This window comes from Myotis lucifugus, unplaced genomic scaffold (assembly GCF_000147115.1).
Source record: "Myotis lucifugus unplaced genomic scaffold, Myoluc2.0 scaffold_27, whole genome shotgun sequence".
Lineage (NCBI taxonomy): Eukaryota > Metazoa > Chordata > Mammalia > Chiroptera > Vespertilionidae > Myotis > Myotis lucifugus.
In genome coordinates this window covers 3,198,254-3,270,342 of record NW_005871075.1, presented here as the reverse complement: position 1 = coordinate 3,270,342, position 72,089 = coordinate 3,198,254, and the positions used below count along the sequence as shown (strand labels likewise).

The window sequence follows — 72,089 nt, the reverse complement described above, 5'->3', positions numbered from 1 at the left end:
TTAACCTCTCTGTGCCTTATTCCCTAATCTCTAAATGGGAAATAGTGGTGCCCTCCTCAGAGAGCGATTGTGGGGACGGAAATGAGTTCCTGTTTCAGAGCATTCCGAGGATCACTGTGTCCGTGCTTGTAAGTAACACAGGTCCCGGGCCCTTCCACAGGCCCTCTCTCTGCTTTAGGCCACTGTCAGGAGGTGTGGGCAGGACTTGAATCTCTCTCATCCTCAAATGATTAGATGAGAGGGGAGATGTAGAAATAGCCTGCCTGCTTTGGGCTTCACCTACATATTCACAGATATTTGGGGGATATCTGCCTTTTGCCAGTAGGTACCCAGACACCAGAATTGGTCAAACTGGGCCTCCTGTCCTCCCCCCTGCTCCCCCACCTGACCTCTGATTATAAGCCATGATGCTCATCTCTGCAGGCAGGGGCCACTTCCTCCACAAAGCACAAAGCAGGGGGTCCCAGGCCCAGGCCCCAGGTGCACAGAGCACTGGACTCAGGGCCCACAGAGCTGGTTCTGGGTCCCGGTCTAGCTTGGTGCCGGGGCAAAGCCCCGAGAGCTCTCTGAACTGCAGCCTGCCCGTTGGTAAAGTGGGGGTTGTCATGAATACACTGTGGAGTGTTCAGAACAGTGGATATGGAGGCATCATCTCAGGACACCTGAGAACTGACCATCGGGAGGTTTCTGCACGGCCTGTCCTCAGCGGGTGTCCAGACCTTCAGCTCGTGGTGTCAGGGCTCAGAAGAGGCTGACCTCAGGCATCTGGGGGTGCAGCCATATCTCCCATCTGTAGCTGGGAGACCTGAGTTTTTGTCTGGTTCCTGCCACTGTGTGGCTTGAGGCAGGTCTCTTTCCTTCTTTGGGTCCCGTGAAAGGAGAGGGTGGCGGCAGGAAGCAATGCAGTGTGGCTCGGTGTAGACCAGCTAGGAGCCATACGTGAAGTTCTTCTGCAGACTATAAGGGGCTACAGCCCGGAAACAGGACTGGCCAGGGGGCTCTAGTCCTGCCGCTGCAGCAAGCATGCTGAGTGACCTTGGGCAAGTCACTTCTCCTCTCTGAGCTTTGTTTTATTTATTTTTAAGGTGAGTGTGTAGGGCTGGATCAGTGGTTCCCAACCCAGTACACATTGGAATCAACTGGAGGGGGTGGGTCTAGGAGACACAGACGCCCAACTATCTCACGGAGCCATGGAGACCTAGTGAGGTACGTGGGAAGCCTCCAGAACAGGGCGTGGCCCACAATGAATAGCAGCCATCATTTGAGAGCAGGGACTGTGTCTTGTTCACGGCAGACCCCAGTGTTAGACGCCGTATCCCTAGCAACAGCTTGTTAGGTGGGATTGAGCAGTAGCCTGTCTGTAGCTGGGCCCATATTTCTAGGTATCCTGCCTTGGTCTTACTTCCCATAAAGCTGGTTGGCTAACCCAGCAGTTCTTAACCCTGTGGCCTCGAGGCCTTGGACGACCTGGTGCAATCATGAATGAGTTAAATGCTATCTGATGGTAAGCCAGAGGGCCTGTTTTCATTTTCAAAACTCCGTGTGTCAGTGACTCTAATGCAATGTCCAGCAATGTCTTGAGCAAGTGACCGGCAGGGGACATAGGATGCTGTTTACTCAAGATAGCCCCATCACGCAAAAGCAGCTTGCCTAACTGGCTTTGTAAGCGATGGTTACGAGACCACCATTGCAACAGGGATGGCCTGGGGTGATGGTCCCAGGAAGGACTGGTGCCCCCAGGCCAACTTTGGGGCCATTTCCCTCTTTGTGAAACCCTTGGGTCCCTGAGTCTCTGGTAAAGAACAGGGAAAAGCCTCGTTGTGGATGGAGGGGTCTTTTTAAGGATGGGTGTCCTGGGAAGAAGGCTTTGTGCTAGCCTAGGAGGACACAGCCCCCACATCAGAGGAGGCTGGCGGGGTTGCTGGGGCCCAGGGAAGCTGAGGATGATGGAGGGGTCTTTTTAAGGATGGGTGTCCTGGGAAGAAGGCTTTGTGCTAGCCTAGGAGGACACAGCCCCTGCATCAGAGGAGGCTGGCGGGGTTGCTGGGGCCCAGGGAAGCTGAGGATGATGTGGTTTGGTTCAAAGGCCAGTTACTGAGCAAGAACGTGGGGACTTGGGCTCTTGAAAGAATTGGTCTGGGTAATGGGTCTATGGGATTGGGGGGCGTCACTCTTTCTCTAGCACCAAAAGTGTGGTGAGTGGGTGGCCGCATGCCTTGCCTACCTTCAGGGCTGGCCCTTATGCATATCTGCTTAAGGTCAAACTATTAAATCCTTCCTTCTTTCTACATTTGTGGCTAGAATCTGAGTTACAGCCACCATCACCACACCCCACCACACCCCACACTCATCTGAACAGCTCTGTAATATTTAAAAGCACTTTCACGTGCTCTCAATTAATCCTCACAATAACCCCAAGAAATAGGTATTATTATACCCATTTTACAGCTGGGGAAACTGAGAGAAATACCTGGTGCAGGGTTCTAAGTCAGTGTGTCCCATAGAAATGTAAAGTGGGTCAGAAATGGGAGCTGCATCCTAGTTTGATTCTGATAGTCTCATAAGAAAAAGCAAAAATAAACAGATGCCATTAACTTGAATAATACCTTTGAACCCAACATATCCAAATAGAATCATTTCAACATCAATCAGTATAGAACTCACTGTGCCATTTTACATTCTTTCTTTCCGTATCGAGTCTTTGGAACCTGGGTGTGTGACTTACAGCACTTCTCAGCGTGGGCTCGTCCCATTCTGAGTGCTTCACAGGCACGTGCGATGGCGGCTGCTGGGTGGCTGGCAGGATTCCAGACCTTCCGCCTCTCTGGGCTTCTCCTTCCCCACAGCTTCTCTGCCCTCCCATAATGTGCTCCCTATTTCCCCCATTTGCAAAGGGAGTGCTCAAGCCAAGGCATTTCAAGGCCCTTTCCAGCCCCGAAGTGTTCTGATTCCGGAACACAGCCAGGGCTCTGCCCAGGCCTCTCTTAGACGCATGACACTGAGGGCCCATGAGAAAGAACCCCCAAAACCACACCCCTCCATGGCCTGCAGGGGTACACAGTGACAAATCCACAGACATACGGACAAACAGATGTAAAGACACACAGACAGGAGGACCCCAGACTCCAAGACACAGGTACCTGGCACACAGGTACATGGCAAACACAGGGCCCCTGGGAGGGGGGTCGAGGGAGTTTGGGGGAACGGGTGGTTCTGAATGTGTTCTTGCACACAGAACCCAGATGTCATGTGGCCATTCTGCTCCTTAAGATCTGGATGAAATTGTCATGGACACCCCCAAACCCGAACTTCAACCCATCTCCATTTTTTCCATATATATACTAGTATATGTACTAGAGGCCCGGTGCATGAAATTCATGCACGGGTAGGGTCCCTAGACCTGGCCAGTGATCAGGGCTGATTGGGGCCTTCCGGCTGCCAGCCGGGGCCTTCCTTCATTCCACACTACCCCCGGTGGTCAGCACATGTCATAGCAAGCAATAGAACTCCTGGTCTCCTGGTCAAACTCCCACAGGGACACTTTGCATATTAGCCATATATATATGGTGTGTGTGTGTGTGTGTGTGTGTGTGTGTGTGTGTGCGCATACACAGGTCACTTTAAAAAATATATATCTTTATTGATGAGAGAGAGAGAGAGAGGGAGAGAGAGAGAGAGAGAGAGAGAGAGAGAGAGAGAAACATCAGTGATAAGAGAGAATCATTGATTGGCTGCCTCCTGCACACCCACTACTGGTGATAGAGCCCACAACCTGCACATGTGCCCTGACCAGGAATCTAACCATGACCTCTTGGTTCATGGGTCAATGCTCAACCACTGAGTCACACCGGCCGGGCATACACAGGTCACTTTCTGTATGTGGATACTGGCTCACCACATGAGAATGTTTCCGACCACGGGCTGTGTTCGGCAAAGTTTGACAGCCACCATCAAGAGGTTCTCATGGCCCGACCCAGCCACCCTCCAGTACCTTCTCCCCATTCACTTTGGATTCTGCTTCTGTTTCTCCAACTTCTAAATGCTGTTTTCTTTCCTCAGAGCCAACCATGCAACTCTCACTTGACTGGCCTTTTGGTTTACAAATCCCCTTTATCTTCGCCCACGGGAATACAAAGCTCTCCCATGACTTGGTTACTTCCGGCATCACCCCAGCGTGAGTTTTAGACCTTCCTTTGCTCTGTGCACCCCAAACCCCCAGCTACCTGAAACTAGGAGATACTCCTGCAGATCCTATGGGGCTCATGGGGGAGCCTCGTCTTCTCCCCCCACCGCTGCTCCTCCCAAACCTCCTCCTTTCTGGAGGCAGAGCACCTCCCTCCTGCTCATCCTGCCTCCCAGGTACCCATCAAGGTGTTGCTGGTCCCCCCTCTCCCCACCCCTAAACAAAAGCAGGCTCTCCTTTGGAGGAATCCTGGTGGCAGCTCTTTTTTTTTTTTTTTTTTAATATATTTCCTGGGGATTGAGCCTGCAACCCAGGCTTGTGCCCTTGACCTGAATCGAACCAAGGACCCTCAGTCCCCAGGCCAGCACTCTGTCCACTGAGGCAAACTGGCTAGGGCCTTTCCTATCTTTAATCTCTGGGTTCAGGTAATAAAAGGTCAAGAGCTTGTAACCTGGAGTCCCCAAGTCCTCAGCAATTTGCTTAGCTCAGCTTTCGGGAGGGTGAAGGCAGCTGCCTCCTGGGGAGGTGAGTCCTTTCTGCCGCCTAATGCCTGTCCCCTCTCACTACCTACACGCCCATACACACAGCTGTCTTCTGAGTGTTCTATGTCATCTCACTGAATTTTCAGAATAGTCTTATGAGGTTGGTACTGTTATTACTGGATTTTACAAAAGAGCACAGCGACAGGGAGGTTGGTAAGCTGCCCAAGATCATGCCACTCAGGATGGTGCCCTGGTTCTGTCCTGGTCTCCATCTTCCTCTTTGGGGCTTCCTGGCCTGGGTCTGTGCCCGTGGGCAGAGCGGTGGGTGGGGCAATACAATTGCTCTGTAGTTGAGCTGGGTCTGAAGGGATGGGGTCAGTGGTGATGAGACGCCGTGGTCAGGCGGGGCTGGCACGGGCCTCCTGCTATCATTCCTCCACTCCTCATCTCAGCCTGCGAGCCTGGCCCAGCCACTGCAGAGCCCTCAGTGGCTCCCAGTGTTGCTCCCCTGCATAGAGGGATGTTCCCCGGTGTCTCTTTTGGCCCCTGGAGGCATTGCCTAACACCATGTTTGTCAAAAGATCAACACAGGCCAGTGTTTTGAAATAAAGTTCTTAAAGAGAAGGCAAAAGGTTTTGTTTTGCTGTTTTGTTTTTCACAGAAGAGAATTCTTCTGCCCCACGGGAGGGAGTGTGAACTCAGGTGGATGGAGGAATCTGGTCTAACTCTGATCGAATGCTCATTGGCCTTTGGGAAAAGTCAGTTCTCTCCCCCAGTGATGCATGATGGCGGAGGCAGTGATGGCGGAGGCAGTGATGGCGGGGGCAGTGATGGCGGAGGCAGTGATGGCGGGGGCAGTGATGGCGGGGGCAGTGATGGCGGGGGCAGTGTCTGGAGCAGCCGTGGGCAAACTACGGCCCGCGGGCCGGATCCGGCCCGTTTGAAATGAATAAAACTAAAAAAAAAAAAAAGACCGTACTCTTTTATGTAATGATGTTTACTTTGAATTTATATTAGTTCACACAAACACTCCATCCATGCTTTTGTTCCGGCCCTCCGGTCCAGTTTAAGAACCCATTGTGGCCCTCGAGTCAAAAAGTTTGCCCACCCCTGGTCTGGAGCTTGGGGAGCAGGGAGGTGATTGCTTCAGGCTGAATGGCGAGGTCGGTGTGGTGTTTGGCCCATTTCTGGGCAGCCAGAGGCCCACCTGAGCATGGGGAGGTGCTGGAGGGGGTGAGGTATGGGAGTAGGGAGCTGAAGATGGAATGGGTGTGCTCAGCTGGCGTGGCTCAGTGGTTGAGCATCGATTTATGAACCAGGAGGTCACAATTTTACTCCTGGTCAGGGCACATGTCTGGGTTGCGGGCTTGATCCCCAGTGGGGGGCGTGCAGGAGGCAGACGATCAATGGTTCTCTCTCATCTCTCTCTCGTCCTCTCTGAAATCAATAAAAATATGTTTTTAAAAAAAGGAGTGGGTGTCAAGACAGGATGTCTGGCACTTTCCTTGTGGTTCCTTCCTACAACCCCTACAAGGTGAGTGTCATCAACCCCATTGTAAGCCCCGGGAAGCTGAACTCAGAGAGAGGGAGTTATTTGCCCAGATGCCCCAGTTTGGGGTGTGTGTGTGTGTGTGTGTGTGTGTGTGTGTGTGTGTGACCCGGAGGGCAGAGGAGAGCCTAGGCACGCAGGGGTTGGCAATGGAGAATCAGCCAGCGCTGGGACCTCCTGTGTGGGTGGGTGTAGGAGACATGAACGTGAGGAGAGCTCCCGGCTGCTTAGTAATAGGGCCATGGAGAGCCTGAAGGGCACTGGGGTGATGAATTCTTTGTGACTCATTTCCACCTGGCCTACTGGCGTTTCCACCAGAAGCTCAAGCAACCCTGGGGGTGGAGGTGGGGGTGGGGGGAGCTGTCTCTTTGGGGCTGTTGTCCTTGAGCCTTTGCACGTATCATTCCATCCTCAGGTGGCCTCCCTTCCTCCCCACTGAGGCCTGCTTTCACAAATGTGGCGCAGACCTTGCCTCCTTCAGGTAGCCTTCCCTGATTGACTCCACTCACCCCACACACCTCCTACCCAGCACTTTGAGGGCTTATGCAGGTGGGTCCATTGTTCCGCAATATGAACGTGAGAAGGATCAGGGCAGATGAATAAAGGGAACTGCGCTTCGCTCTCCAAAAGATCCAGTACCTGCCTTGGTGAAATATCAACCACGACATTTAGAAAATGATAGGATGGGTGGAAATTAGATTTGTGCCCAGACCATCATTAAGACCTAAGATGAAGGGCCCTTGTGTTCATATTCAATCATTTACATGTTTTTGTTTTTTAAAACATGTTAAATTCACTTTCCTCCTCCCCTTTCTACTTTTGATGGGAAAAACAACATAAAAATAACATTGAAGGTTTCTTTTTTTGGAAAAAAGAGGGGAAAAAAACCCTTTCTACCCATAAGCCCTCTGATTTTTGAACATTCCAGTCTCTGTTCACATGCGTGCCGACTTAAATAGCTGCAATCGTGGAACTTTTACTTGGCTGCTGGGCTGTGAGCTTCCTGAAAGGAAGCCGAGCTGCCATCCACTGGGCAGCCCGCAGACTGCTGGCCAGTGGCAGGCCCGGGACACAGGTCATTGTTACGGCGATCACTATGCCCACTAGCTCCGAGTAACGAGGGACCACTGCCTTCAATTGGCAGGTGGCAGGCACGTGTCCCTTGATCCTCTCCACAATCTTGCAGGGGAGGTACTGTCCCCAGGAAGCCCAGTAAGTGATCTACCATATCACAGGCTTAGAAAGTGGCCGAGCGGGGATTTGCACCTGGTGCCTCTGAGCTTGGAGCCCATATTCCTTCCATTGCAGCAGGTTCCTCACCCTCAGCATGTTCATGTTTTGGGCTGGATAGTCCTTCCTGGGGGTGCTGTTCTGTGCATTGCAGGATGTTGAGTAGCATCCCCTCCCCACTTTTGTTGTGACAAAAAAACAAGTCTTGTCCAGCCGGTGTTGCTCAGTGGTTGAGCGTCGACCTATGAACCAGGAGGTCACAGTTTGATGGCCGGTCAAGGACACATGCCCGGGTTTCAGGCTCGATCCCCAGGGTGGGGCATGTAGAAGGCAGCGATCAATGATTCTCTCTCATCATTAATGTTTCTATCTCTCCCTTTCCCTTCTCTGAAATCAATAAAAATATATTTAAAACAAACCAACCAAAAAACAAGTCTCCAGATCTTGGCAAATAAATACCCAGAGTTGAGAACCACTGCAAAATACCTCGAAGCACAGCAGGCTGTGCTGCCCGGTCTCGGGTGTCCTTCCCCAGTTCTAGGGCTGCATGGAGAGTCGGTGCCAATCCATGCGGTTGCCGGCCAGGAACCCTTGCTGTGCGGCTTTGTGGTTGGTCCAGAGGAGGCCCAGGCTGTGTAAGAGGCGCTGAAATGAGGATTCCTGTCCCGACCTGCAGTCCTGCCGGCCTGGCTCAGCATCTGCTGGCCCCTCCACCCCGCGGAAAGGCAGGGCCTGGGTAATGGAAGCTACAGATAAAGCTTAAACCTGCCTTTCCCCCAAGATATGACTTTTTCCTCAGCTAACTTTGCTGGGGACTTGCTTGCTTATTATTTCTTTCTTTATTATTTTTGTTAATCCTCACCTGAGAACATTTTTTTTCCATTGATTTTTAGAGAGAATGGAAGGGAGAGGGGGAGAGAGAGAGAGAGAGAGAGAGAGAGAGAGAGAGAGAGAGAGAGAGGTGAGAGAGAAACATCAATTGGTTGCCTCCCACATGCACCCTCACTGGGACTGGGGATCAAACCTGCAATCCTGGTAAGTGGCCTTGATTGGGAATTGAACCTGCGACCCTTTGGTGTGCGGGCTGGTGCTCTAACCACTGAGACACGGGCCAGGGCTGGACTTGCATATGTATCCACTCAACAAACATTAAGCACTTATGATGTGCAAGCCCCATTTTAAGAACTTAGGTTTGGAGCATCAGAAATGAGGCAGTATGATGTAATACAGTGATTCTCAAAGTCTGGCTCGGGACCTTCTCCGAGGCTCTGTGGGGTTCTAGAATTTTCTTCCTATACTCTAACCAAACAGCATATTGCACCATACCGAAGACAGCAGCGGAGAGTTGGAAACCCAACTCTCTTAAGCCCAACATTAAGGAAGTTTGCAAAATGTGAAACAATGCCTCCCTTCTCACGAATTCTTGTTTTGAGCTGGAAAATAAGGTGATTTTTCATTAAAAGATATATTTATGTCAATATGAAATGGGTTTGTTATTGTTAAGTGATTTCATAGGGATAAAGTTTTTCTGATTTTTATTTTCTAATAAAGCAAATACAAGAACGAGAGCTCGCTGGGGGCCTCGATAATGGTTAAGTGTGAAGAGCACCTGAGACCAAAGTTTGAGAACTGCTCTGTGGTGGGCAGAGCCCTGGGCTTAGGGGCTGACCAGCCTGGATTAACTGGCTGTGAGCCTAAGGCAAACTCCTTAACTTTTCTGAGCCTCAGTTTTCTCATCTGTGTAATGGGAGTCTAACGGCCCCTTCCGAGGGGGACAGTGAGAATTTCAGCTCACTCGCTGGAACCCGGGTTCTGTCGGAGGTGCTGCTGGTTCTGGACAGCTGGGGTACTCAAGGGGGAGGTGCCGAGTGGAACATTGCCAGGAGGAAGGGTGGGGGGTTACTAGCCTCCTCCGCAAGGTAAATATGTGAGGATTGGGAAAGTTGGTCAAAGGAAAGGAATTCAGTTTGTGAAATCGCTTCAAAGGGGAATAGGAGGCAGCCAGTTTTGCCTTTGATTATTTTGATTGTAACCTTTTCAGTTTTGTAAACCTCTGCTGACTGTCTTTCTCTCCCTGGGCAAAGAGGCCTTCTCAGGGTGTGGATGAGCCGTGTCTTGCTGGGGTCACTCGGGGGGTTTGGCAGCCCTGTCCGCTGGGCACACAAGCCTGGGAGTGGCTTTGGAGAAGTCCAGAGGCCCAGCTGCGCTCCAGCTGCAGGGGTGCAGGCATTGGTCCTGACCCTGGCGGCTGGGGTGGGCTCCACCCCCAGGCACCCCGTCTCTGTCCCGGCGGCCGGATGCCCGTTCCTCAGCCTGTCTGTCCTGGGACTGAATTCCCACCACGTGAGGTTTCTTGTCTGGGACAGGGTTCTTGTTTACCGGGAAACTCTTACCAAACTGTAAGCACCAGAACCACTTGTCGGCGGCCCCTGATGCCTCACGGTGGCCTTGTGTACTTGATAACAGAAAGCAGGGCCTTGGGGCCATGGGATGGAGGACAGAGAAGTAGTGAATGTCACAGGCCCCAGTGAGTTTCCGGCCTCTGCTCCCTTGCTCCTCCTCCCAGGGCGCCTTGGCCCATCCCTGGTCCCAGGACCCCTTCTGACCTGGAGCTGATGGATCTCAGACCTTTAAGTCTCAGCAGTAGGGACTTAGCGTCCATTCTCCCTGCCCCTCAGCTCCTTTTTGCCTTATTTGTCTCAATTTGGCTTCAGGTATCAACAGGTAAATGAATGAAAGCGTTACTGGCACTCAGCTCTCTCTTCCTGGGTGAGCCTTCCCTCCACTCTCCAGGGCTCCTCAGTGGAGTGTGGGGTGGGGGAGGGGGGTGGGCTCTCCTTCCTCCTCGTCAGGGTCCACGCTGACAGCCTGTGGCCCTGCCCGCTCTGCCCGCTTAGATCACGGCACTCACCCCAGGTGCTTAGAGGTAGCGGGAGGGAGTGGTTTGGGTTTTTCACAATGTCAGTTTCCTGAAAGTCACCCCGACTCCGGGCAGAGGATGGCCGGGTCCAGGCCGAGGGGAGAAACATAGAAAGAGGAAGGCACTCCCTGTTAGAAAGCAGAGGGCTGGAGGTGGGGCTGAGGGGAGCCGTGCCCGGGCCGGAACCGAAGGGACTGTGGGGGCCTGGTCTCCTGCCCTCCTGGGCCGCGGGGCTGGCATGACCTCCCCTGGCTGGGTTTGCTCCGACAGCCCTCTCCCCTGTCCCTCCCCTGGTCCCATCCGGTTTGGGGCACTGCCCTCCATTCAACTTGATTGAGGGCGCAGCTCTCTCAGTGCCCTCCTGGCCCTTAGACCCCAGACTGGTTGCTTTTGAATCTGCTTTAAAACAAAAAAGGAAGGAAGCAGAGGGCTTCCCTCTCCGAGAGGCCACCGCCCAGGGAGGCCGAGCCACACGTGGTGGTGGCTCCTTCCAGGTCTCCTGTGGCTCCAGGAATGAGGAACCTTCCTGACTATGCAAGGCCCCTCCCCTGGCCCTTCCCCGGCCCATCCCCGGCCCCCAAGGCTCTTTCCCTGGGGGGATATTAAATGTAACCAGCTTGCCAAGGCGCTGCCCCTTCACAGCGGACAGACACCAGCCACACCCTCCCCAAGCTGACCCAACCGGTTGACAAGGCCCTGCTTCTTTTCCTTCCCTCAGGCCCTGTCTCTGCCCACTCACTCCTCTTCTGTGGCCGTTAGCTCTGGGGTCCTGAGCAGGCGTGGCCTGGGTCTCTGAACCTGTCAGATGGAGGTGTGACGCTGACAGCCACTCTTCAGTGTCGATGTGACAGCTCGGCCATGTGGAGAGCTGCTCTTGCCGCGGCTGGCGTGTCACAGCTCATGGTTCATGTGACCACACGGCCCACTTTGCCTGGGACAGCCTTGTTTGAGCCTGTTGTCCTTTTATTAAGAGCATCCTGTTACACTCTCAGACGTGTCCTGGTGTGGACAATCAGTGACGGGGTCACTGTTCCCTCTCTTAGGAAAGAACACTGGGTTTGTCCTGGTCCTTGTCCCGGCTCTGCCACCGAGCACAGTGTGGCTTTGGACATGTTGGCTCCCTGAGCTTCCGTTTCCCCAGCCGGGTGGATAATGTCACCTGAGGTTGTTCTGGTCTGCGCCCCCAAGGCCCAGCACACAGTAGGCGCTTAGCTGGGTGGTGACGGACTAAAGCAGCATTGGCTGTGGCTGGAGAAGCCACCCCTGTCCCTGCCTCACACTCACGGGATTCCTGGTCCCTGAGTCAGGGCCGACATGTGCCTGTGGTCGGCACCCCCGAGGCCCCTCCCAGTCACTCCCCACGCCACCCACACCAGGGGCAGGCCCAGGCCCCTGCCCGATCCCTGCTGCTCCCAACCATTTCCCTGGCTTCTCTGAGAACCTGTTTCTTCGGCCTCAAGCTGAGAGATTGGGCAAGATGGGCAGGTGGCCAAGTCCAGCTGGGTTTCTGGCCCTAGGGGCCGTGCACTGTCATGGGCTCCTGGGACACCAAGACCTCGTATGGATTTTGGCTCTGCTTCCAGGTAATGGTGACCTCAGGCAAGTCGTTTAACCTCTCCAGGCCACCATTTTCTCAAGTGGACAAGGGGGAAATCTTCAGCAGCCATTGAGGAGTCTGTGAGCAGCTGTGTTAGGGGTCACACAGTGCTTGGGGTCAAGCAAGCCCGCAATCAGCAGCCAGGCGATGCTGTGACAAGAACGCAGCTCCTTCTCTGCTCCCTCCTCCTCCTGACATGCCCCCAGGGAGGAGCTGAGTCCAGAGGGTGTGGCCCTTGGCCTCAGCAAGATGCAAGATGCAATTTTCCTGAGAGGGGACGGTTCAGCGAACCACTGTCACTGAAAGTGTCAGATGTGGACATGAACTTGGCCTAGGCCCTCACATCATAGGCCTATTCCTTAGGGAGGAAACAGGAGCGTCCAGGCGCACATCTCTGAGCACCTACTAGGTGCTGGTGTCCACACACACACACACACACCACACTACAAACACACCACACACACACACCACACTATATACCACACACACTACACATCACACAGACACACACCACACACACTACACACTACAAACACCACACACACACACACACACACTGCACACTACAAACACCACACACACACACACACACCACACACACACACATCACACACAATACACACACTCACCCCACAACACACACACACACACACACCATACTACAAACACACCACACACACACACACACACACACACACACACACACACACACACCACACACACACCACATCACACACAATACACACACTCACCCCACAACACACACACACACACACACACCACACTACAAACACACCACACACACACACTACACACACTACATACCACACACACTACACATCACACACACACACACCACACACACTACACACTACAAACACCACACACACACACACACACCACACACACACACACACCACATCACACACAATACACACACTCACCCCACAACACACACACACACACACACCCACACACACCACATCGCACACAATACACACACACACCGCACAACACACACACAACACACACACACACACACACACACGCACACGATTCCTTTCACCTTTGCCTTAACTCCGAGGTGTGAGCACAGTTCGTCCCCTTCGGGATGAAGCCTGGAGAGCTGCCTTGTCTAACCTATTTTCAGCAAAGGGGAGACTTGAACCCAGGTGTGCCTGTCACCTGCAGTGGAATACCTTCCACTCCCCGGCCCCACCTGGGGGCCCCAGCTGCTCATGCCATCCTTCTCTGCCACAAACGCGCTTGCCTCTCGGGACTGCCTCAGTTTTCTCTCTCCCCGGGACTCAGGCTTGCCTCCCACCTGGTTCTCAGGGATGCTTTGAAGATGGTAAGAGTGTGTTTTCCCAAAGCTCCCAGGGCCTGCTGGGGCCTCACCAGGGCAGCGTGTTATTAGCTGGAGCACAATGACAGTAGCAACACAGCCGTAATGAATGCTCTCCAAACATCCTGTCGCGGAGGCCGGAGCAGGCGCCATTAGCCCCATTGGAGAGATGGGAAAGCCGAGGCCAGAATTATCACTGGTGATCTGCCCACGGCGCCATGATGAGTCAGTGGAGGCTTAAGGCAGCCTTCCTGCCCCTCTGTTCTTCTTCTCTCCTGAAGGAGGGTGAGAAAGAAGAATTGAACCCCTGGGAACCTCTGGCCGTTCCTGGGAGAGGGAAGGGGTACAGCCATACCTGCTGGCTCTAGCCTGGCAGAACCTGGCATAGGCTGGGGACAGTCAGAGGATGGGGGACTCCAAGGCCCGCTTCCTCACTGGACACGAGCCCCACGTGGCATTACTGGGACACTGTCCCCCAACTTCCTTCAGCTGTTACTTTGAGGCTAGCACCATGGCTGTGGTGGTGGTGGTGGTGGTGGTGGTGGTGGTATGTATCCTGGTTCTTCTGGCCTAAAAGAGAAGAAACTGGCATAAAGGAGGGGATGAGAAGGAGGGCGCCTTTCATGTGCCATATACTATCCATGCAGATTGCCATCTCATCTTCACTCTGCCAATGAGAGGGAAGTAACTCAGACCAGAGTTGCACAGCAGGTGAGAAGCAAAGCTGGGATTCCAACCCAGGCTCACCTGGCTACAAAGCTACTGTTTTGGAAGTAGTCCACCCTGACTCCTCAGAATTTCTTTGGGAAGGTGGGGTCTATAAGGGCCAGCTTCATGGCTGTGACTGGGGGAATGCACAGGGCCCTCACTCAGAGGGACCCTGCCCGTGGTTTCGCTGGCTCTGCTGCCACTGTTTTTAAGTTCTTAATAATCTTTGAACAAGGGTCCTGCATTTTCATTTCACAAGGAGCCCAACGATCATGTGGCTACTTCTGGGTCTATGCACAAAAGTCTATGGGACCAGATGCCTCAAACTTACAGAGGGCCTTGGGCCAGCCACTGGGGCTCAAGGTCCCCACCTGCACCATTAGCCCGGAGAGATGGCCAGGTCTCACCAGCATCGTATTCTCGGCACCTTGGCCATGAGTTTGGTGAGGACCTCTGGTGGGAAGAAGGACTTTGATGGAGATAGAACGTGGGGTTCAGACTGGGGAGATCTGGTACCTGGTAGAGCTCTAGAATGACTGACAGGTACTAGAGACCCAAGAAAGGAGACACAGGAGTCCTCTGGGCTGCCATGGGTTGATGGCGGGTACTACCCCAGCTATTAGTTTATGTCAGCGATTTTCAACCTTTTTCATCTCATGACACACATAAAACAATTACTAAAATTCTCAGACACAACAAAAATATATATTTTGCCAATCTGACAAAAATAGGTATAATTTTGATTAATTAAAAAAAAATAATGGTAATTACCTATCCCCCTTTTTTTTGCTCCAAAGTGACCTTAAAAATAATTGGGTGCCTATACTTTTATATAAGGATTTCTGGTATCAAGAATTAACCAATCAGACGCAATCTTATTACGTGATGTGACCAATAAGATGCAACTCTATTATGACCTACGTGTTTATGGTTCAAAACAGGTGTTCACACAGGACAGCTAGTGTTGTGTTGGCTGCTGTCATTTATTTATTTGACAATCTAAGGGAAAAGGGGTCAGTGCCCCTGACTAAATAGTCAGGTATTGCATGTTTTGAATATTCTTGCGGTGCACCGTTGGAAATCGCTGATCTAGGAAGTTGCTGAGAAATTGTTGACATATATAATCGTTACTTTTTGCTGGTTGGAACTGGATGGGAGGCCTGACCAGCTTTTTCTTTCATATAAACACCTGGATTACTTTCAAAGTCATCACCAGGGAGACTGTGGACTCACTCCATTGACATCACTGTAGACAGAAGATGCTTTGGCGCCCCAAGCACATCCCCACAGACTGGTTTTAGCTGCACCTGTGGGTGATGGATGACTCCTTGTGAGTTCTGGTTCCTGCTCACATCTTCCCACCTCAAGCAGTGGACACAGGACTCTCTGATTTTCTGCCTCAGGCCCAGTTGCAGGAACTCACAGCCTTGTTTAAGGGTAGCCCCGAAGTCAGAGGTCCCCGAAGAATCTAGCTCCGGTGCCTACAGGGCGACTTCAAAACACACACAGTTATATTGACTTTTCCTCCTTCTCTGATTCATCCTCCCGCCTTCCATTACTGCTTCCTGGGGTCACTCCTACGAAACTGTGTGAACCCTAGTCCTTGTCTTGGGCTCTGCTTTTTGGGTCTGAAACAGGAGGCATCCCTATGGCACCACCAATCCCTCGTCTGGGCTGACTTTCAGAAGCGGAGGCCTGAGCTTTTGTATCTTTTCAAACAGGGCAAACCTTTTGTTTTCGAGACGGTGGAGATTTCTGACAACAGCCAAACATGATCCAGAGCAAAGCCTGGTCCTGGTGGGTGATGATAAATCACACTCGGTGTGGAATGGCGCTGGGGAGGGGCTGGTCTTTGCCGAGACTCAGCTTCAGTCTGATCTTGATGGTGTCCTTAGCTGTGTGATCTTGGACCAGTGACTTGGCTTCTCTGGGCCCAGGGGCTTCATTTGTAAGATGAAGGACAGTAGCACCCGGCTCCCAGATTTGCTGTGAGGATCGAGCATATTTGTGAAATCATTTGGGATTATAAACAGCTATGCAGACATACACGAGTGGTGATTGGTTGAAAACAAGATGGTGGCTGCCAAGTAAGGCCCAGTCCCCACGGGATTCTGAACGCGTTTGATCAGCAGGAGCATCTTTGGAAGGGCCTCGCCAAGAGGCTATTGGGCTGGGGCAACTGTCTTCTGGCTGTGGTCACCCTGGGATGCTGCTTATGAAGCACCCTTGGTCCTCCATGGATGTGCCTGAGATACCGTGTGTGCAGACAAATGGTCTGGGTTCCGAACTTGTTTTGTGGGCATCCACGCGCTAGTCCTTGAAGAGAAACACAGACAGTTGAGGCACTGGCCTGGTGGGTGCAGGCCCAGGGAGCTGGTGTCGGGGTGAATACTGTGCTGGGGTCATCCATCTATTTGACAAATATTTATTGAACAATTGCTGTGTGTCAGTCACTGTGTTCGTGCTGGGAGTACAGCAGGAAGCCCTGGTCCTTCTGAGATCCCAGTCTAAAGGGGGAAAAGATGATAAAGAAATACAGATATAAGGTCAAGTTGTGTCATGAAAAAAAAATATAGAGGGAGGTGAGAAAATGGAGTCACAGAGCACTGCTGTTTTAGAAAAATGCCCAAGGAAGGTAGTTTGAGGAGTTGACATTAGAGCAGAGAGTGAACCATGAGGGATTTGGGGTGAAGGCAAAGGTAACTGTCAGTGCAAAGGCCCTGAGGTGGGAGAGAGAGGAGAGAGGAGAGAGGACAGAGGGAAGAAGAGAGAGGGGAAGGGGGGAAGAGAGGAGGCAAAGTCAGAGAATTCAGGAGCTCATGAGGTAATGGGGTGGCCAGATCGTGCATGGGTCTGTAGGCCAAGGTAAGGTTTAAGGCTAATCTTCACCACTAGCTGCCGTGCGACCTTGAATATGTCCCTTCTCCTCGGGTGCAAAGTGAAGGGTAGGACTTGGTGAGTAGTTTTCAACTCTAAAATGTCTGCTTGTAAGAAGCACCAGTGCCCAGGCCCCACTCCATCTGCCTCTCTAGTGAGGGCGCCTCAGCATCATGTTTATGACATGCCCTTCAGCCCAGGGGGTTCTGCCAGCAGCTGGAATCCAAAAACGCTGGACCAGAAGGTCTTCAGGGCCAGAGGAGGAGCTTTTCCCCCCAGTGTGTTCTTTCTTTTTTGTTTAAATCTTTATTTTTGAAAGTATTACATATGTCCCCCCCCATTGTCCTTCAGCCCCCCTCCCCCACCCCAGGCCTTCACCACCCTATTGTCTGTGTCCATGGGTTATGCCTATATGCATACAAGTTCTTTGGTTGGTCACCTCCCACCCACCCACCCTCTCCTGCCTTCCTTTTGAGATTCCACAGTCTGTTCCATGCTTCCATGTCTCTGGCTCCTATCTGTTCATCAGTTTATTGTGTTACTTAGATTCCACATAGGAGTGAGATCATGTGATACTTGTCTTCCTTTGACTGGCTTATTTCACTTAGCATGATACTCTCCAGGTCCCTCATGCTGTCTCAAAGGGTAAGAGATTCTTCTTTTTTCCTGCTGCATAGTATTCCATGGTGTAAATGTACCACAGCTTTTTTTTATCCACTCATCTCCTGATGGGCACTTGGGCTGTTTCCAGATCTTAGCTATTGCAAATTGTGCTGCTATGAACATAGGGGTGCATACATTCTTTCTGATTGGTGTTTTGAATTTCTTAGGATTTATTCAGAGGAGGAGCTTTTGAACATCTCCCCTCCTCCCATTCCTCTCAGCCTCCTCACCACCAAACACCTGAATCTGCGGAAGAGCGGAGGGGCTGTCCAGGCCCTTCTTCCCATCCACAGACTCCGGACCCGAGGGCGCAGGGCAGCGGCCGCCTTGCTGGCGGATTTTGTTTACGGTGCACAATTCACCCCTGCAGGGGCCACGCAGCTGCGATCTTGCCTCATCGCAGTTGCCAACAATGGGGGGTGGCCTTCACCCCGCCTGCTAATTTCTCAAGTTCCTCTTTTGGGCATATGCCTGTCCCTCCGCGTTCCCGTGGCCGCGTGGCCGTGGACCAAGGCCCAGAGGGTGACTAAGAGGGGAAGCCCCTGCCCGCGAGGCTCCCAGCAGCTCCCGGGTTGCGTAAGGGCTATTTTTGAGGCGATTGCAGACGATCTGATGAATCATAGCAAACACACATGGCTCCGGCGGGGGACTGTCCTTCCTCCCGCTGCTGTGGAAAGTGGAGTTTCTCAAAATGAATCAGCAGCCACCGAGCCCCAGGCCCGTGGGAGGAGGCGAGGGTGCGCATTACGCATTTCCAAAGTATTGGGGCGCGGCCTTCGGGGGCCTGGGGTGGGGGCTGCAGGGACCCAGCTCTCTGCTTTCCTTCGTGACTCAAGGGGCCTCCCTCACCCACCTGAGCCCGCCCCCTGGAACCTCGCGACACTGGACACTGGATCATGGACCGGTCCTTGCACCTACAGGGACTCGAGGACTGAGAAAGTCTGAGGCTGCGCCTAGTGCAGCTGCTCGATGCCCATACACAGGCTCTAACCCGGACCCCAGCCTCCCCTTGCCTGCGGGGCCCACGCGAGAGAATCCTGCCCCTGGGGGGAAGGCTCAGGCCGCTTCTGTGAGGGCCCCTCCCGGGTCTTCCGTGTAAGGCGTGGGTCTGCGCTCCATCTCCACAGGGAGGTAAAGGGGGTCGCCCTGGACCTCCACCCTCTCCCAGGCAGCCTGGCCCCTGTCTCTCCACTGTCCCGCTGACCACGGTGTCTCCTCTGCTTTGGCCGGGCAGCAGGAGGATAAAGGAGGCCCAGAGTCGGGCTTCCACCGGCTTGGAGCCGCTCCAAGCTCACAGGGGTTGGGAGCCTGGGGCTTTGGAATGAGACCATCCTGGGTTTGAGACCCAGAGTCAATATGGTGACTCAGAGCAAGTCCCTGGATGCAGCCGGCCCTCAGCGCTCTCATGGTACAGGCAGGAGATCACGCTGTCCCAGGTACAGGCTGTCCCTGAGCACACACAAGGTTGGGGGGGGGGGGCATCTGCAATACTGTCAACAATAAAAACTAAATTAAAAAACACACACACACACAGACACAAAGATTGCACGGGGCAGCGGGGAATGGATGTGACAACCCAGACTCTCCAGCCAGGGTTTAAGTCCTTGCTTGCTGTGTGTCCTTGAGCAGGTCCCTTGACTGTTCTGTGGCCCAGTTTCCTCCTCTTTAAATAGGGGTGACATAAGGGCACCTTCCTCAGAGAGGTGATAAAGAAGCTAATACATGCCCCACAGAACGACTTGTCAATAAGCGCTAGCTGTTGTCATTAGGAAATGAGTATCATAGCAAGTTATCACCAACTTATTCCAACCAAAGCTCGAGGACGGGTGGTTGTCGTTATTGTTATTATTATTATTCTTTGGAGAGCTGGAGTGGATTTGGATAGAAGGTGAGGCCTGAAGGGCCCCTGGAGAGAGGAAAACCTGAAGCCTGTGGAAGCCGGACTCTGAGCCTCCTTTATCCTCCTGCTGCCCGGCCTTAAGCAGAGGAGGCACCGTGGTTAGCGGGACAGTGGAAAGATGAGGGGCCAGGCTGCCTGGGAGAGGATGGAGGTCCAGGGCGACCCCCTTTACCTCCCTGTGGAGACGGAGGAGCACGGATCGCCCAGGAACCCACACCTTACCAGGAAGACCCTAGAGAGGCCCCTGCAGACCACCGGCCTCACGGCGGACCCAGGCCATGGAGGCTGAGATGAGCGTTTCCCTTCATGTTTGTCAGGACAGCGGCTCTATTGGGCAACAGCTGAACATTGGAGAAACTTTCTGTAGCTGCTGGTGCGCAAGTTTCCTCACACACATGCTGTTCGGAGGGTTGGAGATTCTGGCCGGTGTGCTCCTTGAGGTTAACCGAATTTCAGGAACCAGATGTCCCATTAGAGTGGCTCTCACTCCTGGCTGCAAATCTGAATCACATGGAAAGCCTTAAAAAAGAATGCTGCTTGGGCCTCTCCCCAAAGTAATTGAATTTGAATGTCCACAGGCAGCCTGGGGCGTTGCAGGGTTTAAAAGCTCCCCAGATGGCTGGGGGGGGGGGGGGGCACAGGCAGGGAGGATGAGACTGTTCCCATCCATCCGGGTGGCCTGAAAGGTTTCCTGGTTCCCTTTCATCTGGAACTACCTGCCCCTGCCCCACCCCATCTCACTCCACGTCCTTTATTGTGATCGTTCTATTTGGTTACATTCCAATGAGATTGGTTGACGGATTCAATCATTCAGGAAGTATTGATTGAAGGCCAATTGTATGCTCTGCCCTGTCTAAGACGGGCAGGCGACAGCAGCTGCAGGGGGAGACGGAGGCCCTGCTCTCGTGGAGTTAGGAGGCGAAGACAGGACATAGCCAATAGAGAGTGTCTACAGATGGAGATTAGAGCAATACATTAGGGAAGGGCTGTGGGAGTGATGGGTGGTCAGGGAACGTGACACAGGCAGAGACCTGAATGGATTGAAGGAGCCGCCATAAGGATATGTGGGGGTAGAATATTCCAGAAAGAAAAAGGACATTATGAAAACTTGAGGAATGAGCGTGCTGAGCACATTCCCCTTCAGTTCATTCCACTGCACACATCACACTTCATCGTTCTGTTCATCGCCCACCCCATTCCAATCCTTTACAGGCTCTGCTATTTTATTATGCTCAGTGCTAACTGAGTTTCTTTTCTTTTGTTTAAAATATTTTTATTGATTTTAGAGAGAAAGGGAGAGGGAGAGAGAGATAGAAACATCAGCAATGACAGAGAATCATTGATCGGCTGCCTCCTGCACTCCCCGCCACTGGGGATTGAGCCTGCAACCTGGCATGTGCCCTTGACCGGAATCGAACTGTGACCTCCTGGTTCATAGGTCAACGCTCAACCACTGAGCCACACCTGTCGGGACTAACTGGTTTCTTTGGCTTGGCTTAACCAACTGGGTTAGTAGTCTAGTATCAGGTAACAGATGATTACATTGATCAATGACAATGAACACTAACTCAGAGGTTTGTTGATGGAGACGGCCCTGTCTCATCGGGCTCAACTCAAATCCGGGAGATGAGCTGCCTGACAAGCACATGCTAACACCACGTGCAGGTTTAGAGAGCAAGTAGGAATTGGTCACCTCAGGCGTCTTTCCCAGGTGAAGTCCTCCTGATCTCATGGATTTTCTGTTTGATCATATACCACAAATAGAGGGCCGCAGAGGGCCCCAGAATCCATCAGGATTCAAAATAGGTGCTCTTCTCTCCTCCCCTCCCCTTCCCTCCCCTTCCCTCTCCTCTTCTCCCTTTCCTTCCCCTCCCCTTCCCTCCCCTTCCCTCCTCTACCCTCCCCTTCTCTCCCTTCTCCTCCTCTCCTCTCCTCTCCTCTCCTCTCCTCTCCTCTCCTCTCCTCTCCTCTCCTCTCCTCTCCTCTCCTCTCCTCCTCTTCTCTCTTCTACTCTTCTCCCCACTCCTCCCCCTCTGCCACATGTTTATGGGGCAAACATCCAGCAGCACACAACGGGCCGCCCCAGGGTAGTTGAAAGGGAGAGAGGGGCAGAAATGAAACAGGGGCTTATAGGAAAAAGAGCGTCTGGACTTGGAAATGATTTCAGAGATTATCTTGTCCAGTGGCCTCATCTGAGAGACTGAGGGGCAGTGACCTACCCAGGTCGCCAGGATCATATGTGAGAGATTCCGGAGGGGGAACCATCTCACATCCAGACTCCTGCTTCAGCTTTTCTGGGCCAATACAAGGCTACGGGGACCTGGGCAGGGCGGCTGGTTCTAGGTTCACTGGATGCGTCTGGATCGCCCGAGATCTTCCTGGAAGGGGCTCCTCATGGGATTCTTTGCCTGCAGTGTCCTCCCTTGTCCAGCCCCGAAGGCATTCAATGATTTAATACATTAAATATTTCAGGCACTTCTATGCCCAGAGCTCTCCTGAGGTGTGGGGCTCCCTTGTTGAGCAAGGTAAACATGGACCCTGCCCTCAGGGGCCGCTCCGATCTCTCGATTTGGAAGAAACACTCTCATCTTGAATGCGGGCCTGTTGCCTTTACTCTATGCACTGACTCCTCTGTGTCATAACAGGACTGTGACTCATCTCTGGAATCTAAGCTCCTTCAGGGCAGGATTAGAGCCCAGATCGGCAGTGTCTCCTCTAAAGCATGTGGCTCTGCACCTGACCCAGCTGCCTTTGGGGGACAGTGAGCTCCCGGTCACTGTCAGATTGGGGGGTGGGAGGACTAAGGTGCCGGAGGATTAGTAGGGGATCCTCATTCCTCCAGTGGAGAGTCTCAGTTCCTCATGCCACGTCGCAATGGCACCTGCCGTTTACCGGATGTCCACTCCGCCCCAATGTGGTGCTGTGGGCACATGTAACCTCACACCCACCTTCTCCAGGAGGTTCTGGACGGGGAGGCAGCAGCTGAGGCATTTCAGTGCTTTGCTCTGAGCACTAGCTTGGCAGCAGCTGCAAATGAATTTAAACGCAGGTTAATTTCTGTGCCCGTGTTTCTCAAATGGAAGATTATTAGGGATGAGTAGCTACAAAATCAATTTAGCAGATTATGATTCATATTTAAAAAGGGAATAGAATAGAAGAGGAAGCATAAGTACAATGTTTGTAGTAAGACTTAAGAATTGGTTCCTAAAAATGTTTCAGATACACACACACACACACACACATACACATACTCAGTGTTCTGTGTAATGATGTAAAATGCATTTCTTGGCTAAAAATATTGGAAGGCCACTGCTCTAGGCTGTACTGCCCCCAACACAACAATACTAAATAGCATTTTATTGAGCACCTATTAGGTGCTGGGAATTACTCTTGAAACTGTGACTAGTTCTTTCTCCAGAGAGGAAGCCAAGCCACTTTAACAGACAAGCCCCTGCCCAGCAGGCCTGTCCTCCCCACCCCAGTGAGTTGACATTCCTAGCTGCCTGGGACCCAGCCCGTGGGGAGGGAGCTGCCTCATCAGCCTCCCAGTGAGGCTGCGGCAGAAATTACTGGGCTGAGTTCAACGTGCTGACTCTCCACAGTAGGTCCTGTCCAGACAGCCTTCTCTGTGCATCACAGCAGGATGACGTATGAGGGGATGCATCACAGAGCTGCCTGGGGTCTGGGCCACCATCCCCACACCTGCTGAGCTGGGAGGTTGCTTCACCCTCAAGGCCAAGGTGCCTCTCATTATTTTAGGATGTGTTTGTTCATTTATTTCCATTCTTGAAGTACAAACCAGTGACGAGTTTCTAAAATTGGATGCAGGGCAGGTGGTTGTAACAGAAGACACAAGATGGGGGTGGAGAGGAGAAGGGACGGAAGAGAAGGGAGGGGAGGGGAGGGCAGGAGAGAAGAGGGGCGGTCAGCTCTTTCCTTGTATTTTCAAATTGTGGGTTGCAGATCATCAAGCAGGCAGAGTCTTCTGAGCTATCGCCCAATCCAGCCCCTAACTTTATAGTTAAGGACCCCAAGGCCAGGGAGGGGAAGGGGTTTCCTAGACAACAAGGCATGATGATGAGCGAGGTATTCTCCTGCAGCTGGGTTCTGTCGGCAAGTGACAGGCACACTGGCTGTTGAGTTGTCAGCTAAAGGTGCCTTCACACAATGTTTTCCTCCAAGCACCAGGATCGACCCAGCCAGAATCTCTCCCCAACCCCACACCAGCCCTGCACCCCACAAGGAGGCAAGGTTCAGGGCAGGGCAACTGAGCTGCAGCCTGGGACGCACACACGCTGCAGCCCCATGCAAGAAGGAACAATACCGGCTTTTCCAAACCAATGCAAGCTAGATGTCTGCAGCCAAAGCAAAGGGCAGAGTCACTGAAAAGAGCCACGCGTCTTATTCTGACTAGACACCCTTGGGCAATGCCCCTGGCTGGCACTCTCAAACAGCCCGTCCTGAGCCAGAATTTCACGGGTGAGAACAGTAGGGAGTTTTTTCCTGGGAAGCTGTTGGCAAGGCGCGTGGGCGAGTCACGGGCAGAACTGGCCCCCAAATAAATAAGACCACATAGACCCGGGCTTAAGCAAACCCAGGGGCAGAAGGATCCATAGAACATCTGAGTGGGGGGAGGGGAGCTTTGAGAACGGCTTCCTCTATTCCTTGGTTCCCAAAATGTGTTTCGCGGCACCTTAGGGGCTCCCATTCCCCTCGCACTGGGACGGATCAGCTGCAGGAATAGACATTGTGATGCTCCTAGTGAGGCTTGCCGCAAACTCCACGCAGGATCTTTCCCACCTCAGAGGTGCCTCTAATACGATGGAGTCTGCAGGGCTTGGGCTCAAGTGCTGGGGCTGTTTGTCCCCCAACCAGGACCTGCTGCCTGGGCTCCATCCAAAGCTGGCAGGCTTCTGTGTCCCTGGGAATTGGCTTGGCGCATGATTCCCACATGTGGACCATGCTAAACTCCGAACCGGAAGAGGCTTTCCAGGTGTGAACTTTCGCCTTAGTGGGGAGAGATACAAAACTTTATCCTTCCCAGAGCCCATTGCAGCAGATGCGGCAGGAAGCGGGGTGCTCCCGGGCTCACCTCCCATCCCCTGGAGGGCTGGTGTCGGATGGAGCCCTCCACGCACCTGCCGCTTCCTGCTCATACTCACCTGTCAGCGGGGCTCATTAATGCAGTCGCCACTGTGATGCTCCTGGGGTGTCCAGATGCTCTATTATGACAAAGACTGGCCGGGGGCGGGGGGGGGGCGGAGACTGGAAATGTAATGTCCACACCCAGGAGCTGGAGCTGCTTCTGGTCCTCGGTCCTGAGAGACACGTAAAGGGGCATGTTCCGCAGCTCAGAGGCCATTCCCACCCCGGGCTGTGTCTCTGCTCCATAGAGAAATGACGTACAGCACGGTGGTTACAGCTAGAGCCACCACTTGGTTGTGTTGACATCATGATATCACTGTCAGCCTCCAGATCAGCGGTCGCCAACCTTTCCGACCTCATGGACCACTGGTTGGCAACTGCTGCTCTAGATCCTTCCAGAATTTTTTTTTTTTTTTAGTGGCCAGACTGGCAAATTAAATGGAGATAGGGTGGTACTCCCGTTCCTGTATCCTTTAGATTTTTCAGGGTGGCAGTCATCTCTCTTGTGATGCAATATTGATTTTGATTTACTATCTCAGCTAGTAGGGGGAAGGGGGGTGTGGAGGCAATTTGCAAAGTTTCTACTTGCCTTTCCCCACGATGACAGTTCTTGCCCCACCAGCCAAGCAAACAACATGGAAATTCTGCCAACAAAGTAGGCCCATTCTGGTTTTATATTCAGGGACTAAGGAAATGACCACTGGGTGAATCTGTGGACCTACTGTGAGCTAGGCCTAAGGCGGGCCTGCACACATCCGCATTCTAACAGGGGACAAGATGATATTTGGGGCCCCCTGTGTCAACTCAGACCCTGCATCCAACCTACAGTCCTCAACATTTCTGGGTATTTTTTCCTTCCTGAGTAAAACTCTTCAGGTCACTTAGACATGGAGGTCAGGGGCTTCCTTCCTGGGGGGCTGGTCTTATCTTCAGTCCTTGGGTTTTATGTCTGAAAAAGGGCTCAGGTCTGGAAACTTGGCAAGAGATCCTGATCCTGATTTATTCTGATCGTGTAGATTGAGCAATTCCCTTGCTGGCTGCTCATCGAACTCGCCTTCGGGAATGTCAAGTTCTCTCAACCATCGCCGTAGCGCTCTGTGGGTCAGACCCTGGCCGGCTCAGTGACTTTGCTGCTCATGACAATTTTTTTGCTCATGCAAATGGTTAAGTGCCATCTGGGATCCCATTATTCCCATTCCTATCAGGAAAGCCTGAAGACACAGTGTTTTCTGGCTGGAAAATATTATAACTTGGCCTTAGTCATGGGCCTGGCAGTCAGGCGATGAGGTGGAGGTCTAAACAGAGTGTGGGGTGGGAGCACAAGTTTCCTTGCAACACAGAGAAAGGGAGATAACTTTCTCCATCATTTGAACGCTGGCAGGAGTGCTAGGCTGGGCCACTGCTGCAGGGTCTGAGGGACCTGGAAAACGTGGGGGCCTCAAGGTCCTTGAGTGCGTCCACACGAATGGCCCATTTCCAAGACTCAGGGCCCAGTTTTCCTAATGAAAGCTCTGACCTTGCAGAACGGAATTGCCAGGTTGGAGAATTTTCTGGAGCTCTGTTGCCTTTATAATGAAGACAGGGCCTAATTCGTGGCCTCTCTATCCTCTGACTGTAGGATGTGAGAGCTCTTTAGATGCTGCCAGAGAGGCCCTCTGACTTGGACGCGGTGCTGAAATCAGCGATTTCCATTATCTTTCTCCAGCACCTGAATGGCATTCAGCGAGAGCCAGTGATTTTAGTGACATGATAATTAGTACCTCATCTAAACTGCAAAAGCCTGAGACACTGCACCCACCGCTCTATTCCCTTCCAGTTAACCCGTTTGCCTCCAGTAAAAGGCTTTATGTTAAGCAGTGATATTCCTCCAGGGGCTACGCATACCCCACAGTGTCTCCCCGCCTACCCCCCCAAGTGCCGAAGCACGCATTGTCACCAGCCAGCAAATGGGAGATCCAGCCCCCAAATCCCATTTTAATTAGCGTCCTTAGGCTACGCCTCTTCAGGTACCAACTCTCTGGGAAAGAGGTTCTGGGGCAGAAATTTGACTGCAGGGTATTTGGTGGGGAGTCCTTTGGGGAGCAACACCTGCAAGGGAAGAAAGAATAGGCCTGGGCAGAGGGAGAAGCTGAACTCCGATGCAGTCTCGACAGAGGCCTCGGCCAGTCCCACGGGAGCTCTGAAGCTGAGCTGGCCCCGCAGACTTGGCCCCAGTTGAGGCCTCGGGGCTTCTGCATTGGCCGCAGGGGGCTGCTCCCAGGAAGGGAGAAAACTCAGGGTCTGAGATCCAGCGGCCCCTCCAGTCAGCTCAGGCAGCGGAAGCCTGCGCTCCCCGTTACCAGGAGGAGGAGATCTAGCAGGTCATCTAGGAAGCAGAATCCTTCTGCCCCAGGTCAGTTTCAACATACCTTCATGTGACGGTAGGAAGTGTACGTATGGAGATGTCTATTTATACATGGTTTCCTGGATCTATTTTTAAAAATGAGTGTGTGTGTTTCTCAATGGACTGGTGTGCGGGGGCCACTGGCTCATCGGTCTCACCTGCTTGGACGCTGAGGCGTTTCCCAGACTTACCGCAGCTTCAGGAAGCTCCCGAGTCCTGAGCAGCTCGGGCCTCTAGAAATATGCACATAAATGCCAGACGGCCCAGGGGACAGGTGTGGGCGCCGACACAGGAGGACCTGGGTTCCGAGCCTGGCCCCTCAACTCCTCTGTGTGCGACCCCACGAGACCACGCTTCCTTTCTTATCTGTAGAAGAAGGGGGTGCTGTGAAGGGTCAGGGAGGTCGCACAGCAACTGATAAAAACGTGAGCTCTACTTCCACTTCCGGTGTCCCGGGTCCCAGTTTCTTCTCCTCCATGGCATGGTCTTGGGCACATCCCTCCCCATCTCGGGGCTGTCCCCACATCTACAGGGTTAAGGGCATCGGCCTTGATGGATACGAGGTTCCTCGCCCTCCACTCTGAGTACCTGTGAGCAGGAGCCATGCTGGTCACCTCTGTCCCCCAGGCATTCAGGACCCACGTCCTCAGGAAGGGGGGAGTCTCTGAGGTGTTTAAAATCGCCCTTCAAATCCGCCCCTGACTCCGGCCATGGCCCAGGAGGTCGGGTCTTCGTGACCTGGCGGCCTCTGCAGCCTCCGTGCTCCAGCCACTCCGTCTTCCCGGCCTGTGGGCCCGCCAGCCTGTCCCCTCACACAGCCTCTGCCCTTCCCATTCCCGTTCCCGGCGCATTCCGCCCCAGCTCCTGGCGTGACTAACTCCTTCTCATCTTCTGGGCCTCAGCGCATTGTCACTTCCTCCGAGAACACCTCCCTAATCACCCGCTCCATTCGGACCCACTCCCTTGACTCAGTTACTATCGCCTCAGCCCATCTGTTTCCCTCCAAGCCTTTTCACAATCCCAGGGCTCTTGTTTTGTTTTATTACGCGCTCCCTTGGCCATTGTCTGTGCTGTTCAACGGAATGTGCAGCTCTGCGAGGCTGGAACCTCTGACCTGGCCTTCCTTGTGGCAGTGTCTCCAGCGAATGACCCTAGTTAACGCTCAACAAATATTTTTGAATGGGTGAGAAAGTGGAGACGTGCTCCTGGGAACTCTCTCTCTCCCCACTGGCCCAGCCCCCTTTGGCTCTCATCACTGAGAAATGGGTTTCAACAGGCAGGCCCGTTTCCTCCCGCCACCACGTTACTACGCCCGCCCGTGGCTCGTGCCATCCAGCCTCAGGCACCAACCGACGGGGCGTGCCGCTGGGCTGGGCCTGGCTTTGCTACTGTGAGTGCCCACTCTTGGCCTTGGAGGCCAGGAGGGAGCAAGGGCAAAGAGAGAAAGGGGTTGAACTTGGCTTTGCCCTCCAATACACCAGCAGACACACACACATACCATCTGGGTTTGAATTTCACTGAGGACGTGTCAGCGGAGCCTGGGCTCCACCAGCCGGGTGGGTGGAGAGGGAGATGGAGGGGGTTACGTCACTGCTGAGGTGTGGTGGCGTAATGCAGGGTGACAACACTGTGCAGGCCCGGATGTGGTGTCAGCAAACATGGGCATGAGCTGGGGGGTGGGGAAGTGTTGGGTGACCCCTCAGGGAAGGGAAGAGGGACGGTCATTTCCTGACAATGTCCACCGGGCGCCAGGTGCTTTCTCATGAGAATTCCATGAGAATTCTTTCACCCTCCAGGCAGGGCCCGTGTGGCTGATGTCACCTTCACACGGGAGGAAATCGAGTCTAAGAGTTGAAGTAACACGCCCAAGATCGTCTGGTCCAGGTGTAGAATGGGGACGTAAAGGCAGTCCCGTCAGAACCCTACGCCCAGCTTTGTTCCCTCTTCCCAGGGACTCTGGGCGATGCGGTGACTCCCCTGCCTCCTCGCGCTGTGAGTTCCATCAGGGCTTGCAAACTCTCTCAGTTTTCTCAGTTACATGGAGGCATCCTTTCCCCACTGATGCAGTTGGGATGAGGATCAAATGAATGGAGCTTGTGAAGCCACTCCTTTCTTGTGAGCGTGCAAGTCCCGGCGCACTGGTGAAGGGAACACCGTGAGGGAGGAGACTGGCAGGGAGGAGGAATGTAGCAGTGAGAAATGGGATGTCCTCTGATTGGCTCCAAGGGAGCGGCAGCTGCCTCTGGATCCCCAGCTGGGGGCCTGCCAGATGTGGGATTCTTTCTTCTAAGTAGGCGGCTCTTTTCCCACCAAGTGCTAATGCCCAGGGTCAGTCTGCCTCCTCTCGCTCACTCTGTTGGCAATGAGAGCTGGGTAGGGCTGCAGGGGGAGCACTTGAAATCCTCAGTCTTGTTGGCCCCTCCATGCTGATGATGGGAGAAGTGAGGCCAGTTCAGTAGTCACACAACACGGCAGTGATAGATCTGGATTTGAACTTGTGCCCATTCAGCAGAAACTTGCATGGCTTCTGCTCTGCTGTGACTGACAAGTCGATGCTTCTCCTCTTTGGGACTCAATTCCTCCATCTGTAAAATGAGGGAGCTGGACCAGATGACCTTGAAGAGCCCTCCCAGCTCTGACATTTCCTGGTCTCCCTTAAGACAAAGCTTTTGCTCCTGTCTTCCACATAGTTCCAGCTACTGTAGTTGAAACATGTGAAGTTGTTGGCTTTTTAGGTCATAAATAGCTGAATTGTTGCAATTTCATATAGTTTTGCCTACCACTTTGATCATTCCACTTCCTAGCAGAGTTCCAGCCACGGTATCTGTCTCCTAAAAGACTGTGATCTCAGAGGGCAGGGCCTCACAGGGCACTGGAGTTGGGCTTTGGATGGATTGAGGGAAGAAGATGCGTTTGGGAGAGAAAGAAAAGAGATTTTCATTCAAAGTGTCTTCTATGTGGCAGATGCTATCATGGGTGCTTCTACATATATTCTTCTAATCTCTACTACAGCCCCATCGAGTAGGTATGACTGTCCGCTTTATAGAAGAGGAAACTGAAGTTCCAAGAGTTTCATGCCTTTTGATGGGCCACACAACTTAGGAAATGGCAGAGTTGGGGTATAAGACCAGGCCCACCTAGCTGAAGAGTCCAAGTTCTTTTCATATGAAGAAACTTGATATTTGAAGATCTCCATCATGTGCAGATTTTAGTATCATGTATTGCAGGCTTCATTCAATAAATACTTATTATAATTCTTACTATTAGGACACTGTAAGGGGTTGGGAATATGCAAGGACTAAAATAGATTGGCCTCATGGACTTCATAATTTAGCTTCCCATTCTTCCTCTAAGAAGTTGTGAATTTATCTACTCACTGATTTATGATTTATCAATACACTCATCCACCATCCATCCATCCATCATCCATATATTCATTTAATTGACTCACACATTAACTTTTTCACATGCTCAATCATGTACTCATTTAATTATTTTGTTACTCTTTCCTCTCATTCAATCACTTAGTTTATTCATTCTGGTTCATTCTTCTGTTCCCTTACTCCCTTCACTGATTCATTTGATGATATGCTAATTTATGTACTCACTCACTCTCACATTCATTCATTTTTTTCAATCCTGTAATCATCAAACACTTGCTAGGTCTGTCCTGTGTCCCAGGGGACCCAGATACAGTTATCTACAAGCTCTGAGGAAGGCTGTTGCTGTGCTGTCTTCTTCGGGAAGCCGGTGAAGAAGAACCTCTGCGGTATTTATCTAGTGGGAGCCCCGCGGAGCGGTGGAGGCCAGAGCAGGCGCCCAGCCTGCCAGCATTGTTTCCTAACCTGGGGAGCCTCTCAGGTGAGGCAACCACCTGCCCACAAGTGTCACCTGTTGCCACCTCCTAAGAAGTGATCAGCTGGGAGAAGCTGCCAGCTTTCAGCTTTCTGTCTGTCCTCCCTTCTCCCCCGAGAAGACTCCCCTGGAGCTATTGGTCTTCCCTGACTCTGGGCCGGGGCCGGGGAGTGCCCAGCAGGGCGGAGGCAACGCCCGGTGAGATAGGAAGCCTGTTCTGTGAGGCTCCTCTCAGGCCTGTGTGGCAACTGGAGACCGAAGCTAGGCGAGGAGGAGAAGCTGGGAGATCGCATCAGCAGCTGTTGTGTTTGTGTTTACAGAGGATGGGGGTGAGGTGGGGGTGGGAATGGGATTGAGTTGCAGCAAACGGAATTTAGGCTAGACACCTGGAAGAGCTTCCCAGCATCTATACCATAGGCCGAAGGGAGATAGTGCAGCTGCCTTTTATCCGGAATCCATGGCACTCTCTCATTACGTACAGGTCTTCAATGGATGCTTACTGAACACATAGGACCAGGGGTCTGGACATTTGGGCCTAAAGCCCCCTCTGTCATTCATTCCCACTGGGGCCATTTCTCTCTCTATTTGACTCCTTTTGGCCTCGGTGTTGTTGTCAGCCTGTAGGGCTGTGGTGAGGATTAAAGGCCACAGTATGTGGAAGTGACTAGTCCAGCCAATGCCTGGCACATAGTATGTGCTCGAGAAATATCTGTGGCCTCTGAATTCTGGAACTCCAGTGCCCCATGGTAGTCCCATCACAATAGGTCCCGTAAGTCACTACCATGATTTCACTGATGGGGCCATAAAATATTTATTCATGTTGGTGAACAGCCAGCAGGTTTTGGAGTGGGACAGACCTGGCAATATTTAGAGCGAGATGTGTGGTGGCGGGTCAACTGAGAAGGACAGAGGGAGAATGAATGGGAAAAGTCAATGAATGAATCAGAAGGACACTTACCCCACCTCCTAGCCCAGAGATAGGAGAGGTTTGGGAGGGGGGAAAATAGCCACTGAAAGATTTTAAACAGGAGAAACTATGTTCAGATTTTGCTCTTTGCAGAGAGCATTCTGGCTGCTAAGAGAGGATGCATTCGAGGGGCTCAGAAGCGGATGCAGGCAGTTCAGCCTGGAGGCTCTCGCAGAGGTCTAGGTGAGATGGCTAAAGCAGGGTGCTGTGATCATCGGTGAGCTCCAGGAAAGCTGGGTCTTAGCTGCCTGACCTCTTTGTGAAGGGCGAGTACTGGAGGAGGTACTGGCAAAAGAGCTAGAAACTGTTCCGGGCACTGCCTACAAGACTCTGCCCAGAATGAACCCCGCACTTCTTTTGTAGAGGAATTTGGTCCTGTGCACCCAAGGCCTCTCCCATTTCCATTCTCTCGGATCCAGTAATGTCGCTGGAAGGCAGTGCAAGCAGATCACCCAAGCTATGGAGGAAGGTGTGTGTCAGCCAGGCATTCTTTATTGAGCCCTGACTGTGCTGGACCCCAAGGGTGCATCAGGGAATGTAAAGGGGGAAACATACCTGGGAGAGATTCTGAAGGGCAGCTGAGGTCTTTTGTCTTATCATTTAATCAACAAATATTTACTGAACAGCTATTATGTGCTTTTCAAGGCTCTGGGTTTACAACCAGACAGACAAGGTGTCTGCATTCTTGGAGTTCAGATCTGTGCCAAGCAGGGGTGAGCAGGACGGCAAAGTTGGAATGTTTGTGCTAATGTAGCAGGTTCCCTGCCTCCACCCACAATTAAGTTTGGTTCTTCTCTCCCCCTCTCTCTCTTTTTAAAAATATGTTTTTATTGATTTCCGAGAGAGGAAGGGAGGGTTTGGTTCTTCTCTTCTATGGTCTTCCCATCCCCCACATTCACACAGACGGGGCACTCAGCTTCCTTTCTCAAGTCCCACTAAAACTCATCCTCCAAGGCCTTTGTAGGAAACTTTACTGAAGATTTAGGGAGATGGAGGGAGTGACACCATGAGGAGGCAAATATATTAATTTTCATTAATTAGCCATCACTGTTCTTTCAGCTTCTTAGCCCAGCAAGAGGTTTGACTGCCCTCTTTCCCCCACTTTCTGCTTCCTCAGGGGCAGATGAGGCTCCACCCGGTTCCAGTTGTCACTAGTTTGGCCCCACGTGTACAAAGGCCGTTATGCATGCCACACTGTGAGCTTTCTGGAGCACCTGCTCAGTGCCTTGCCCATAAGGGACAGTTTGAAAACAGTTATTTAGTGAACAAACAATGGATGAGTGAAACCCCCTTCAGATCACTGTGAATAAATGGTTTTACCCACATTTAAATAAAATATATATTTTATTGATTTTTTTACAGAGAGGAAGGGAGAGGGATAGAGAGTTAGAAACATCGATGAGAGAGAAACATCGATCAGCTGCCTCCTGCACGCCCCCCACTGGGGATGTGCCCGCAAGCAAGGTACATGCCCCTGACCGGAATTGAACCTGGGATCCTTCAGTCCGCAGGCCGACGCTCTATCCACTGAGCCAAACCGGTTAGGGCACTTACCCACATTTTTGAGAGAAAAGAAAGCAAGTGAGATTTTTCTCAAAGCGATACAGGCAGAATTCTGGATTACGAGGTGCAATCTAAATGGTGGGTTTGCCCTTGATCCTTTGTCTTCCTTGCAAACTGATGATCAGCATGAGCTTTAGAGTTGGATGATGTGGATTTGTTCTTTTTTATATTTTTATTTTTTGGATGTTGTGGATGTGAATCTTGGCCCTTGCACTGTGTATCCTTGGGGGAGGTGTCCTCGAAGCCTCAGTTTTCTTATCTGCACAATGGGCACATTAGCAGACATTTGGGGAGTGGTTAAGTGCAGACTCTAGAACTGAACTTTTGAATGCACATCCTGGTTTGACCACTTATAAGCAGTGTAATCTTATGCAAGTAACTTGTTCTCATCATCCTCATCTTCCAAGCAGAGATGATAACATTTACCTCATGGGCTGCTGGGAGGATTAAGCGAGTGAATATACCTAAGGCACTTGCTACAGCACACAGTAAGCTCTATGGAAGGTTAGCTCACATTATCACCTTCCTTGGGGAGAAGGTGGAATAAGATAACACAGGTAAAGTGCTCGCTTAGCACAGTTCCTGGGATGTTCTGCTGTTATACCTGCTGGCTGTCATTATTATTGCATATTTTATCAACTGAAATGCACGCTCTTTTTCTTCCTATCATCTCTGCAACGGGGATGATGCCTCTGTCAGTCACTTTTGGGATGGAGGCATTCATGGTGTAGTGTTTATGGCCTGAACTTTACGTTTTGCAGAATGATGTCAGCAGCTTGGAATTGCTCTCAGGAGACAATAGCGGGGCACTCCCTGTAATTTTCCCTCTGCTCCAGGTGACACAGAGGGTGACACTGGAGATAACCACGGCTGGACACAACTCTGTGTTGATGAGGGATTCAGAGGACGTGGATTCTGGACGTGTCCAAGTTGTGGGATTACCCTAATTAATTTGCTTTGCTGACTTCCCTTTTCCTGCCTGCATGAGAGTGCTACTTAATAAAAGCTCATCTAAATCCATCAGAAAAGCTTTCAGTAAGTATAAGACACACATTTAAATAGTAATGATCCATTGTGTCCTAATTAGTAGGCAGCACGTTACAACCACTGACATCTGAGATGGACGCATGATGGCACCTGCCAATCGCTGTGGCTGAGCAGCCCCCTGTACCAAGTGCTCCAGGTGACACAGAGGGATGCGAGCCTGAGGCGGAGAATGAGGCACAGACGCTGAGGTCCCTGCCTGGGGCTGGCCGTAGGTTCTTCCTGTGGACGGGGCATTGCCAGGCCTCCCAGGCCTCCCACACTCTCCCCTTAACATCCTGCTGCCACGCGGGCCTGCTCTGGTTTCCTCGGGTCGCCCGGTCTTGGCTCTCGGTCAGCTTTCAGGCAAGTCAGTTCGCTTCATCTGGGCAAGTTGCGACTGCCAGGCCCAGCCTGTCCTGTGAGTGTACAAGGGACAGGTCTGGGTCGGGCAGGCAAGTAGGTCTGATAAGGAGATGGGGCAATTTCTGGCCTGCACTGCCTTGCAGGGAATCTGGGCTTTCGCTCCAGGGCTCGGGGCCGGGACAAGGGAAGGAAGGGTGGGGACTCGTATCCAGTGAAAGTGACAGGCCTCTCTGAGTATCAGAGAGAGAGAGAGAGAGAGTCTCAGAAGTAGGCATGTCTGCTTGTTCCTTTGTGCCCAGGGCTAACAAGAAATCAGTCAGTGACCCCTGGTTTCCCTCCATCCTCCCCCCACCCCCAACATGAAATTCTCTAGGCTTTCCTGTTTGGTTCCTAGGGGTTTCTGTGGGGAGAAGAAATGTTATTTGTTAAGAAGAGTAGGCGACAACCACCGAGTTTGGTGATGTTGGGTACAGGTGGTGACATGTGGTGTCAGGGAGGGGAGGAGGGGAGGGCCCAGGATGGGGCAAGAGGATGAGTGAGGTGGCTGATTGTAGCCAATGCCCACAGTGCATGTGGGGGAGGATCTCGAGCACCCACTCCTTTCTGAAAATCATTCCCAGGGTGTGAGTACATATGTTTGTGTTTTTACTCCCAAGTCCAAGTTCTCTCGCTAATTAATGGCATTTTGAATACACCATGCACCATGAATGCACCTCCCAGGAAAGGAATAGTTGATTTGGTTTGGCCATTCCTAACTTGAAAACAATAAAAGAGAAAAGTAAGAAAAAAAGAGAAAGAAAAAAGAAAGGAAATCCCATAGAGAACATTCCTTTCTGTGTTACAACTGTAGGGTGTTGCTCCGTTGCTATGAGTTAAGTGTTTCTTGATTGGTTTTTGGGTTGATTGATCCATTGAGCAAACGCTCATTGCCTAAGATGGGTCAGGTGCTGTGCTATGAATAAGGGGCACATGGTAATACAACAGAGGGTCCCTGCCTTAAGAAACGGCCAAGGTAGTAAATAAGCAAATTCTTATAAAATGAAACACTTGCCTGAGTCACTTGATTTTGCAGCCTCCCTTTGAAGCAGGTTATCTATTTTACAGATAAGGAAACCGAGACTCCAAGAGTGGAAGAAACATGTATAGATAGAGGTCTAGGGGAGTTAAAGAGGTGAGAAATTGTTTCCATTTTGGAGTGGTCTGCAAAAGCTCTGAGATGGAGGCAGAGCTGGCCCATGGCAAGTGGGGAGCAGGAGCAGCCAGCTCCAGGCCTTGGGGTGCAGCCAGGGCAATGGTGAGGGGGGTTGAGCTGCTCAGAGAGCAGCCAGTGAGGCTGTTGGCTAAGACTGAACTCCTGGGACCTTCCAATGGGGGAAGTTCAATTCCATGAAAACAGGTCAACATCCCAGGCAGATAAGCAGCAGTCATTGCAAAGCTGCCTCACAGGGAGTTGCTCAACTCCGATGGGAGAAGCAGCTGCATTTGGAGGGGTAGCTCTGCGCCAGCCACATCTCCTCCGCCTCCCTACTATCTCCTCTGAGCAAAGCAGCTCAGCCACAGGGCCCCAGCCTGTGGACACCAAGGCGGACCCTAGAGAAAGCCAACTGTAGGCAGAGCTTTAGCAGAGGCTGTGGCCTCTATTGTTCATTTATTCCATCCACAAATATTTACTAAGTACCTACTGTGGACCTACTATGTCCTACTCTGTCCCTGAGGCTCTGCTAAGAGATAATTAAGACGCCATCTCTACAATCAAAAACCCCGTCTAGTGAAGGGATGGGCCAGAAAACAGTGGATCACCATAATAATAACTAATGAAACTTGTCATGTGCCAGGCATTATTTAAATGCCTTGAATGATTAAGTCTTAGAATCTTCACAACAGGCTGGTGATATTATTGCTCTTATGTTATAGAGGGAGAGGCAGGGGCAAAGTGAGATTAAAGGACCTGCTCAAGGCCGCAGAGCTAGTGAGAGGCAGAGCCAAAATTTAAACCCGGGTGGACTGGCCCCAGAGCCCAGGCCTCTAACCACTTTGCCATACCACCTCTTGTGCATACAACCAAGTCACTTGTTTATTCAGTGCAGGATGACTAGACAGGATGCTTCAAGAGCACAAAGGGCTCCCCAGTCCAGCTGGTGGGAGAAGGCAGGAGGACTTCCTGGAAGAAGTGGATGTGGCGGTCTGAAGGATGAGTGGTGGTGAGCCAGGTGGAGGAGAGGTTGGGGAAGAGAAAATTCCAGGCAATGGAACAGAACCAGACAGAGATGCTGGTACTACGAAGCACAGACTGTTGAAAGGACTCTGAGGAGCCCATTATGGCTGGGAGGGAGTGGGGAGGACTCCAGGGGGGATAGGAGATAGGCAGGGGTCCTGGTTTGAGAGGATCTGGAAGTATCTCCCTCTGGCCTGCTGGTACCCCGAGTTCCCAAGACTCCAGCGCCTGTAAACATGCCAGTCATACCTGGGCCCGCTCAGAGGGGCAATCGCTTGTGTAAATAAACACATTCTTGCATAAATCCTGCACATCCAGTGACAGAGGTGCCTACTGAGGCCATTCCCTAGGGTGGCTTGGGAAACCAGGGATGCAGGGACTTCGCCTTTGCAAACCTGCGTTTCATCATCTTAAAATGGGGTTTGGTAATCATACCAGCTAAGGTGGAGCCTGATAGGCTGTCTGCGGGGGGGCCCAGACTCCTTATTTTCAACAGATTTCCAGATGAGGGACCTTCACTAAACAAGTGTCAGACTTTACAGCAACATCTTTCAAATGGGGCTTTCAAAGATCTTTGCATATGCTAATAAAAACAACCTCGGTATTTCTATTATGTCATCATCTTCTCCCAGGAACAGTGTCCAATTGTTACCAGGGGAGCATGCCTTAAAACAAGAGTTCAGGCTGGCTGGTGTGACTCAATGGTTGAGTGCTGACCTATGAACCAGGAGGTCAGGATTCCATTCCCGGTCAGGACACATGCCCGGGTTGTGGGCTTGATCCCCAGTGGGGGGTGTGCGGCAGGCAGCTGATTGATAATTCTCTCTCATCATTGATGTTTCTATCTCTCTCCCTCTCTGAAATCAATAACAATACATTAAAATACAAACAAACAAACAAAACAAAACAAAACCGTAGAGTTCAAAATTGGATGTCAACCATGACAATTGACCAACTGGAGTGGGTAACGCTGATGGGTGAGGTTGAAGCAACAGAACACCATGTGCCTCTCATCTGGCATGGCCAGCTTCTCCACACACCACTGGTTCCTTCCTTTGAGGCCCACCGGTTGGGCTACCAAGTCATTCTTAATAACCATCAAGGGCGAGTGCACGTCACAGTGTGTCCTAAGACACAGTGATAAGAATAAGCACTCTTGTTTGCTTGAGCAATTGGAGGAATTGAAGCAAAATGCAGTGGCTCGAGGCGTCAGAGGCCTTTCTGGGAAGACCATGTGGAATGACCTGTATGGGAGCAGTCGTGAGGGCGATTAAACTTTGGGTCATGCTCAGGAAAATGAAGTTATGAGACCATATGGACATCATATGGACATCAATATCCTTGAAAAATTTTGCCTCTTTTTTCCACATATATACACATCCATGTAGATACCTATACAAAATCTCAAAAATATTGTGTTTTCATGTTCTCCTAATGTAAATTAAAATTAACAACTAAGAAGCCAATCCTTAGTAATAAACATCACAAAACAATATATTTCTTTCTGAAAGAAATAGAAAAGGCCTATCTAAATTCTCCAAAAACGATTTTCTTTCAGGATTTTTGTGTGTGAAAGGATGATTTATGAACTCTGATTATTTCTTGGCAGGATTCCTCTACTCCATCCTAAATAGTTTTGAAATGTTTATTGCTTGACTCAGATGATAAATAATGAAGAAAGAAAAAAAAAGAGGTGATCATAGATAATTGTATTTTGCAACCCTTTGAAAGAATTCCTGAAACCCTTAATAAGTGATCCATTTCAGACCAAGGATATGTTCAAAGTTGGAAATTAATCTCAGCATCCTGCTCAATTTATCAGACACTTGATCTTTGAAAAGTCATTTTAGACATTTTCCTAAATTTCGTAATCTCTTAAAGGATGTTAAGCCCAAATGAACACAACATGCCATAACGAATAGCTCAGAGTCATTTTACAGGAATAACACGACTTCCTGCGAGTTGCCCCTTCACTCCACAGGGCAATGCTGGGAAAGATCACCGGCCTTTTCTCAGACGCCTTCATTCATAGTATTGGGAGCTTTGGGGAGTTCCTTTATTTCCTCGCTCACAAATCAAAGCTTATTACTGCTGCATCTCAAACCTCCGGGTAATCATGTGTGGTTGAAATGCTTAGCTGTCTTTTCATCAGCATTGCTGCAAAGCCACTCAATTTTCTGCTCCTGTTAGCAACGCGATGATAGGCGTGGCCAAGAAATTTATTCAGATCTACTCCAGCCTGCACACCGTGGTGTTTGCAGCCACGTGCAAATCGGTTCCAGTGTTCCCTTCCTCCAACCTGGATGAGCCCTCACAGCCTTTCTTTGTTCATGTTGGTCCTTGAGGTGTTCTTGGATCTCTTTTGCACACTTGACAAGTGTTCCTTCATTGAGCTGTGAGTTGGTTCGTTATATATTATTGATTAAGCTGAGGAAACATTGATCTCATTCTTTTTTTGGTTAATACTCACCCTAGGATATTTCCACATTGATTTTTAGAGATGGAGGAAGGGAGGGAGAGACAGAGAGACAGCAACACCAATGTGAGATTGGTTGCCTTCTACATGTGCCCGACTGGGGCCAGGGGTGGAGCCTGCAATTGAGGTACATGCCCTTGACCTGAATCAAACCCATGACCCGTCAGTCCCCGGGCTGAGCCTCTATCCACTGAGCCAAACCAGCTAGGACTGATCTCATTCTTAATGCCTGAAAACATTTCTCCTTCATTGTTCTTTTAAAGAGTTCATCTTAAAAAAATATATGTGTACTTTTATAGAGATCAGCTTTTATAGAGATGTACTTTTATAGTAACTCCTCAGTTCAGGTAAGTCCCAGGAGGGCAAGGTCGTTTGTTTATTTTTTCATGGCTAGGCAGTGTCTGGTACACAGTAGGGACTTAAATATCTGGGGGAATGATCAAGTGAAGTTTTTCTTTTCTTTCATGGTTCACTCTGATTTCAAACATAATCCTAAATATTGTTATTCTTTTCAGCTACATTTTTGGCAACATTTTTCTATGAAGTGCCAGCAAGTCAATATTTTAGGCTTTGTGAGACACAAAGGCCCTGTCACAAGTACTCACCTCTGTCATTATAGCATGAAGGCAGCCAGAAACAAAATATGAATGAAAGAGCATGGTTGTGTGACAATAAAACTTTATTTACAAAAACAGGTGGAGGGCCAGATTTGACCTACGGGTCATGATTTGTTTGCAACCGTTTTAAACTACTAATTTTTTTAAAAAAAACCTGTTCACTTCAGTTCAACTTATTTTGGTTGAACAATGATACTTCCACCCCCCCGGCTCCCCATGGTTTCACCACAAATCAATACAACTATCATTGCAATATTATTTCTTTTATGTTTTCTGAAATTTTTCATTTCCATCCCCCATCCCCCCCCCCCAATAGAAATAGAAAGCTCCCTTTCCCACTGCTAAATTTTTCTGGCAGCACAATCAAACTGAGGAATAGAATGCTATTGGACTCCAGCCTTCGAAAATCTGTTTTCCAGAATCGTCGCACTTTGTAATTTGCCCTGCACTTTCTGTACTTTGAGGGCACATTTTGTTTTTTTTTTGTTTTTTTTTTTTTGTTTTTTTTTAAAAATATATTTTATTGATTTTTTACAGAGAAGAAGGAAGAGGGACAGAGAGTTAGAAACATCGATGAGAGAGATCGATCAGCTGCCTCCTGCACGCCCCCGACTGGGGATGTGCCCGCAACCAAGGTACATGCCCTTGACCGAAATCGAACCTGAGACCCTTGAGTCCGCAGGCCGACGCTCTATCCACTGAGCCAAACCCGTTCGGCATGAGGGCACATTTTGATTGATACAGTGCAGCTGCTTCTTATATTACACATCCCACATCATGTGCAGGATCTGAACTTGAGATAGCACTGCATCCTGCCTCCATGCTGGTCCCAGATGTCCAACGATGCACTGTCTATGGTGATGAAATTGGCTGTCAGCACAGCCATGATGTGCCCTACCATTGGACAGTAAATCTGGTGAAGAATGATTACATAGGCTTTCAAACAATTACAGGCGGTGGGAAGAAACTACAATTCTTAACACCTAAAATATCAAGAGCCTATAGAGAATAGTTATTTTTTTAATTTTTAAAGATTTTTCTTAGGGTGCTGGCAGGAATTAAGAAGCAAGATGGGACCATGGGCAGGAAAGCACGTAGGCCTGTTGAAATGTCATCATCAGCTGACTTGTATCAATACGCTCTTAGGTTTTATTTGCTATGGTGATGAAAAATTAGATTAATACTGTCATGGGTCATATAAAAATGTAATGTACATCTCACAATTTAGAACTAATTTCACATAACAACAACAACAAAATAGTTACATTTATTATTTACTATATGTCAGTACCTATATAGTGTCTTTGCATGGATTATCTCATTTAATTCCCACTGTAGACCAACTTTGTCCCCAGTTAGTTGTGGTTGAGAGACATTATTTTGGTTGAACAAGTGATACCTGTTCTTGTCTAAGGTCACAGAGTTGGCATGTGTGGAACTGGTATGTGTGTTTCTGATGGGTACAATGTTCTCTTCCTTTGAAAAATGTGGTTGGAGGAGAGAATAGGGTGAAGAATAGGAAACATCTGTCTCTAAATGGACTCTCCACCACATCCTGTGATCCTCATTACACTCTCCAGAAAAAAACAGAACCAATAGGTAACTATAGATCTATAAAAAGAGATTTATTATGAGTGATTGGCTTAGGTGATTATGGAGACTGAGAAGTCCCATGATCTGCTATCTGTGAGCTGGAGACCCAGGAGAGGTCGGGGGGATAGTTCAGTCCACACTCAAAGGCCCAAGAACCAGGGGAGCCAATGGTGTCAGTCATGGTCTGAGTCTGAAGGCTTGAGAACCAGGAGCGCTGATACCCAAGGGCAGGAGCGGATGGATGTCCCGGCTCAAGCAGAGGGAGTACATCACCTTTCCCTGGCCTTTTTGTTCTAACTGGGTCCTCCACACCTTGGTTGATGCGCATATGCATTTGTGAGGATGGTCTTTACTCATGCTACAGAGTCAAATGCTAATCTGAGAAACACAGACACCCCCAGGATAATGTTTTATCAGCTCTGTGGGCATCCCTGAGCCCAGGCACACTGACACATAAAATTAACCATCCCGAAGAGCAAGACGCTGATCAAGGAATCTTGAGTGTAGAGTTGTTTTAAGAATAATACCAACCACCACTTCAGTCTACTGTGCTAGGCACCCTATGACTACACTGCATCACACCTACCGCCATCCACCAGACTTTGCAGATGAGAAGCCTGGCACTCAGAGAGGTACAGTGATTTGCTCAAAGTTGCACAGCTCCACAGTGGCAGAATCAGGATGTGAGGACAATGCAAGGATGGATCCTGTTCAATTCTTTACTGACCAATGATTGGCCGGGGTATGGCTGGCCTTGGCTTACACTGAAGCAAAGGCGGTGGGAGCTAATGACCTTTGCTTTCTTGGCATCAGGTTTAATAAGCCTTAGTTTCACTACTGATAATTAACAGAAATAACTGCTTTGACTATGGATCGTTAAAAAGCACTTTGACATCTGTCATTACGTTTAATCCAGGCAAGTCTGTGATGTGGGTCTATTTATTGAGCCCACTTCATAAACGAAGAGGCTGAGGCTGGAGTTTCTTCCAGGCCCATCCAAGCCAGGCCCAAACAGGGAGAACAGTGTATGAAGTATGGGTAAGAGCATGTGGGCCACTGCTTGGCTTGGAGTCCTGGTTCTACATTCCCAGGGGCATGACTGGAAGAGAGGTGAGAGAGAAGACAGCATCTGGGGAGAGGGGAGAGCTTTTCTAGGCAGAAGGAGGGCCTACCTGAAACAGTGAGGGGCAGTGGGAGCCATTAGTTAAGAACAACCGTCTTGGAATAATTTATTTGCACTTGATTTTGCCTCAACTTGGAACCTCAGATGCCTAAAATGGGGCCAGTAAAACCATCTCTCGGTGTTAGGGTGCGAGCAATAGGAAAGAAAGTGCCCAGCCTGGGGCTCAGCCTGCGGTCCGAGTTCCACCACGTGAAGGCATTAGCGCCGTTGTGTCTGAACCGGGGGAAGCCTGAAGGAGCTGGCCTGGTGACGATTGAAGCTGTCAGAGTCCTGGGACCGGGGTGTCTCAGGGGCAGCTCTTGAGCGTGGGTCATGAGATCCAAATGGCCCTTCAGGAGCCACGCTTGGGCTGCCATTGCTGAGCGTGGGACCATCGTCTGAATGTTGGCCATGGCCAAGGCGTTGCTCCTGGAGGCCACAGTGCCCTTGGGGTCTCTTTCCTCTCCTCTCCTTCCTGTACTCATCTTCGTGGGCTTTGGTCACTCTTGGCAAGATGGACTACATCACTTGTGGGGCCCAGTGTAAGATAAAAACAAACAGGAGGCCCCCTGCTCAGAAACTATTAAGAATTTCAAGATGGTGACAGTAGAACATTGCACCAAGGCGGGGCTCTCTGAGCGCCGGGCCGTGTGTACTGAGCACGGGACCGTGTGTAGCTACACAGGTCTCCAGGCCATGAAACTGACCCTGACTCTTGGCCAAGCCTGTCTCTTCCTGGACATCTGAATAAACTCCGAACACCTCAGTCAGCTGTCCAGGCGCTCTGGACCGCCCGCCAAGCATGTAGGCATTGGGGAACATTCCTTTTTAAAAATGTGTTCTCTCTTAAACCATTTATTAAATGCATTTGGAGGCATTGGCAAGACCAAGACTTTCTTTGAGCAAGCCCAAGTCTAGCAAACAAACATCTGTGTTCACACACACTAATTAATTAATTACTTTATTCACTTAGTCCACACACAATTATTTCTATCTACCATGTGCCAGGCACTGTGCTGGCATCAGAGAGACGGCAATGAATGAAATGCCATTAAGGGCCCAGCGTAGAGGCCACCCTGTTGGGGCTAGAATCCTGATTCTATCACTTACCTGCCATGTGACATCAGGCAAATTACTTAACCTCTCTGGGCCTCAGGCTCCTATCTATAAAATGAAGATAATGATAGTACTTTCCTCTGAGGGTTCGTGTAAGGATTAAATGAGTTAATCCCCACATTAAGTGAGCTAATACGACAGGGTTTTGAGATCGGTGCCTGGCACATCGGGCGTGCTACGTAAGTTATTGTCTCCTCCAGGAATTAAAAGTCTGGGGGCAGAGAGTGACGCGCACATACAGGCACACAGAATGCACACAGCCACTCATCTATTTAACAAACAGTTCATCGCATCCACCCGGCCCCACGCTTTGTGCGGGGCGCGGGGGACGTAAGGGGAAGACAAGCTGTGGCCTCTTTCCTACAGTCCCGTGGGTGTCGGACAGCAGAGCAGGACCCTGTCATGGCAAAACCGCCGCTTCAGAACATGTTCTCACGTCTCCATCCTGCGCTTGGGACAGTGATGTGGGGAGAGCAGATGTGTGGCCCGGGATTACTAGTTGCTGGGAGAATGCAAAGCCAAGTGCCACCCACTGGCCAGGGAGGGGAGAGGGGTCGGGGAGTGTGGAATAGTTTCCTCCCTCCATCAGGGACCTGGCTGGCATGTGGAGCAGACACGGCCTTGGGCTCTGGCAGCGTGAATGGCAAGACGGAGCAGAGCCGAGCCCATATTTGGCCAGGGAGACGTTCCCTTCACTACACACCCTCTGACTCATCCTCCCAGCCCAGCAGCCGGGCTGAGCTCACAGCCCCTGTGACTCAGGCACCGGGCAAGGGAGGAGACTGTCCTGCTCCTCAGCCTCCATCCCTTAGTTGGCCTCCCCTGGCCTTCATCTCTCTCTGCCAAACGCATGTTGGATACTTGGCTTGCCTCTGAGACTGCCACTCCCCCCATCCCCTGCTCCCACCCCCGTCCAGAAGCCGATTCCACAAGAGCCGACTCCTCCACGGGGAATTTCTCCCTAGCTTTCCCTTGCAAAGTGAGCTAGAAGGTGCTGTGATGTGGACGGGTGGGTGAAGCCGCCTATCGGGGGAGGCAGCGCTGTGCGATGTGACAGCAGAGATCTGGGTGCTCCTGCCTCCCTGTGTGACTGTGGGCTACTCACTGCCCCTCTCTGGGCCTCTGCTGCGGAAAGCGTTGGGGAGACAGCTGGTTCAGTAGGGAAGCACATGCTAATGAGTACTGTGTTTTGGTCCCTTGCCTCCTGCTAGTAAATGGGGCAGCCAGATGCTGACCTAGATCTAATAACTAATCCAAAGCCCACACTCCTAACCACTTTTCCCAATGGACTCTTGGTTCCAATAGAGCTACCTCTTCCTTGTTGGTGGCCGTGTAGTATTCCATTAGAGAGCACCTCTAAGTATTCAAAATGACCCACTTCTCCGTTATTGTCCCATGTCCTGGCTGTGTTTTGTTCATTATGCCTGAAATGCACTTCTCCATCTTTCTTTGTAATTAACTTCTATTCATCCTTCAAAACCCTCTGCAGATAGCACCTCTTCCAGAAAGACTTCTTCAACCATGACTCTGATTTCTCCCTGTTGTAGACATTTACGTGGTTCACTCCCCCACTTGAGAGTGAGCTACCAGAAGGCAGGGTCTCTATTTTACTTTCCATTGTGGATATACATCATCCCAGCTCTTAGCACTTGCTTGGGGTAAAATAAACTTAGTCAATGTTAATGGAATGAAATCATACACGATCCTTGTACCTGTGGCATGTTTTCTATTTTAATCAATTAATAGAGCTAATTTATAGGTGAACAAACCTGTAAATTAATTTTTATTATGGACATAACATATGGACATAGTAAAAATTCAAAAGCAAGAGGTATACCAATGAAAAAAATAGTTTTCCCACTTTAGACCCCTAATTCTACTCCCCAAGTCACCCTTGGCAGTTTCAATGTACCATTACTGTAACTTTCCATGTCTACAATCTCTTTAAAAACATTTCAAATGGCAGCAAAGTTTTGTTCTGCCCGTTGACTTTCACCCTTCATTAATCGCGACTGTATTTCCACATCAACAAAACTGCTCTACTTTTTAAAAGGAGCCTCACAGGATCCAACTGTATCATATTGAGTGTAGTTGACCTTCATAAATGGGCTTTTTATTTGTAACATTTTTGTTGATTTTTACTATTACAAAATTTGCTATAGTGAACATTCTCATATGTTCATTTTGCTTTTATATTTATCTAGGACACATTCCTAGAAATGGAATAAAAATTTTTTAAATTTAATTTTCAAAATTAACCCTGTACAAAGGTGGTGGAGAAAAGTAATTACACTGTGGGTGGACACTGAGCTCCCTTCTTGAATTTTCTGCTCCACCCTGGCAAAGGACAGGGCCTCTCAGCTGTCCAGGGTCTGAACGGCTTTCAAATTATAAGGGTCATGTGGTGCTTGGCGGGAACGAGGCCCTGCTACAGAAGATGAAGGGGCTGACATTCCCTCCCTGCCTCTTGGCAATGCTGCTGTTGGACACTGGGGTTTAGGATCTGAGGGCTGTGGAATATTAACAGGGGATGATTGGAAGTTACTCTCAGGGAGATGGGACCCTGGGAATACTCTTCTCCAGCCAATCAGAACCCCTGTGATTTCCCTGAACCCCCCAGTGTCCTGCCTATGTTTTGGCGTCTGCCTGGAGTGGTGGGCCCAACTTTCCATCCAGGAGAGCTTCTACCATCTTTCTTGACTTATCTTACCACTTCGGTGTCGGGTGAATTTCCCGCCAAAATATAAGATGGCGCGTTAAAATGCCTATATCTTTTGAAGTATGGGTTCGATTGAAATGAAATATTTGGTAATACGCAGTTACAATTGGCCCGAGTTTACACGTTTCCCGCACTCCACCGCAAATCTATATGAACCGAGTTTAAGACGGCTCCCGCGGAGTACGCGCAATTCACGCGAGCCGACTTAACTCGTTTCCCGCAACCCAAGTGTTACATATCACCTCCTCCATGAAGCCCTCCTGGACTTCCTCCCAGAATCATTCTTTCCTAACTTCATGCATTCAGCATATAGATTTGTTGTTGTAGCAGCTGCGTCACCCCAAGTATTATTTGAGACACCCTAGAATTTTGCCTTTATTCTGTGTTATGGTGCTGCTACATAAAACTGTGTGATGAAGAGCCGGGGTGCCGAAGATAGACTATCTGGGATCAAAACCCAGCTTTATCGCTGGCTCCAGGACAAAGCAGAGCTGCTGGGCAGAAAGGGGGCTGGGGCCTGGATCCTACCCACTTGGCCTTCTTTCTCTGGGCAGTGGCTCTTGGGAGGTTACCATGGACCCCTGGGGGTTCTGGAAAGTAGAGTTTGCAAACTGCTGATCTGCTTCACCCCTTTGCTTCCACAGTCACACAACAAAGGCCCCGAGGGATCGTAAAGCCTGGGCCTCTTCACGACCCGTAGAATATTTAACCCAGTGCATCATGAGCTTCCCTGGAGCAAAGTGGGAGCGTGAGCTGAGCAGAGCTCCTGTCATCATTCACTTGTGCATTCCCCGTCCCTCACACTGAACAGTCCCTGTGCTCCAAGCTCTGTGGGGGCCACGCACTGCGACCAAGAACTTGGGCACCAGCCGGAGGAAGGGCAGGGAGAGGCTCACACCATTCCCCATTCAGAGTCTTGGCGGAACAAGGCAGGAATAAAAAAACGCACAGGGTAAATCCATCGCACAAATCCAGGGACACGTTGCCAGAAAGCTATTTTTAAGCTTCAGTTTAGGAAGTTTATGAGCTCCAAAGTGACTGTGATGTCAAGCATGCCCTTAGTTAGTTATTCCGTATGCAGCTCTGAGATTTTGGGCCAGACCTGGATATAAGCAAGGGGTTGGGGCCGTTAGCACTGGCAGGAAAGGTGGGGGTGGAGAAGGAAGCTGGTAGCCGACAGAGAGGCCCTCTTTTCAAGGGTCTATCGGGTAGCAGGCACCAGAAGAGGCTCTGCCTATACAAAGAGAAGTGAGAGAGTTGCTATCCACCCAGATAGTCCGCCCTTGACTTTGTCTTTCTGATCATGGACCTGTCAAGTTCCCAGGGGCCTGTTTTCTTCTGACCTACCAGCTTTCCCTCCAAGCAAGAAATGGAGTTCATCACATTCGCTCCCACATGTTATTTTTCATGGACAACTATTGAGCAACTATGTGGCTCCCAACTAGGCACTGAGGGTACAGAGACAGGGCCCCTGTCCTTGAGGAGATTCCTACTCTGTGGGAATAAAATGCACGCTGACACGGTCGGCTGGGGAGGAAGAAGAGGTTGGAGTGAAGTAGCAAGTGAGTTGTCTGGAGTTCTAAATAGCACTGTGGGTCTGAGAGTACTCTTCTGTAATTTATTTTAAAATTGTTAATTTATCCCATGATAGGGCCAACTGAAGTCTTAGTTTCTTCCCTTTGGCTGATCAAATCAGAGTTGCATCTTGGTCAGAATCTTCCATTGGCTGTTTGATGGCATTTTAGGCACTGTTGGTGACATTCTAGGCAATGTTGAAATGTAATTAGCAGATCAAAACCATGGTAGACATGGTGACATGGTGCCTAAAGTGCACATGTCTGGTTGTGGATCTCTCTCTCTCTCTCTCTCTCTCTCTCTCTCTCTCTCACACACACACACAACCGTGATTAGTAAGAAGTGAGGAAATGTATTTGTTATTACTCAATAAGTGCCATTTGTTTGTTAGACAAAATCTTTCAAAACATGAAGTCCAAAGGGAACAATTATGAAAGGGGCCCTTGAGAATGAAAAGTGTGGGAACCGCTGGTGTAGTCTAGTCATCTGATGGAAAACTTGATTCTTCATATCTCCACCAAGTGCTCAGCCTCTCACGGTAACCTTCTTCCAGTGACAGGGAACTCACTACTCTTTAGGGCAAGGGGGCTGGGGCCTGGATCCTACCCAGTATTAGCCCCTGCCCTTCCCTTCCCAGCACTCTTTGCATCTAAGAGGTGCCATGTGTCTTGCTTTGTCCAGTGGAGTGTAGAAGGAAGCGGTCTATGACATTTCCATGCCTGGCTGTTTGCACTAAAAAACATCCTGTGGCCTAACTGATCTTCCAGGCTTTCCCCTGGAAAAGCTCATGGCTGCATGACTCCAGGTTGACTCGGAAGCCACATATGGTAGAGGCAGAGTATGAAAGCAAACTGGGTCCCCAAGTCACCCTTTTCTAGCGGGGCCTCTGACCAGAAACATCCAGACTGGACTTGGTGAGACTAAATGCACCGAGCTGAGCACAGAGACGGTGCTGAGTTAATGCCTGCCAGTTGGACCCTGCCGGGGAGGGTGTATAATGGCAGAAATGAAACCTTCATAGCGTTAAGGCATGGAGATTTGGGGGTGTTTTGCAACAGCTGTCAGCGTTAATTATCCTGAGGGGCCAAAAATAACACTCATTCCTTTCCGAGGTCAGAACCAAAAGAGAGATGGAGAGAAAAACATCAACTTTTTAAATGATAAAAGCTGGGCACAGGTGTGTCATTACAATGAATGAGCTTCCTAAGACTGCCTCCTAGAGTTAGACAGACTAGTCCACCATCAATGGAAACTCTGGGCATGCCAAGGTTCCCCCGCATGGACATGATCCTACTGGCAGATCCTAAAGAGAGAGAACCCAGAAGGACTTATCTTTTGCTTCCTAGAACTCATCGATCAGCCAAATGGCTCCACCACTCATCAGGAGTGAACCTTGTGGGAAAATGAGGCAGGAAGTGTTACCGTGGATAAACTCCCTCCACATGAAAATGTGAGGCCAGGAAACCAAGGTTCCCACCCAGGTTCATCCTAGACATAAGAGTTTGTGAGTACCCATGACTGTAAGCTCCCTGAGGACAGGGGCCACATCTCCTCTTTCCTCTGCCTCGCCCCACAGCACCTAGCACAATGCTGGGCACAGTCATGGTGCTGAGTTCATGCTGGCCGCTTGACCGGTGACACTTTGTGAGCTTATGTGACATTTCCCCCACTGGGTCACTCCAGAAGGAGCAGAAATTGCTGTGGTTTGACCCCTCACACTGCCAGTCCTTGCCTAACCCAACAATTTGGGAGTGTGAAAGGCCAAGCTGATGACCCAATCCTTCCTTGGGGAGATACCCATGCTCTCCTTCTGCCCACCAAGTCCCATATTGGCCAAAACACTTGACTCTCATCAGCTCCTGGCCAGCCCATTGCCCTGGGGGTCACTGAGTGTGTCTGAATCCCATTGTTGGTTGTAAGTTCCTGAAGTAAGGGCCTGAATCTTACAGCATCAGTTGACAAGTATCCTCAGCAGGTAGTAACTGAAAGCAGAGGGGTTTCTTTTTCTCTGTGCTGAAAGCTGTCTGGGTAAGGAGACAGTCCGGCTGTGTGACGTCATTGACATCCCAGGTTCCTTTGGTTTGTCTGCTTTCCCATCCTCAGTCCCATGGCTCCCATCCTCAAGGTCGACTTATCGTTGTAAAATGGCCATGGCAGTCCCAGTCCTCATGTCCACATTTCAGGTAGCAAGAAAGAGGAGGGAGAAAGGCATATAAGGTGCCCCAGCTGAGTCTACTCATTTCGTTTACGAGTTGTCCTGGAAGCACCAGACAACAAAGCATGTTAATTATGCCACACCAACCAGAATGCAGCCAATGGTTTCATTTCTCTACAAGGGTGCCTGGGAAATGAGGTTTTCAGCTAGTCCCATCGCTTCCCCTTCAAAATTAGAATTGTGTTATTAAGGGGAAAAGTGAGGGTAGGTAATGGCAGGCAACCCAGAGTCTCTGCCTCACCCGTCTCTCTTAAAGTACCGATCACACAGTAGGTATGTGTATGTTTCATTCATCCATTAATTATTTCAAAAAAATTCACTGAGTACCTACTCAGGGCAGGCATATGTCTATACATTGGGAAGAGAAACAATACACACTAAACAAACAAAATAATAAGATAATATTAGCTAATTATACACGCCAAGAAACAAAGTAAAACAGGGCAAAGACGAGGAGAGAGACAATGTTAGATTGGGCTGTCAAGGGTAGCCTCTTGGAGGAGACATCATTGAAGCAGAAATCTGAATGAAGCAAAGTAGTCAGCCATGCAGGGTTCTAGGGGAAGAATTCTCCTGGAAGAAGCGCTGGTGTGGGAGTGAGTTTGACATATTCCAGAACAGACAGGCAGAATGGACAGGTAGTTAGAAGTCACGCCTTATTTGATCTTGTAGCCCATGACAGGAACTTTGAAATCTGCCCACACCCCCAAGAGTGAGGGAAGCTACTGAAGACTGAGCAACGAATTGATTCATTAAATTCAAATTCTCTCCCATATCTTCTTCCAACCACCCAATTAGACATATGTTAGACCCTCTCATTCTATCCACCATATAGTTTCTTCTCTCTGTAGTGCAGAGTGGGTAACATTTTTAGACTTGTTTTCACTAATTTTCCCTTCAGATGTCTTCATATATTGTTTTAGACATCTGTTGGGTTTCTGATTTTAATTACTACACTTTTTCATTTCTAGAAGTTCTATTTATTTATTTTTTCAAACATGCCTGGTTGGTTTTTTATTCTCCTAGTACACACTCAGTCCTCCCTTGTGTTTCATTATCTACATGATTGCTTTATTCATTGTACCTACTAATGGCAACATCTGCAGTCTTTGTGGGGCTGATGCCATAGTTTGTTGATTCTGCCGACTCTCACTTATGAGGGTTTGTTTATTTGTGTGCTTATGATTCCTGACTGTGAACTTATGCTCCTTGGACCAATATCTGTGGCAATTTTTTGAGGCTGGGGCCTATTTGTGGTGAGTTTCTGCTGGCTACACAGGTCTACTTGGGTTAGTGTGGACCATCTAGGTTACACAGGGGTCCTCAAACTATGGCCCACGGGCCACATGCAAATACAAATATTGTATTTGTTCCCCTTTTGTTTTTTTACTTCAAAATAAGATATGTGCAGTGTGCATAGGAATTTGTTCATAGTTTTTTTTTTAAACTATAGTCCGGCCCTCCAACGGTCTGAGGGACAGTGAACTGGCCCCGTTTAAAAAATTTGAGGATGAGATGGTGCTAGAAAAATGGGAGCTGATACAATATATGTGTAAACATTAAAAAAAAAAATTTGAGGACCCCTGATAGGATATATGATTAATGGCCCCAAACACTGTGAACTTGGGCTTGTGCTCAGGAATCCTCAAGGGAATCATGTTTCTTTTGTTTCTGTTTCACCCAGAGCCAAAGCTAGACCAGTAAGTTTCATTCTGTGGAGTGAATTTTTACTTCTTATTCATCCCCTGAGGTTGTCATTTTGGGAGGTTTGACTTTTCATGGGAATTTCCAGTCTGACTTCCCACCTTGCGAGGGCCCCAGGTCTTGTCTCCTGCTTCCTGCCCATGTCCTTTCCCCGTCAATGCACAAAATCCATTCAGCCCTTGTTTCTTTGCATTGGGATGCCCTGATCCTGGGCACATGTCATCTCCACTGTTGCTCACCCTTATGGAGTCAAGCTTTTTAAAACATTGTTCCTACCTTTCAGAGATTTCTGTTTTGCTAGCTTAGCCATTCACCAACGAATATGTTTTCAAAAAGACTTTATTATTTTCATGGTGCTAAGCTGGGCAAGTTTCTGCTGTATTTTAGGAAATCACATGACCACATTTACACTTTAGAAGGACAGAATGGCTCTTCGATGAAGAGGGCATTGTAAGGGGAAGGATCTCACACTGGGAGACCATGTAGGACACGATTGTCATGGTCAGGCATAAGATATGGTGGCTCGGACTAGGGATATGGTGGTGCAGTGAAAACAGGTTGGATTTGAATTGTACATATTTTGAAGTTGCTGATGACAAGACTTGCTGATGCTTTGGTTAGGGGGATGTGAGAAAACGAGATAAGTTGAAGGTGATTCTAAAGGTTTTGGCCCGAGTATCTGAGTTCGGGGTATATCTCAGTGAAGGAGGTGGCTGTGGATGAAGGTGGTTGGGGCCCTTTATCTAGGGTCTGATCATTCCTGGGTAAGCTGAACAATGAGCCTCTAGACCAGGGGTGGGCAAACTTTTTGACTCGAGGGCCACAATGGGTTCTTAAACTGGACCGGAGGGCCGGAACAAAAGCATGGATGGAGTGTTTGTGTGAACTAATATAAATTCAAAGTAAACATCATTACATAAAAGGGTACGGTCTTTTTTTTTTTTTAGTTTTATTCATTTCAAACGGGCCGGATCCGGCCCGTGGGCTGTAGTTTGCCCACGGCTGCTCTAGACCCACAGAGCGAGGGATCAAATCCTGAAGTGTGGGGAGGCTGCTGAAGCCTGAAAATCATTCTCCCTCTTCAGTTAGGTTGCCCCCCTTCATCCAGGCTTAAATATAACCACAAAGAGAAATCCTGGGCAGGGTGAGGAGCGAGTGCCCTATCACTTAAGTATGTGTGCCGACTGAATCCGTGGTGCCCAGGCCATTGGATTATGCTAACTTGCAAGTTAAACCAAGCTCCATGGATGAGTGAATAATAAACACAATGTGGTCTATGCATACAATGAGATATTATTCAGCCTTAAAGAGGAAGGAAACTCTACACCATGCTACCACATGAAGGAATCTTGAATTATGCTAAGTGAAATAAGCCAGACACAAAAGGACAAATACTGTATGATTCCACTTAGAGCAGGTACCTGGAACAGACAAAGTCATGTGACAGAAAGTAGAACAGAGGTTGCCAGGGGTTTGGGGAAGGGGAGAATGTGGAATTAGTGTCAAATGGGTTCAGAGTTTCAGTGTGGGATGAAGAAAAAGTTCTGGAGATGGATGGCAGTGATGGTTGCGAAGCAATGTGAATACCACTGAACTGTGCACGTCAAAATGGTAAAACAATTAAAACAAGCAAACCAATATCATACAGTTGTCAACTATGAATTTTGTCCATTGAAGGCATTAGAAACAAAACTAGAATTTGTTATAACCATCATGTCATCCAAAGAAAGGATATTTTTAAACCTCAAGAAAGCAAGAGAGAATCTATTCTCTAGGCACATGATAATTCTTTGAATGGGCTGTATTGGTTTTATTAAAAAGCTAGATAATAAAACATATTGCCTTAATTTATTTAATACTAGAGGCCCAATGCATGAAATTCCTTCCCCTGGCTGCTGGCACCAGCTTCCCTTTGGCACCCAGGACCTGGGCTTCCCTTGCAGCCCTGGCTTCATCCAGAAGGATGGAAGGACATCCAGAAGGACATCCAGTCTAATTAGCATATTACACTTTTATTATTATAGATTCCTTAGTGGACTATGTGGTCAGTGTCCCCAAATGGCTAGATGACCCCTTGTTGGAGAGAGTCAAGAGGACTCAGGGAACATACTGGAGCATTGCATTTAAGCCTCTTTAAACATATTTGCTCAGGGGGATGGATGGATGGTTGGCAGGTGGGCTACAACTAGGGTGATCACAACTAGGGTGCCACTTGGGACTGTGCCATTGTACTCACAACTGCTCTGGTTTGGACACTAAAGGGTACAGTTACCTGGCTACTGCTTGCTGGGCAGGAGAAGCACCTGGGCGGGGGCTGCTGTGCCAGGAGGATCTGCTCAGTGACTTTCTGTGTTTGTAAAGGGCTGTCCTAGGCCTTGGCAAGCAGCAGGGTCTTGATAAATGGCAGTTATTTTTATCCAGGCCATCTAGAAAAAGCGCTGGCTTTCGAGTCTTCAGATATTGGATTGCATCCCTGTTTACTAGGGCTTTGACCTTTGGCAAGTTACTTAAATTCTCTGAGCCTCAGTTTCTTATCTGTAAAGCAGAGTCAATGAAACCTTTCTTACATGCTGTCTGGAAGCAGAAATGAAATGTAACAGTATTGACTAATGTTTGTAAAGTCTTAACTTGGGGCCAGGCACACAGTAGGTGCTCAAAAATAACCTTCCTTCCTTCCTTCCTTCCTTCCTTCCTTCCTTCCTTCCTTCCTTCCTTCCTCCCTTCCTTCCCTCTTTCCTGCTTTCTTGCCTGCTGGCCTGCCTTTCTGCCTTCTGTAAATACACATTTAGCCTCCCGATTCCAATGCCTTAGATGCCTCCCCAGGCCCACCTCGAGGAACCTAAATTGGCCAGGAGAGATGCAACTCTGTTGAGGGTCTACGTAGCTTTCCTGTGCAGAATAGCTTGCTTGAGCACTGTCTTGGTCCGCTTGGGCTGCTATAAGAAAATGCCACAGATTGGGTAGCTTATAAACAATAGAAATTTATTTCCCACAGTTCTGGATGTTGGGAAGTCCAAGATCATGGTGCTGGCAGATTTGATGAGATGGCTGGCTATTAAGTACTCTCCTCCTGGTTCATGGAGAACACCTTCTCACTGTGTCCTCACATGGCAGGAAGGGCCAGGGATCCGTTTATAAAGGCACTAATCTCATTCACGAGAGCTCCACCCTCATGACCCAATCATCTCCCAAGGGCCCGCATCCTAGTGCCATTATCTCTGGGAGTTAGAACCTCAACATACAAATTTTGAAAGAACACAAACATTCAGACCATAGCAAGGACATTCTGCACTCAAGCTGTAGGTGTCCCTACGAAGAAGTTAAGTGTGAGGGTGGGAAGAAAAGAAATGGTTATCCAGACACAGAAAACACAAACTTCTATTTTCAATGGGCTTAGAGTGTCCCTGAGTTCAAACACCTGCTCACACTTGAAATATCCCAAGAAGTTTTTCAACTGGCATTCTCGAGGAGGATAGATGCTCTCCTCGCCCCTCATTTATCCCCAAGTTTCTATGACTTCTAAATACAACCATTCACCCCTTTGAGCACAGGAACATTGGGTCTCTTCTTGAAGCCTAGCATAAGTTGGGGAGGATCTTCGGCTCTTAGCTACTCTAAACTACTCTTTGAGCCTCTGCAAATGCATTTTGGTTGGTTCATGAAGAGGCTGCAAGTTCATGGGTTGAGAAGAGATGTTGACTTAGGGGTTGGTTGAAATCAGAAAATGACTCTTGCCAAGAAGATACTCTTGAACTGGCATTTGAAAGGAAGGCAGGAGGGGGCTGGTGAAGAGGGTGGGAATGGAGCTCTGTTGGAATCCCCCTACAACCGCTCACTCACCCTGGCCGGTCTTGGCGTTCTGCCTGGTACCTAGTGGTGCTTCACAAATGCTGGCTGAGCAGAGCTCACCTTCAAGGCCTGGCTCACAGTTCACCTCTTCTGATCCTCCCGGGATTGCCCAGACAGGACCTATCCCTCCTCCCTCTGGGCCCCGTAACCAGTACACATTGCGGCATCTGTCAGATGGTGTTGTAATTATTTGTGGGCTCCAGATGGAGAAGTCCTCGAGGACAGAGGCCTTGTCATTGTACCTCTTGCCCCAGCGCCTGACTATGAAGGGACTCAGCACACACGCAGCTCGCCTGGCACTGCTGGTGATCAGGAGGGTCCTGAGGAATTGGGGGCTGGCTGAGTACCAGGGGCCACTGAATACTACACTCCGGGGCTATGATCTGCTTGGCAATAACTCTATTCCACATTTCCCAGAGATTGTTCTTGTAACACATGGGCAGCGTGCCCAAGCCAGGCTATGACTAGTTCCTAAAACAAGTCAAAGCGTTCCTTTTGGGACACGTCCATCAGCGGGACAGAGGAGCACGCGGCTCTGACAACTGGGGCTCTCACGGTTCTGGCTGTGGGACTGTTTCTCACCCGGTTCCTCCCGGCCATCGCAGCAGCCCTGTTGTGCTTGGCTGGGCTTCTGGCCGATGAGGAGATGAGCTCTGCCTTCCCAGATCTTGGGGTGGAGGAGAGCTCCATCCACACCCCCACCCACAGCTGCTTGCACACGGCTGCGATGGAAACTGCTCCTCATCCAACAGATCTCAGTGCAGATTGGAAAGTGCTCGTCGGAGGAGGGAGTTGTGTCATTGTTGGTGCGTGGAAGGCAGCCAGGCTGTGAATGAGACCACAGTCTTCCCGTCAGCCTTGCTTTCCACTCCGATGGAGGGCAAGGCCGCTCTCCAATGCCAGCTGCAGAGCCTGGGCACTCTCTGCCTTGGATGGACCGAGGTTCACCAGATGAGGGTCATGAGGGTAGACCGTAGGCTGGCCGGACAATAGGAGGTGTGACTGCTTGCGAAGAACTCACAGTCTGCGGCAGTTCTATCTTCAGGATGGCGCCTTTCGACCCTTTCAGTCCCACCCCACACACCCGGGTGTGAGCATGATTTCTGGCACATGCGCTTGTAAATTAGTCTCGGCCTGAGTCATCCCAGCAGCCTCCGCCCCGCCCGTGAGCCGCAGGGAGCCTGGGGTCTGAACCTCGGGAGTCCTTTCTGCTGAATCCCTTGACTAGGGGGCCCATAGGGGTGCCCCTGTGATGTGCATGTCTAAAAGGGAGTGCGCGGGTGATTTAAATCTCACACCGAAAATGGAAGCGCTCATTTAACGGAGAAGCAGAATAGGGGAGCGTGCCAAGAGCACAGAATTGGGGGGGCGGGGGTGGGGGGGCAGTTCCACAGACACCACCCGGTTCTGTGAACGTGGGCTAATCATGTCATTTTTGTTTTGTTTCTAAAATTCATTTAACAAAGATTGAGAGGAGCATCGTGGTAGCGAAGCGGACACCTCAGTCAGAAACCATCTCAATTGGGCGTCCTCAGGGAGGAAACATCCCGGACACGGGGAAGACAGCCATGGAGGGTCAGGTGGGGAGCGCCTCTGACTCTGAGAAAGAAGATAAAAAAGATCCGAGTGGTTCCGAGGAGGATGTTATTGAACCAGTAGTTGATAGGCCTGGGAAGAAGGGGACTTCTGCAGAAATAGTTGAAGATATGGGAGTAGAGTCCAGAATGTGCTGGAACACTCTTTTTGCAAAGAGAAAATGACTAGCAATGCATACCAAGGCTTCTCTCAAAACCAATAACCAGAAAATTGAACATATTGGGAAAACCCAACAAGATCAAAGGCAGACGCTTAACCGAGAATATTCTCAGCAGTTTCTGACTTTGTGTCAGCAGTGCGAGCTAGCTGTGCAGAAAGCCGACGAACAAGAAGAAAACTAGCTAACTGGTTTCGATGGCAGCAGAAGCTTTTTCAACAATCGAGCTGCTCAGAGCTAAAAGCTGAAAACAAATAGTTATATGAGCAGTTCACAGAGTATGGGGGACTTGGAGAAGAGTCATGATACTCTACCTACTGGTGCCCAAAATGAACTTTAAAAAGAAATGGCTTTGTTGCAAAAACAAATTATGATAGACACCCAGGAGCAGGGGGTGGCAAGTGTTTGAAAGTCTCGTCAATCCGTGTTATTCTGATGACTCTTTAAAGAATTTGAACCTAAGAAATACGATACGATTGTAACATTAGCTAAGAGGCCTGTAAGCCTTAGAGTGGTTTAAAAATTTTGGTTAAAATATTACACCATGCTAATCATTAGCTTGAGTGCAAGCCTCCTCTTTCTGTTAACCTTCAAATAAAATCTAAACAGTTCCGTGAGTAGCCGAAATTCCTGAATTGTATGCACCTACTTTATAGAGCAGAATGGGGAATGGTGAACAGCAGGAGTGCTGGAGTCAGGCCACCTGAGTTCAAGTCCTGGTTCTTCCTTTTACCACCTTATTACCTTGGGATAAATACCTAATTGCTCTATGCCTGAGATTCCTCTTCTGCAAAGAGGGGATAATAATAATAATAATAATAATGATAATTCTGTTTAGAGTTGCTGTGAGGATCCAATGAGTTTAAACATATGCGAGCATCTAGATTCTAGATTCTAAATTCTAGATTCTAGATTCTAGAACAATGCCTGGGACATGATTCCCAATCAATGGATATTATCTATAGTTGCTAAAGTGTTTCTTTGAAAATTAAAATGAGATAATGTTTGCAAAAGCCTAGTATAGGCCTTGCCCACAGTAAGTGAAAGCTGTTATTGGTGGGAAGGTGAGCCCTTTCGTTCATTTCCTTGACTTACGATGCTCACACTTGGGGAGGTTGAGAGCAAGCAATCCCAATTCCCTCTAATTGTTCTGCAAACAACAAGTGTCTCATCTCATTTGTTGGAGTTTGCTAGTCACTGTGCTGCCGGTTCCTAGTGGCAGGGAGACTGTGCCTCTCAAGCAGAAACAGACTTGGCCTGCGTCCCCTCCCTGAACACACTTAATTCCTGCTCCTGTGGGAAGTCCACTGCAGAGGAGTCCTCCCCCCAGGAGGCAGACCTCTTTCTCCCCCTCTGCCCCAGCCTCTCCTCTGACTAGGGAGGTTAATTCCAGACACACCTGGAATTCCATCCCTTCTTCGACCATTACTGGTTTGTCATTACTGTATCTCAGTGTTCCCATCTGTAAATGGGAATAACAGTACCTACATCATGGGTTTATTGGAAGAATTAAATAAGGCCGTATATATGAGATAGAGCCTGGCACATAGAAAGTGGGCAACAGAGGTTAGTGGATTCTAGTTGTTACTGTCATGTATAACCCGAGGCCCAGCTAAAAGGCTCCCTCCTCCAGGAAGCCTTCCTGAGCTTCTCCAAATGGACATTCACATCTTCTTTCCCTGAGCTTCCTTCTCGCCTTTTCTCTAGTTTTTTGATATCATGTTTCTCTTCTAATTGAATTAGAATAATTGAGAAATGAGTCTTCTCCTTCATGGTAAGCTCAGAGATGAGGTTTTGTGCTGGATCAGCCCTCATGCATCACAGGTTCACCCCAGGTCTGGGCACAGGACAGACACTAAAGCAGTGTTCAGGGCAAGTATCTATACAATCATTTGCAACAATCATATATTAATATGTACATTAATGGAGCACCTACTATGGGCTAGGCTGAGTTCTAGGGGCTAAAATGAACCCATTCCTTCCTCATCTTCCACAGTAACAGCCCCTCCTTCGCCCCACACAACCCTTTAGGCTGCCCCTTTGTGATTCCTCTCTCTCTCTCCGGCTGCTCAGAAATTCCTTCATGTCTTTCAGTGTGTCCTCACTTGTGGTAAACTCTTGGGGGTGGAGGCAGGCTGTGCCTCTCTTGGGGCAGGAGAAAGAGTGCAAGTATCTTAGAGTTGTGCAGCTCGGGGCCCTCAGCCCTCTGACCTCACTTTCCTGCTCTGCACAACTCGTCTCTCCATGCTTCCCTCTCAGTGTCTTTGGGATTAAACAGGATCATATGTGTCAAAGTGCCTGGCCGACAGGAGGCCGTTCCCAAACATAATTACTGTTTTCTGCTGTGTCTGGGAACAGTTCTGCGGCCCTGAAATGTGCAGCAAATGTCGCAGGTGTCCTACAGGAGGCGCCCTGCTGGAAACTTGACTTGGGCTTCTGTTCTCCTCTTTAGTGAGGAAGTTGCCAGTTACACCAGGGGACAGGCGCCAAGGCCAATCTCCCTGAGAAGAGCAGGTGAGGAGCCAGAAGCCCTCACGCTCTTGGGAGAAGGTTATTTTATAATTTTCTTTTTAAATCAGAGAGTAAGAGAGAGGGAGAGAGAGAGAGAGAATCATCAATGGTGAGAGAATCACTGCTTGGCTGCCTCCTGCACGCCCCCCACTGGGGATCGAGCCCGCATCCCGGGCATGTGCCCTTGATTGGAATTGAACCCGGGACGTTGCAGTCTGTAGGTCGATGATGCTCTATCCACTGAGCCAAAACAGCCAGGGCGAGAGAAGGGTATTTTTAAAAAATGATTCTCTTTCTGGATGTTCGAAAGAGAGAAGGTGCTCCCCACAGTGCTCATGGGGCAGGAGAGAAAGGATTTGTGAGGTTGGAAAGGAGAATCTGCCCTGATGAAGTGCTCCTGCTGTCTCTCAAACCCTGGGAAATACTGAGCATGAGGAAATGAATGAGGAAAATTGTACTTTAAGAACTCGACAGGGGGACCTGGGTGTGGGTCAGGGACTTGGTTTTGGCATTTGTATGTATCCGAGCAGTTGTGTAGTCATGAGTTTGTGGGTTTTTTTTTTAATTTTTAAAAAAATTTTGCTACAAAAGCTTTATTGTTTTCCATTTGGTCCAATGCATGGGAGAGGGCTCCAGGGTGGTTAAAAGAATGGCTAGTGTTTTCAGGGAGAGGCTCAGGCAAATGTCAGACACCATGGGATGCAGAGGGGCCCTCAGAGGCCTCTGGGCTCCACAGGCTCCTAGTCGTGCTGGAGGGTGAGCCTTCAGAAGAGCTCCTCGCCCAGCCCAGCCTGGGCCGCAGCCTGCGGAGGGAGGCAGGTGTCGCCCATCTTCTTGGTGAGCTCCACCTGCTCGCCCGGAAGTGACTCTGCAGGAAGTCACCGAGCAGAGGGGCTGCTCAGACAGAACCAGGCCTGCGCTCCAGGGTCAGGTTCTCCAGGACCAGGGCGGCTTCCATGGCGCCCTGAGTGTTGCCCACTCGCCTTGGGGAGGCCTCAGCCTGTCCTGGAGAGAGCTCGGCCCTGAGCTGGTTGCTCTTTGAGAGCCGCGGCTGCCCTGGTGCTGCTGCTCCGCCAGCTCCCGGGAGAAGCGGCCGCGCCCTCCATGGCCACCTCGTCCTGGAGGAAAAGAGAGGTAGGTGAGGCCGCAGACTCGGGGGCCAGGGGGCAGACGGCAGTCCCCCTGCGGTGGGATAATTCTGAGGAATCTGGGAGCTCATGGTTGTTCGGCAATAAGGAGTTAAGGTCAAAAAAACAAAATGGCGTTGTCTGGTCCGGAGGCTGAGGAGGTGGAGGGTTCCGAGGCGGCAACTGGAGGAGCCTCTGGAGGGTGGCGGAGGCTGAGGAAGGGGCGTCCCTGGGTCTGTTCCGTCCAAAAGACAGAGCCGGGACCGCCGAGGACACTGCTGCCATGAGTTTTTTAAATTAAAAATTTTTTTTTAATAATTTTTATTTCTTGAAGTATTACAAAGAGTATTACATATGTCTCCTTTTTCCCCCCCCTTGACATTCCCCCTGCCCCTACCCCCTAGTGTCTTGTGTCCATTGGTTATTCTTATATGCATGCATATAAGTCCTTCGGTTGATCTCTTAACCCCCCCCAAACCCTCCCCAGGCTTCCCACTGTAGTTTGACAGTCTGTTCAATGTTGCTCTGCCTCTGCATCTACCCCTGTTCATCAGTCTATACTGGTCCCCATTATCTGTCCCAACCTCACTGGGGCCGTCTCGGCCTCACCGGGGCTATTTCAACCTCACCGGGGCCGTCCCTACCTCAAATTTTTATTGAATTCATTGGGGTGACATTGGTAAAATATATATATATATATATATATATATATATATATATATATATATGGGGCCTTGACTTACGAGTGTCCCGACTAACAAGTTTTTCGAGATAGGAGCCGTCTCGGCCGATTTTTTGCTTTGAGTTGAGTTGCGAGCTAAAAATTCGGGTTACGAGCCAGCTTCAGATACCCCACCGCTAGTTGGCGCAGTGAACGTCACAGTGATTTGACTTACGAGTAATTTGAGTTACGAGCTCTGTCACGGAATGAATTAAACTCGTAAGTCAAGGCCCCACTGTATACAGGTTTCAGGTGTACCATTCTATGACACATCATCTGTAAATTGTATTGTGTGTTCCCCACCCAAGTCAAGTCTCCTTCCATCACCATTTGGCCCCCTTTATCCTCCCCCACCTCCTTTCCCTCTGGTAATCGCCATACTGTTGTCTGTGTCTATGAGCGTGGGTTTTTCTTTCTTATTCCCTCACCTTTTTCACCAACCCCGCCTCCCCACCCCGCAGCTGTCAGTCTGTGGGCATGAGCTCCAGCAGTGGCACCGTGAGGTGGTGAGAAGTGGCAGACAGGGTCCAGGGCAGCTGTGTACTGAACAGACTCGGGCTCCCCTGCGCCTGGTGTGCTGAGAACTCATTTTGTCTTTACTTGGCCTGTCCCCAGGGCTTTGGGACAATTTGCTGGGAAGGGAGGAAACCTCCAGAGAGAGGCTGGACTTTCTGCTGACCACGTAGCTGTGTGCTGAGGAGATTCACTGGGGAAAAAATAAGTGGAATGTGACCATATCTGTGCTCTGAGTTGAGGGAGCAGCTCATCCCAGTTGTACTAATTACCGCAGAGGGCGTTGTGCAACGCTGGGAGAGATTTGGTCTTAATTAACTTGGGTTGTGAGGATCACAGGATGGATAGTTCTGGTGAGGGCAGGCGATAGTCTGCTTCCTGGGCTTGGAGGTGACGGAAAAGGTATGTTTGGGACCCGTCAGAGGCTGGTTCGCCTGGGTCACAGGGTCTGTCACAGGCAGCAGTGGGAGAAGATGTGACAACCGGTTACTTCTGGGCCCTGGAAGGCTCCGGGGGCCTCTCTAGGGGTCTGGTAGTTCCTGGCACACTGGGAGGAGCCAGTCTGCCTGGCGGTGACTTTGAGGGGCCACGTCTCCCCAGGGCTGACACAGCCTCCAAGATGGCGTGCACCTTGGCCCTCCAATTCCTTATCCTCAGTCCGTTCTCAAAAAAACAGCCAACGCGGCAGCTCCCAGTGGCCAGGATTGCGACACCGAATGTGTTTGTTCCCTGTGTTTGTGAAATACCTCAGAGGCACCGTTCCAGTCCCACCTGACTAGTTTTCTGATTGCCACACAGCCCTGGCTCTATCTGCCAATACTCTGCCGGGGCTGACTGGTCAGAGATCTGGAGATGTTTGTGGATTTAGAATGTCAGAGACCTGTTTTTTGTCTGCCTGAGTAAGGAGATTCTTACCTTCCCGAAGCTTCTGAATATCACCTGTCAAACTTGGAGGCAACTCTGGTGTCCTGGAGGAGTAGTGTGACCTTGGCCAGTGACTTGACCTCTCCGAGCTCTCATTCCTTCAACTGCATAGCAAAGATAACAATTCCTGTCTTGCAAGATTGGGACCCACAGGTACACCACCAGTTAGGAGGCCAGGGGACCAGTTCACTCACTAGGCTTCCTGCCCCAAAGGTTACTAAAAGCAAAGTTGACCTCACATTTCTGAGTCATTAAAATTCAATCTTGCACTCAATTCTTACAAATGAATTACCATCAGTATTTGAGAGCAGGAAGAAGAAGCCTGGCTAATATATAACATAATGGGGTCTCAGAAGCCCCTGAGAATTGGCTCAAGAATATGGTCTGTAGCTCTTACTCAGCCAAAAGAAGGGGCTGCAAGAGGCATGTGACCTTATGCATCATGTCCTACCAAGGGGGGAAAACCTGGAGTTGGGAGAGGAAGAGCTAACAGTTATTGGGCTTCTATTAAGTGCCAAGTACTGTGGACTAAGAGAGTAGTTTTACATATATTTTTTCATTTTCTCATCTCCTCAACCCTCAGAAGTAGGCATCATTTCCCCCAAATACCAATCATTCATTTTATAAATATTTATTGAGTGATTATTATGTGCTGGGCATTGCTCTAGGACGGTGGTTTTCAACCTTTTCCACCTCGTGGCACACATAAACTAATTATTAAAATTCTGCAAAAAATATATATTATTTGCCAATCTGACAGAAAAAAAGATATAATTTTAACTCATTCACACCGGATAGCTATTGTTGTATTGGCTGTTGTCATTTTTTTGTTGGACAATCTAAGGGAAAAGAGGTCAGTGCCCCTGACTAAATAGTCAGGTATTGCATGTTTTAAAGATTCTTGCAGCACACTGGTTGAAAATTGCTGCTCAAGGAACTAGAACATAGGAGATAACTGAGACCCAGCATGGTGACATGACTTGCTCAAGGTCACACAGCTGGTACATGGCCGATCGAGATAAGATCACACCTTTTCTGAGGCTGATTTCTGGGTTGTTTTCTTTCCGGGATGTTGCACAGACACAGAAACACAAATATGCACATGCCTGTACATACACATAAATGCATCCACACACACACATACCCGCGTGCCCACTCACATATCATGAAATGCACAGATTCTCACACATGTACTCATGCTCACACACACACACACACACACACACAGCATTCAAGCACACAAACACAGATACGTATATACTTGCACATGGATTAGCACACAACATTCCATTCATTGGAAAGAATTTTTTCAAACTGCTGGAATCTCTGAATATCTCAGCTCAGAAATATTACAGATACAGTCTCAAAGATTTCATTCTTTTTGTTTTCTTTTCTCCCTCTCTCCTTCCCTACTCTCTTCCTTTTTCTCCTCTCCTTCTACATTCTGTGAGTAGACTTCTCTTCCTGCTTTTTCCAGCCATGAAGTCTTAGGGAATTATTAGGATCACTGGGCTCAGGTGGGGAGACTCAACGAGAAAGCAAAGCCTCTCTCTAAGGTACCAAAGGCTGAACCTATTTGCCAAATTCTGCCTTGATCAGGCTTTTGTCCATGCAGCTGTGCTTTTGCAGCAGCTTTTCCATATGAAGGGCCTGTTCTGCCTCAGGCTTCAGACTTTGCTAAGATCTCTCAAACAAGGAGCCGCTGGCGCCAGCATGCCCCAAACCTATCAATTCCCTTCCCACCCAGTCCTCTGCCTCTCTGCTATCAGGGGGGCATGCTGAAGACAGTGCAGCTGGGTGTCCCCAGCCCCAGTTCCCACCTCTCCTTCTCTTTCCTGCAGGTGCCAAGTGCCTGCGAAGGCTTCTTCCAAGTGTTTCATCATGCCTTGGGGTGGGGGTGCTTCGGCTTTTGTTTCAACACTGCTTCCACCTGGCATCTCATTTGCCAGCTAATAGGTGAAGTAACTCCTCCCGGTGCCTGGCATTCAAGGAGGGGAGCTGTGTTCTAGGCTATAAGATGTCGGTGAGGGCGTCATCTCAAGCCTGACTCGTCCTTTAGTGATGCCCGGGAAGTAGGCTGGGGTACTGAGTTTAGCTCGGCTCATCCCTGTAGGAAATTCAAACTCCTCAGAATATTTCATCATCCAGGAGCTTAAGGTGGGGTGGTAGAATTGGAGAAACTTTGGCAACTCCCATGTCCCAATCCCTGAAAAGTGCCAAGAGAGTCACCTTACCCAACTCAACTATTTTTCTGTGGTAACAGGGATCTCTCTTTAGATATCAAAAACACCTTTGCCTTGAAAAGACCTTGGAAGCGCGCTTAGGGATTCATCGGGAACTTTGGAGTCCAGGTTCAAGCATTAACTCTCTCCATTACCAGTGGGCTGTGTTGCCGAATGGGGATGAGTTTGTTGGAGGCAGGCTGTTGAGTTCAAGCACTCACAAATGACCCATCAATAACAGCTGTCCTAGGGGGTGGCAGAGTGTGCAGACAGCCCAGGAGTGCTTTTAGCAGCATGTGCTTTTTCTGGGGCAAACTTGCTGTGACACACACACACACACACACACACACACACACACACACATACACACATGCACACACCACAGGAGAAGATTAAATGGGAAGGTGGAAATAGGAGATCCAGTAGGGATGCTGAAAGAGGACACCACCCAGGGAGGAAGGGAACTGAGCACCTAGGTGCCTCACGGGCATGGAGCCAGACTCTGGGGTTGTTCAGTGATAAAGAAATGGAATTCCGAAGGTGGGGTTCTCTTGGGCACTTAGCTGATAGTCTTACATGGTGATTACTAATGACCAGGTCTTCTCTTGTAACTGGGCTGAAAACTAGCACTCAGGGCCCAGGGCTTAAGCACAATTTCCCTCTCTTGTATCATTTCTCAGACCCTTTAGGGCAGTGGTTCTCAACCTTGGTTGCACATTAGAATCACCTGGGAATCTTTTTAAAATCCTGATTTCTGCCCTAACTGGTTTGGCTAGTGGATAGAGCGTCGGCCTGCAGACTCAAGGGTCCCAGGTTCGATTCCGGTCAAGGGCATGTATCTTGGTTGCGGGCACATCCCCAGTAGGGGGTGTGCAGGAGGCAGCTGACCGATGTTTCTCTCTCATCGATGTTTCTAACTCTCTATCCCTCTCCCTTCCTCTCTGTAAAAAAAACCAATAAAATATATTAAAAAAATAAAATAAAATCCTGATTTCTGGGCCTCATTCCGGAGGAATGTTTCTTTGTTATGGGGTGGGGCCACAACATTAGTAACAAAGAAACAGAATTTCTGGAGGATGAGGCCCAGAAATCAGGATTTTAAAAAGATTCTCAGGTGATTCTAATGTGCAGCCAAGGTTGAGAACCACTGCTTTAGGGGTAGAGAGTGCTCAATCAGTGCAGGAAAGGGCCACATTTATAGGATGCTGTCATGTTCAAAACCCTATACAGTGACTCAATCCCTTTTGGTGGCTGAGCTCACTTTCAGGCATGTGACCCCTCACCTCCCTTATCTGGGAGCCCAATTTTGTGTCTAACAGAGTCAGGCCTGGATGAGCTGTCTTCTAGCCGGAGAGGCAAGATTTATACACACACGGAGTCACCACAAACCAGTGTGTTTACTGAAGTGTCACGATGTTCAGACAACACAGCCATGGTGGCCATTGAGAGGAGTGTCCCCTTCCATTAGAGGGAGGCCTTCCCGGGGCAAGAGGGACTAAGGGGCTTGGGAGTGAAGAGCGGAGGCTGGTCTGGGCAGAAAGAACAGCACAAAGTTAAAGGACAGCTCAAGGCTTGCACACTCATTCATTTGTTCATTTTCTCTTGTGCTGACTCATTCATTCACCCAATAAAGACTCACGAATCCTGCTCTGTGCCAGGCACTGTCCCAGCCATGGGGAGCAGGGCTGTGGAAAGGTCCAGTTTATAAAGCTGTGCAGAAGCCAGATAATGAACAAATATCATAAAAGCACCAGCTGGAGATGACCGGAGTGTCATGACTGTGGAACAGGCAGGAGGCAGGGGGAGGGTTAGTGAGGCCTGGACCCTAAAGGACAAGGGGTCAGTTTGGAAATGGAACAGGGAGGATAGGAGGAGTGACAAGAAGTGTTTTAAGCATGAAGTTCCGGGGACACAAAGAGCCTGGCTTTTGTAAGATCCCTGAAGAAGTCTTGTGCGGTGGAGTGTAGGAAATCCATGGCGGGGGCGAAGTGGGGCAGAGGGAGGGGTGAGTGAACACGATGTGGGTGGTTGAAGCCAGGAAGAGACCACACAGAACTTTCTGGTAAGGATTTTGGACTTCATCTATAGCAGTCTAAGCAAGAGATACTATTGCCTCGGATTAAGGCTCAGGTAGTGTGGAGTAAACCTTGGCCGCTTGGTGGATTACTTAGACGGGGAATGTCCTACTCACCAGAGATATTCCTTCTGGTTGTTTCTAGCTCTGCCCCTTGTGATGCGCTCTGTGCTGACCCCAGATGCTTGTGGAGGAGGCCAAGGCTCTCCTGGGAACCCTCCGTGAGGCCCTCTACTCCCCAGTTGTACCTTCTTCCTCCCATAGCCCCCCTTCAAGTGGCCCTTATCCTGCCCAAAGCCCCAGTTATCCCAAGGAGCCTGTTGCTCCCCTTCCCTCTGCCTAAATCCCCCACTTCCGCCCTCAATCAAACCCCTTATATTGGCATCAAGAGCCAGGGCCCCCTGAGCTTGCTTGTCCTCTTACTGGCTGGGCAGCCTGGGCATCTTCAGTCTCGAGCTCATGGCTGGGTCTGTAAACGCTGCTGTCCATCATTATAGTGATGCATATGAGGACCTTCACCATCCACCCCTCACTCCTCACCAGCCTCACTTTTACCTCTCCTCCCAACTCGCCATCTCCCCAGCCACATTGGACCCCTCCCCATGCCCCGAGCACTTTGCTCATGCTGTTCCCTCTGCCTGTAACGCCCTTCCCTCCCCGAGCACCCTGAGGCCTAGCTCAGGTCTGTTCATCCTGGGACCCTTCCCCATGGTAGGTTCTTCCTTCTACCTCCCCAGCACTTGGGGGCATTGCTTTATTATAATACTCATCGGTGAGTATTCCTGCAGTTGTTGGGGGTCAGTGTCCCTTTACAGGTGTGTTTCCTATGGGTGGGATGTGTGTCATTCACCTCCCCATTCTGAGTATGCGGCACAGGGTCCAGAACATGGTGCCCTGCTCAGAGCTAGTTGGGTGAATGAATGAAACAGCCTCTGTGCTTTTCTGCTTGAAGGCAAAGACTGTGCCTAACTAATCTTCGTTTCCTCAGTGCCTGGCACCTAGCAGGAGTTCACTCAATTCTCGCGCTTGATTGAGGCACAGATAAGGCAGGTGTAGGCAGGGACATGAAGCAAGGAAAGGCATGAAGGGCCAAGGAGATGGGAAATTTGGACAGTGAGACCAGGGACCAAGAGATGATGGCAGACCTCTGTGGGAAGGACCCAGGGCTGGAGTGCTGGGGTGTTAGGGTGGCGGGTAGTTTGCGTTCTCTTCTCTGGGCTGGATCCTTGCCTGGTCATGTGGGAGGAAGGAGACCCCTCCCCGCACCCAGCCTGAAGGGGAGTATTAACAAGTTAGAATGACTTGAGGAATATTTCATGGACTTAGCTGTTAATAATAAAAATGAAATTATATTAAAAAACACAACCCTGTGTGGGTTGCAGGACTGGTTAGCGATTCCTCATGCAGTTGGATGAGTGCCCCTTTAATTGAAGCAGGTAATGACCATGGTAATAACACCCTGGATCTGTTTATGGTCTCTTTCTTCTGAGGAGCTCAAAGCACTTTCTCTTCCTATCTCATCTCTCTCCCCAACTTCCCAGGGAAGTGGGTCTTATTATGCCCATTTCTCGGGTGTCTGTGTGCTATGACTCACTCTTCGGCTCTGGCGCTCGCCTCCTGGTCCCCCACCCCCACCCCCACCCCCTGGCCTGGGTGGGGCCCATGTGCTTTTCTCCTCCCTGAGCTCTGGAACTGGAGCACCCCATTTCCTGGGTGACTGAAAAGCATGGCTCACTGTGGAGGGTGCTCTGCAGGATGAAGGGGAGCTGAGGCACCATGGGAAGTGGAGGAATGGGGGCAGGTGAGTAGGGGAAGGGGAAGGAGAAAGGCCTGCAGAGAACATGGGGGGTGCAGAGAAGGTAGAATGCTAGACTCTCAGCATCCTGAGGGCAGGGACTGCATCCTGTTTATCTTTCTATCCCCTGGACCAACCACAGTGCGTGGCCTGCTGTATGACAGATGGAAGTACATGGCATCATTCAAGACCCAGCGCTTCCCAGAAGCTTTCCTTGGTTCCTCGCCGTGTCCCCACCACGCTACCACTGGACTCTCAAAGCCCTTGGAACTTCTGTCCTTCCCAGGCAGCTTTGTGTTAGAGTTAACTGTTCATGTGTTGGCCACCCTCATTCTGGTATCGGCTCCTAGACCAGGACTCAGCCCATTGCCTTAGGGTCTGTTAACACAAGGCTCTCACACAGAAGGGTGTGCCTAGAGGGGTACAGGCAAGGCTGGGAGTTTAAATTAGAAAGACCCAGATTCCAACCCTGGTACTGCTTCTTATCAGCTGCATAGTTCGGGAAGCCCCTTGACCTCTCAGAGTTTCCCCTTCCTCATCACAAAGTGGAGCTGAGAAAGCCCACACTGTTGGGTTGTAGCAAGGTTAACCACAGTGACACTGCTTGGCACCTAGTAGGTCTATCTCAGTATTTGTTGCCTGTGATTAATTTTAGATTTGGTGATTCCCAGCCCTGGCTCCACATCAGAACCACCCTTCTGAGGAATAGACAAGCCTGGAAACCATCCCCCTCCCCCAATTCTCTTCTAATGTCGAGGGTCTTAATTGTTGTCAAATGAAACATATGATTGAATAGAAAATGGTACAAAAGTCCTTGAGTTCTCTGGTTTCTAGGGTTCAATTCAGCAGGAGCAGTAAAATCTGAAGGAGCAGTAAAATCAATATTCCCTTCTTGATGGAACCCAGGTAATAGAGATTGCCTTTGGCCTTGACCAGTCCTGGCGATGGTGGGAAAGAGGGATGTCTTTGACCATTGGGTGCCCCTACATTTTTTCATGGCCGAGGAAGCAGATGAGGGCAGTAGTAGGGCAGGTTGTGATTCTTTACTGGGTGCTGACCAATGAGGAGGCCCAGCTGGGTGGCAGCTGGAGGGTCACCCTTCCATGGTGTGGGACTGGGCACTGAGCAGGGCCCCAGAGCCCGTTCCTGGACAAGTTGGACAAGATCTGCTTCCTTTGCAGGAACTTGGGAGGGTGGGCTGAATGATTTTTCAACCCATGTTTCTAGATTCCAAGTCCAGTGCTCTTTCTATGACATTGTGAGGGTCATGGATCTCTCCCCTGGGAGCTCAGCCATTGATTTGTGGCAGTTGGGTAACAGGATGCTCAGGGAGCACAGAGAAGAAAAGAGCCCCAGGGAAAGCTTGTGGAGGACGTGACATGTGAGCCAGGCTTCTTAGGTGGAGACGATGGAGAAAGCAGTTGTCTCTACTTCTTCATCTCCCACTCATTTCTGCAACTCTCTACTCATTGCAGTCTGGCTTCTTCGACAACATGGACCTGCTCTCACTGAGGTCATTGGCGACCGTCTTGTGGCAAATCCAATAAGTGCGTCATAGCCTTCCTTTTACTAGTAACTAATGTGGGATCACATTTGACCTTGAGCTCATTTCTCCCCTGACTTCAGCTTCTCCCCAGGCATCCCCCACTGTCCCTCTCTTCTGATCTCATTTTTCTCTTGTGACCTCATCTTTCCTGTTATCTATATATCTTCCATCCATCCATCCATCCATCCATCCATCCATCCAACCATCTGTTTATTCTATCTATCTATCTATCTATCTATCTATCTATCTATCTATCTATCTATCTATCTATATCATCTTCATCATCTTTGAAATTAAGGAGAGTTTAATGAAGGCACAGTTTATGACAGTATGGAAGGACTAAGGGAATCCAACAGGAAATAGTGCATCACTCGAAGGTGAATAATCTCTGGGAGCCATTACCAGTCCTAGGCTTGAAGGCCAAGAGATTACTGAAACCCAGAGTATAGCTCTAAAAGGGACTTCCTGTTAGCAGCTTCAACAGAAGGACACAGCCAACCAGGGGCATAAATATTCCTGACTCTCCCTCGCATGCACTTAAGAAGGTCAGCTCCATGCCTGTGATACTCTGATGTTGCCCAGCTGTGCTGTCTGAGCTCCATGATCCCGTCCTCCACACTCCCACCCGAGGACTCTTCTCTGCTCCAATTCCTGGTGCACCCAAATAGCTACTTTGGGCTGAGACTTCTCTCCTGACCACCTGAACACCCACCTATGTACTTACTGGGCATCTCTGGCTGTCCTTCTCAGATGCAGTGTGTCTGCAGTGGGACTCATGGCCTTCCTCCAAACTGTTGATCTTATACAGTTCCTGGGTGTGTGAATGGCTTTCCTGAACCCTTCCCCTCCTTTCCTCTCCACTTCCCCACTAAGTCCTGTCAAATCCAAACCCGGACATTTGACAGA

General features: G+C 49.8%; 1 pseudogene; it reads left to right on the top strand.

Annotated features, from left to right (window-relative positions):
- The first annotated feature begins 13,712 nt into the window (after positions 1 to 13,712).
- Positions 13,713 to 58,186, top strand: LOC111825452 (annotated as a pseudogene).
- Positions 58,187 to 72,089: the final 13,903 nt, after the last annotated feature.